This window comes from Nannobrachium achirus, assembly GCF_963921795.1.
Source record: "Nannobrachium achirus genome assembly, chromosome: 14".
NCBI lineage: Eukaryota > Metazoa > Chordata > Actinopteri > Myctophiformes > Myctophidae > Nannobrachium > Nannobrachium achirus.
In genome coordinates this window covers 19,745,499-19,817,587 of record NC_137821.1, presented here as the reverse complement: position 1 = coordinate 19,817,587, position 72,089 = coordinate 19,745,499, and the positions used below count along the sequence as shown (strand labels likewise).

General features: G+C 43.1%; 1 protein-coding gene across 6 annotated transcripts; it reads left to right on the top strand.

The window, feature by feature from the left end:
• Nucleotides 1-16,453: 16,453 nt before the first annotated feature.
• On the top strand, nt 16,454-67,732 carry ndrg2 (NDRG family member 2). Of its 6 annotated transcripts, none has more exons than XM_080742097.1 (16): nt 16,454-16,665; nt 51,711-51,805; nt 56,330-56,371; nt 56,947-57,052; nt 57,750-57,870; nt 58,249-58,311; nt 59,009-59,069; nt 59,456-59,542; nt 60,422-60,478; nt 61,534-61,637; nt 61,851-61,886; nt 62,118-62,169; nt 62,297-62,344; nt 62,650-62,685; nt 63,304-63,355; nt 64,086-67,732. In XM_080742097.1, the coding sequence occupies exons 2-16, from the start codon at nt 51,731-51,733 to the stop codon at nt 64,247-64,249; spliced, it is 1,104 nt and encodes a 367-aa protein (XP_080598223.1). In that variant the 5' UTR covers nt 16,454-16,665; nt 51,711-51,730; the 3' UTR covers nt 64,250-67,732. The 6 variants fall into 6 exon arrangements, with proteins under 6 accessions (XP_080598223.1, XP_080598224.1, XP_080598227.1 ...); XM_080742098.1 differs by lacking the exon at nt 16,454-16,665 and adding an exon at nt 30,930-31,141; XM_080742101.1 differs by lacking the exon at nt 16,454-16,665 and adding an exon at nt 31,617-31,709.
• Nucleotides 67,733-72,089: the final 4,357 nt, after the last annotated feature.

The window sequence follows — 72,089 nt, the reverse complement described above, 5'->3', positions numbered from 1 at the left end:
GTGTGGATGTATAGATATCTAAACAAAACAAGAGCAGACAAGAGTTGAAAAGGAGCAGCAGAGGAATTAACCACTTACCCCCATATACTTTGTTGTAGCCTACTGTACGTACCTATACTGTGCATACAGTATAGCGAAAATAGCTGAGTGTTCACCTATTGTGACATGCCCATATAATAGGACTCGCTTAGACAGAGGGACAGAGAGAGTGAGAGAGAGTTCACATGAGAGAAAGACCATGTGCGTGAAGAGATACAGAGAGAAAGACAGCAAGACTGATTACATGCATGAGAGACACAGAGAGAGAGAGAGAGAGGGAGAGAGAGGGAGGGAGGGAGAGAGAGAGGGAGAGGGAGAGGGAGAGAGAGGCAGCAAATTGTGAGAGTGAATGAGCATGTGAAAATGAAGCTAAGGGACCCACTGAACAGGGAACTAGATCACAGAGGTGTGACTGGCTGTGCACATGACCTGGGCAATAGTCTGGTGAACAGGAAGCAGCTCCTCCCTCATGCGTGGCAAGCTCAAATACCATCGGGCACGTGCACACATAGACATCAAAGGGGGCTTGAGCGTCTGCCCCTTTATCTGACTGTAAAAAGTGCCCTCTCCAGACCACGAATGCAGTTTTTACTATGGTTAAAGAAATGCAAATGTCACCATACCTGAAGGCAGCATTCAAGAGAATTTCCTTGTCCAAACTCTCCTGAACTTGAATGCAGCATTTTATGTTAAAAGACTTTCCCTCTCTGTGCAGAAATCCGTGCCATATCTCCAGTATTCACTTGGTTCGTGGTATCACATACCAAAAATAGCCGACCTCCAAGCTATTTTCGATATGTCCACCAAAAGGCCCTTTTAGAAATTTCAGCCCCTGCCTCTCTAACATTCTCTGCACGTCCCTGAATACCATCATTCTGATCACGTTCTAATCAATTCAATAATGGCACGATAAAATGTACATTTACATTGCCAAAGTAACATTTATTATTTATTTTATTTATCATTAGGATCCATATTGGAACCTGCATGGCAGGGGTCATCTATACATCCGTACACGGACAAATATGTCCGTGGCAAGAGGCAAGTGCCAAAAGACCGCTAGCCTACCGGTATGGTCATGCCAACGCTGAGCTATAAGAGATTATTCACAAAATCCACGGTTGTGTGGATATCTCATTATGGATGCCTGCTGTTTTGATATGATTAGTAACACAACATTTAAACCGATTGTGGTATGTGTTGTTGTTGTTGTTGTTTCTCTTAAAAAAAGGAACAGAACAATTATTGTGACTACAGTATGTGCATGGTTGGTGAAATGAGCACACTTTTACAGACTTTTGCAGAGTTGTCTTTCCCGTGAAACTGGTGCATGCAGTGCCAAGACATATTGCTCCACATATACCTGCTGGCTAGCCTCTACACAGCCAGTCTGCTGTTGGCTTATCAGAAAATAAACAGCACCTGTACCACGCTGTGAAAGGCGGCCATTGTTCTGTGGACTGCAGGGTAAAAAAAAAGAAAAGAAAAAAGTGGCTTTTGTTTTTGGTGACAAATAACCAATGATTTATTTGTCATTGATTAAAAGCCTGCTTGTTATGGTTATATTGTGGTTCATTGTGTCCTGCACACACACACACACACACACACACACACACACACACACACACACACACACACACACACACACACACACACACACGACTGCATGCCAATTATCACTGACACCAAACAGAATTTTGCCAATGCCTGGGCATTCCTGCAATATGCAGGCCTCTCACAACTGAGTTGTGAGTTATGAACATTACAGAGGCTTCCAAATATGAACACAAGAACTTTACATTTGTAACCAAGCTCTATAATAGCATCCTTAAGACGTTGGTAGGCCTACTTAAGCACCTTAAGTAAGTACCAACATGCACGCGCGCGCGCACACACACACACACACACACACACACACACACACACACACACACACACACACACACACACACACACACACACACACACACACACACACACACACACACACACACACACAACAAGACCAATCAGGGAATAGTAATGGTACAAATGAAATGACCACATATCACATTTTTCACGATCCGCTGTTGGCAGTTCCCTGCCAACAGAGTGCTACTTCATCATGTATTTGCAGCATCAGACAGATTGATGCACAGCAGCCTCGGCCCAGGATTGATTGAATGGCTAAGGTCACTTTGGGTCAGAAACAGCTCAGGTTGAATGTGGTGATGCCCATGCGCATGTGCGTGCCGTGTCCTCTGACTCCGCTCAGCTGAAGCTCAGCTGCTGCGAGATGATAAGATATGGTCCCTTTGTGGTTTGTGAAAAATGTGGGTGTGGATGACTGATGATTGAGCTACAGCTACACATGGCAGTGCAGGCAGGGCTGCAGCGGAGATACAGAAGGGAAACAAGAATATACCCTCTTCCCCACGCAAACAAACAACTCATTTATGCTTTGTTATGCACCGGTAATACACATGCAGAAAGTAGCAAATCTACAAGGTGACAACGTGATGCAATCCGATGAAGATACTGTAGTAAACATAATAGATCTGATTAGCAGAAAGAAGCAGATCTAGACATGTTGAGAGCTCGTAGATTGTTGGTGCGTGACACCGGGAAGCTAATAAGTAGGCTACAGACAATGTTACACAGATAGTGAGTGTTGTTTACTTTGCCTTGACAACATACATGTTATTGTAGGCCTACTGTCATGACATTTCATGGCAAAAAAGCACCTTTGCATTGTGGTGTGGAGCAACTATAACAAAAGAAAAACATTGCATTGATGCACCTGGGACGTATCCTCAGTGATGTAGCCCAAGCTCATCAGGGTTTCGGGTCTCGCAAAATCATACCCCTCACTTGGGTGACCCGGCCAGGGTTGATCAAGTCCCGACTTAACATCCCAGTGGCTACCCACGATGACGATCAGTCCCATTAGGGAAAGACAGGACCATTCACTCCACCACTCCGGAACTACTCTTCCGAGACTGGGAGAGGAAATCAATAAAGGATATTGGAAGTTAAACACTCCACTTGTTGCCATACATATACGATAGATAAACAAAAGCAAACAAAAACAACTGGTGCAGTAAGACAACATGGTGCAATACAATTCGATACAGGTGATGCTGGTTTTGCAGTGCCTACCCTCCGTGTTGCACTTCTCATAGTCCAGATTTCATCAGAACAACTAATGTTTATGAAAGCCATCTCATTAATTAGCCTCTTTGCAGCTGTATGAATAATGATGCTTTTTGAACCACTGGCACCAACCCCCCTACTGCGTTTCTTCTGAAAAGGCCCAGAGAGACCACCGGGTTCTGCTGTATAGCAGGTGAGTGTATGCCCAGTCGGGGAGAGCCAATGCCCTTTTTGTTTGATCCAGTCAAGCGGGTGAAGTACAAGCCTGGTTCAGCTGTAGGGTGATTGGGAATGAATGCCACAATTCACAGTGCCACATTCACTGCTTTCCAATACGCTTCAGAGTGCTGCTCGGGTGGAACAAATAGCTCACCACAGCACCACCATTGCACTGAGCTGGACGGTCCATTATGTAAGATAGATCAGTGGTTTTCAACCCTTTTCATATCAAGGTCCATTATTTATCTGCATTTGAGCCGCGGACCACCATTTGATGAGATTTAGCCTCTCAGAACCAAAACTTTTAATATTTTGTTGACGTAGATTTTGTCCACAATTCCATGCTGTATTGATGTGGTGCCATAGGAGAGATAACGGGCAAACATTGATCAATCATTCTACATTCTGTAGTGTAACTGACTGTGTGACTGACCATTGGTTGTCCCTGGACCACTGGTTCAGAACCACTGACCAGGATTGTGTTTCCAAAACAGCAAATTAACATGCATGTGGTTCATAATGTTGTCAGTCAACCGGCTGTCTGGGGAAATGAAAATGTGGTGTTTTGTGGTGTCTTCTCGAGGAGCAAGTGGAGTGTCACTATATGGGAAAATGTGACCCATGCCTTGTGTAACCCTTGTTACGTAATAGTAATGGGAGTACAGGTATGTAATGTTCAATGTGTGTATCTTTAGCTGGACTAGTATCAGAAGTACTCTAGATCGTTAAGAGCCAGTGTTGCATATCAATAATGACACAGACAACGTTGAACTGGAATAGTTGAAAGGCCACTTATTATTACAACCAATTGGGCACAAGAAAATTACAACAACTGCAGTATAAGAAAAATAATAAACCAAAAAAAGAAAAGCCGGCAAAATGTGAAACCTTTAGTTCCCAACAGTTTTATGTGAGATCTCGTTGGGGCCCTTTATCCGAATCGCAATAGTGTTTCTTTGTCCTACCACCACTGTCCGTGAGGGAGGGGAATCACCATCAATGTTCAGGCTCTGGGTAGCTCGCCACCCCAGCACGAACTGGGGAATCAACAGATCTGGGGATCAATGGTTCTGATGGGTCGTGGGGAATACACCTGGCACGGTGCAATGGAAGGGATGCGCCGCCCTCTTCTCCACACGCTCCAGGGATGATGGTGGTTTGATCTGAATCAACCAAAAACCTGACCTATAGTAGGTCAGAGAACACCCAATAGTATGTGTTACTCACACACCATGTAAACCATGTTCTTAAATCTCCATGAATTGGCATGAATTAATATATTTTGTAACTTATATGAATTAGTCCAATCATGTCTTCTCTTCATGTAATCATGTACTGTAAGCACACTGAAAACCATTCCAAAAATATCCAAGCGCTTATTTTCTATTCACAATTCTTTTAAATATTCACTATATTCAATGAATTGTTTTCTTTTTAACCAAAAAATAAAATACATGAAATGCTCCTTTAATGTCTACAATGAACTGAGGTAAATTGCAATAAAGTGCACCATAACTGTTCAAATGGTATTTTTGTGCAGTAACTCTGAGGTATTTATGGACAAAACGTGCCTAATATCTCTCCCTGGCTAGCAACAGGTGAGAGATGCACTAAAAATTAACCCTTCAGTCACTCAACCCAAAATACACATTTAGAAAATGTTCCCTTCAGTAACCAAAATAAATCAATTATCACAGTGTTTCAGCATAACAAAATACACCTTGCCAACTTTATGTGGCTAATACATCACAACCATAAACATCAGTTTTCTTTTACACAAGTCATGGTCTCACTCACCGCTGATCAAAGCAATCACTTGCACAGAGTGCAGAATCACCTGGCTGGACAGTGATTTGCACAACCCGGTCACAAGCTGCTCTACAAAGTCAAAATATAACAAAATATACACATCAGGAGTTGTATAACAACGTTGGGAATGTGGATGTTTCGAAATGGAAGATTATTTCTCATATTTACCAAGTGGATGTCAAAAGATAGTTTCTCTGTTGCTCTGTATACAACAGCACATGAGAAATGGCAGCATGTGTTTATGCAGGAAGTAGGAAGTTCTCTGCTTTTATATGACAGGAAGTCCCACACTAAAGGGCTGGACATTCAGGACTCAGAGCTCAGTGATTGGCCGCTCAGGGAGTCAATCACAGAGCCAGGTAATTTTAACCTTTGCTGACTCCTGCAAGACACCCTGTTTGTTCGTTTTTCAACCTTTCTTCCCTTCAATGTATACAGCTTGTTCTTCCCATTTTAACAACTTGTAGACAGTAGACCAAGGTATATCAATATGACTTAAATGTATTAAATCAAAAAGCACTCTTAAATCGTTTTTAGCACTTTGTAAATCAACTGAAAATGAACTTATTTATTCACTCCATGAAATACTACAAACTCAGGCATGGTCAATTCAAGCCTGGGTTACTTCCTCCCCTGCTGAACTCATGTACGTCCCCGGACATGGTAACGGTTACACGATCATTGTTTGGGGGAATGGGGCAAGGGACAGCCCATGGTAAAATGATTTGACCACTGTGACCAAGGGATTTCCAAGTTCAGCATAGTCAAGTCGCCTCGTAGGCTGACGGCTTCTCTCAGATCTCCTGACAGAGGCGGATACCCCTGTGTTTTCCTCTGGCTCGTTCTCAGTTACTGTCTCCGCTTCATCCAACGTGTCCATTCTTTCCTCTTCAGACTCTACATTTCTTGTTCCATCTGTCTCCTCTTCACTCTCTGACATGTCAGAGAGCACCGGAAGCTGTTCATTCTGGATGTCAACATCATCAGGTAAGTTTCCTCTTTCCACGGGGCATTCTGTTTCAGGTAGGTCACTGTTCTCGGTATCAGGTAAGTTCTCAGTGTCAGGACTGCAATCAACATTTCGGGCATTCACTGGACTCTCGGCGGGACATACGCCTGGAGGTACAGTATGCGGTGTATCTTGCTCAGTAAACATAGGTGGATCAGGCTGCACTGGACTTTCATGGACTGTGGGGACCTGAGTATTCGGGGATTGGTTGAACCAGTAGCCTGGAACTATATCATCATCCTCTTCCTCTGAGGGATGATCGGCATCTGCAGCCGGATTCGCACGAGTTGTCGGTCTGCGCCTTGCAGACTGCTGGACAGGCTCACTGCTTTCCTCTGCAGGCAGGTATCCACATGAGAGAAGTAAGTCCCTATGCAGTGTTCTCAGAGGACCATCCTTGTTTTCAGGTCTGACAGTATAGACAGGGAGGGTACCTGCTTTGCTCACCACTACATGGATAGTTGACTCCCACTTGTCTGAGATCTTATGCTTTCCCCGGATACGGACATTTCTGATCAGTACTCGGTCTCCAACATCCAAGTCTGAGGCAGTTACACGCCTGTCAAACCTTGTTTTGTTCTTGTGTGCTATCTTGGCAGCATTGTCCATGGCTATTTTATAGCTTTCTTCAAGCCTTGACTTGAGGTTTTTCACATAGTCAGAATGTGATGTAGGTCGACTCTCACGCACTGGCAGTCCAAACGCCAAATCAACCGGCAGGCGAGGCTGGCGCCCAAACATTAGCTCGTACGGAGTGAAACCTGTCACGTCATTTCTGGTGCAATTGTAGGCGTGGACCAGGGGTTTTACAAAGTCACGCCAATGGGACTTATCTTGGTTCTGAAGAGTGCCCAGCATGTCTAGTAAGGTGCGATTAAAGCGCTCAACAGGGTTTCCCCTGGGGTGGTACGGGGTAGTCCTTACTTTGTGTATGCCAGCCACCTGACAGAGTTCTTTTATCAAGCGGGACTCAAAGTCCGGGCCCTGGTCACTATGTAATTTTTCTGGCATCCCATAGTGCACCATAAAGTTCTCCCACAGACACTTCGCAACTGTGCGGGCCTTCTGATTAGCTGTAGGAATGGCAACCGCAAATTTGGTAAAGTGGTCCGTGATCACAAGAATGTCTTTGGTTCCACTTCTGTCAGGTTCGAGAGAGAGGTAGTCCATACAAAGGAGCTCAAGAGGTCTTGTGGTGTTAATGTTAACCAGGGGTGCAGCTCTCTCAGGCTGTGCCTTCCTCCGTACACACCTGCCACAAGTCTTCACCTTCCGCTCCACATCCACAGCCATCCTCGGCCAGTAGAACCTAGTCCTTACAAGATCCATTGTACGGTCCACCCCCATGTGACCCATATGGTCGTGTAGGCTGGTCAGGACTGTATCACGAAGCTCAGCTGGAAGTACAAGCTGGTAAGTTGTATTGGAACCTTCTTGGCGTCGCCTGTACAGGATATTATCCAAAAGCTCAAGCCGGTTTAGTTCTCTCAGGAGGAGTGGAAGGTCAGGGAGTTCACTCCGTAAGGTGGGAGGTGGTTTGTCACCATTTTCAATTTGGGCAATGACATGCCTTATGCACTGGTCAGCTCTCTGTTTGTCTATGAGCTCTGTTTCAGTTAGATGGGGGATAGCTGGCAATCCTCCAGACTGATCCTCTTGTCCATAGCTGTCAGGTACAGCATCAGCGGAGATTGCAAGACATTCAACTAAGGCAACATTATCAGCACTACTGGGGTCGTCAGGATTGACACTGTAGATAAGTTGTCTCTCGCAGATTGCTTGCACAACTTCCTGGTCAACTGCATCGGTGTTGTCTGGATCAGAAAGGTGTTCTTGGGTGAACTGGAGAATGCGTTCTCTCTCTTTTTGAGACTTAGAATCGTCTGCCAACTCCCCATGAGGCCTGCGGGACAAGCCGTCTGCATCACCGTTCTGCTTTCCTGGGCGGTAGACGAGTTTGAACGAGAATGTAGATAGTGCTGCCAACCACCTATAACTCGTCGCGTCCAGTTTTGCAGAGGTCAGTATATATGTCAGGGGGTTACTGTCTGTAATGGCAGTGAAGTGGTTGCCATATAAGTAATCGCTGAACTTTTCAGTGACTGACCACTTGAGCGCCAGAAATTCTAATTTATGCGCTGGGTAGCGACTCTCACTTCGTGACAACCCTCTGCTTGCATAGCTTATCACACGAAGCTGGCCTTCTTGCTCTTGATACAAGACAGCACCGAGCCCGGTGGTGCTGGCATCGGTGTGTAGTATGTAGGGCTTCTGAGGATCCGCAAAACCCAACACAGGGGCAGTGGTGAGATTGTGGATAACTAGCTCAAATGCTTGCTGGCAAGCAGGGGACCATCGCTCTCCAAAGAGCTCTTTCGGGTTTCGGTATTGGTCTGATTTCTGTTTCAATTTGGCTTTCTTTTGAGAAGGGGGGTAGCCTGAGGTGAGGTCATGAAGTGGCTTCACGATACTGGAGTAGCCCTTCACATATCTCCTATAGTACCCGGCAAACCCAAGGAATGATCTTAATTCTCGCAGTTTCTGGGGGACTGGCCAAGTCTTAAGAGCAGTGATCTTCTCTGGATCGGTTTGAACTCCCTCCCTGGACACCACGTGGCCAAGGTAACGGACTGATGTCTGAAAGAAGACACACTTCTCCGGGGACAGTTTAAGACCGAATTCTCTGAGGCGAGAGAGTACCTTCATCAACCTCTCTTCGTGCTCTTCTAGCGTTCTTGAGAACACAATCAAGTCGTCAATGAAGACTAAAACATCCTTCAGGTGCATATCTCCCATGCACTTTTCCATTAATCTTTGAAATGTACTAGGGGCATTCGTCACACCCTGAGGCATGCGATTGAACTCCCAGAAGCCGAGGGGGCAAACGAAAGCAGTCTTTGGTTTGTCCGCCTCCTCAACTTCTATCTGATAGAACCCTGATTTCAAATCGAGGACAGAGAACCATTGGGAGCCGTTGAGTGCACAGAATGTATCTTCTAGTTTTGGGAGAGAGTATGCATCCTTTATGGTCTGAAGATTCAGACGTCTGTAGTCAATGCACAACCGGACCTGGCCGTTCTTTTTTCGGACCACCACAATTGGTGACGAGAATGGGGACTCTGACTCTCTGATAACTCCAGTGTCAAGAAGCTCTTGGATGTGTTTTCGAACTGCTTTGATATCTTGTGGGTGTATCGGTCGAGCACGCTGCTTGAAAGAAGCTTCGTCTGAGAGCTTTATGTGGTGTCTTACTTTATCTGTCCGGCCAAAGTCCAGATCATGTTGCGCAAACACGTCAGGCATGTTGTTGAGCTGCCGAGTGATGCGTTCCTTCCATTCAGGGGGAATTGGGGATTCACCAAAGTTGAAAGCTAAGGTGGGGTTTTGGGAGGGTTCTGCTGACTTGACCACACTGTGCTCTTTTAACAAGATGCTCTGGTAAGTACAGATCTCTGCTATTGTACATTTTGCAGGAATGACAATATCGTGGTTGGACTCATTACAGATCACAACCGGTAGCTTGTAGGGCTGCCGTTGGGGAAGATCGACTAAGCCAGTTTTCACTAGCAAGCCACCCGGCAAGGAGGGTGAAGATGGATGCTCAATGACAACAGACTTCTCATTCTGTAATCCATTCACTGAGGCAATTCCTTCCAGCACAACAGTTTCGCCAGCTGGGATGACTTGAGTGCACTTTCCTTGTAGCCTCACTGCACCACGAGGCACCGTGTTGCTTGTCTGTTGGTGTCTCACCTCAAGTATTTTGAGGACTGCTCTATAGCCTTCCAGAGTCGGCTGGTGTGTCATTCCAGCTTGGGAGTAGACGTCATACAGCACATCAAGGGCATTTGTGCCTATCAATACAAGGGACTCTGTAGTGACTTTAATATCAGGGACGACTAGGGCAAGTGTAGTTACATCAACTGGTGTCCCTACAAACTCTTTTGGAAAAGTTAAGGCCAATTCAATGTAACCTAAGTAGGGAACAGACTGCCCAGCCGCTCCCTCCACCTCTAGGAGGTTGTACAGTGGCTTAATCTCTTGCTCTGAGAAATGTTGTTCGTAGAATGACTGGGGAACTGTTGTGACTTGCGAGCCCGTGTCAAGCAGACAGTTAACATCTTCATCTTTTATTTTAACTAGGGCTGTACTCTTAGTACCAATCAAACCCTTAGGGAGTTTAAATGGACGGGTGTTATCTGACTGTTCTAAGCTGGCACATACTTGAGCCTCGCTCTTGGCATTCAAGTCTGGGGGACGTTGACTGTTCCCAGCTCCTGTTTGTCCCACAACAGGAACTGCTAGTCGTTTAACTGAGAATTGGAGTTGTTTCGTGCCTCCCATGCCTGCCGTTTCTCTTCCAATTTCTTTTTCTTTTCAGCCACTAAGGCAGGATTTGCAGTTCCAGTGCAAGACGGGGAGATGTGCCCGTCTTCTCCGCAGTTAAAGCAGTACCAGGGTCTAGGTTTGCCTTTCTGCCTTCCCTTTGTCTGCTTCTGTGTGTCTGTATTTGCGTTGTCTTTGTCTGGTGCTTGGCTCTGGGACTTCTTTTCAGCTCCCTTGTTATTAGCACCTTTGTTCATTTTCTGAGTCATGAAGGTGGTTAATTGACTTTGCAGGCTTGCCACCTGCTTCGCGAGATCCTCAATAGCATTGGGAACAACTACTGGGTTCTCCTCTGGCTCTGCCCAGGCACATGCACCCTGAGACTGAAGTTGGGCTCGCTGCTTTGTGGCACCAAAGTGTTTCTTCATACGACTAGCTTTTTGCTGCTGTCTATCCTCTTCAGTGCGCACCATTAGCAGGAGTTCTGAAAATGCAGGTGGGTTGCGTCTCTTTTGTTCAAGCTGCAGAGTAGAGAGCAGAGTGAAATCGAAACACCCCCTACAGAACTGTTTGAGAAGATGGTTGTCTACATCATTTGGTGAGACTCCACCCCTTTTCACTGCAGTGTTAAGAGCTGTCTGTAGCCGATGGAGGTAAGTAGAGGACTTCTCTAGAGGATCTTGATAAGTGTTCAAGTACCGGGCGAAAAGCTCTTCGCCTTCTTCGACAGTGCCAAAGGCTGAATCGAGCAACTGGAGGTAGGTTAAAGGCATTGAATCAGGCCGAAGCCCTTTAACTACATCAGCCGCAGGTGAAAGCAAACTCTCCAGAATCCTCCTGGATATCTGAAGAGGAGAAATGCTAGGATCTTTCAGGAGCAGCTCAACATGCGAGCGCCAAGTGTCGTAATCGGTTTCATTGTTTGGTCTGGGAGTCCTGCCGGAGAAGGAACGGAGCCTTACTAAAGACTGCAAATGTGGGCTTACATCCTCCCTTCTCACGATATGCTCAACCACAACCTTCTGTACATCTGGGGGGTTCAGATCACTTACTGAAAGTGAAAGGGCTCTTACACCAGTAATCGGGACCGAGTCAGTGACATTTGGGCCAATGTTTCTCTGAGGGGCATCTAAGGAGGAAGTGGGGGGCTGTCCATTGGGGGAGAGCTGCGGGGTTACAACGGTGGTCTCAACATTCTGTTGTGAGGCCTCTTCGGTCACAGCGTCCGTAGCTCCAATATCTTGGCTAATCTGAGTCATCATTTCTTTCAACACCCCCTCAAACTCATTTCCGCTTAGCTTGGCTAAGGTTTTAAGCCCAGTTAAGAAAGTTTTGGTAATGTCACCGCCTATTTCAGTAGTGTACACGCTGCTTAAAGCTTTGACAGTATAAACACTGCCCTGTGCCGTGCGATTTCTGTGTGGCAAAATTGCCGCTAAAACCTCTACAGGTTCGCCGGTCGAGTATTCAACGATCAGGTTTTGGTAAAATTGGGACAAGGTATCATCAACATAAAGGAATTGTTCAATATTGCCGCACTTTTTAAGAAAATCAAAGACCTCGTCATCTTGTTGTGCATTTCCGGTTACCCCGCTAACAATGACTGCATTTGGGATTTTCACACCACAACTTTGCACAAAGTCCATATTGGAAGTAATTTCAAAACTGATATGCAAAATACTGGCTCCTGGCTAGCTCGCCAAGTCTGTAACCCTTGTTACGTAATAGTAATGGGAGTACAGGTATGTAATGTTCAATGTGTGTATCTTTAGCTGGACTAGTATCAGAAGTACTCTAGATCGTTAAGAGCCAGTGTTGCATATCAATAATGACACAGACAACGTTGAACTGGAATAGTTGAAAGGCCACTTATTATTACAACCAATTGGGCACAAGAAAATTACAACAACTGCAGTATAAGAAAAATAATAAACCAAAAAAAGAAAAGCCGGCAAAATGTGAAACCTTTAGTTCCCAACAGTTTTATGTGAGATCTCGTTGGGGCCCTTTATCCGAATCACAATAGTGTTTCTTTGTCCTACCACCACTGTCCGTGAGGGAGGGGAATCACCATCAATGTTCAGGCTCTGGGTAGCTCGCCACCCCAGCACGAACTGGGGAATCAACAGATCTGGGGATCAATGGTTCTGATGGGTCGTGGGGAATACACCTGGCACGGTGCAATGGAAGGGATGCGCCGCCCTCTTCTCCACACGCTCCAGGGATGATGGTGGTTTGATCTGAATCAACCAAAAACCTGACCTATAGTAGGTCAGAGAACACCCAATAGTATGTGTTACTCACACACCATGTAAACCATGTTCTTAAATCTCCATGAATTGGCATGAATTAATATATTTTGTAACTTATATGAATTAGTCCAATCATGTCTTCTCTTCATGTAATCATGTACTGTAAGCACACTGAAAACCATTCCAAAAATATCCAAGCGCTTATTTTCTATTCACAATTCTTTTAAATATTCACTATATTCAATGAATTGTTTTCTTTTTAACCAAAAAATAAAATACATGAAATGCTCCTTTAATGTCTACAATGAACTGAGGTAAATTGCAATAAAGTGCACCATAACTGTTCAAATGGTATTTTTGTGCAGTAACTCTGAGGTATTTATGGACAAAACGTGCCTAATATCTCTCCCTGGCTAGCAACAGGTGAGAGATGCACTAAAAATTAACCCTTCAGTCACTCAACCCAAAATACACATTTAGAAAATGTTCCCTTCAGTAACCAAAATAAATCAATTATCACAGTGTTTCAGCATAACAAAATACACCTTGCCAACTTTATGTGGCTAATACATCACAACCATAAACATCAGTTTTCTTTTACACAAGTCATGGTCTCACTCACCGCTGATCAAAGCAATCACTTGCACAGAGTGCAGAATCACCTGGCTGGACAGTGATTTGCACAACCCGGTCACAAGCTGCTCTACAAAGTCAAAATATAACAAAATATACACATCAGGAGTTGTATAACAACGTTGGGAATGTGGATGTTTCGAAATGGAAGATTATTTCTCATATTTACCAAGTGGATGTCAAAAGATAGTTTCTCTGTTGCTCTGTATACAACAGCACATGAGAAATGGCAGCATGTGTTTATGCAGGAAGTAGGAAGTTCTCTGCTTTTATATGACAGGAAGTCCCACACTAAAGGGCTGGACATTCAGGACTCAGAGCTCAGTGATTGGCCGCTCAGGGAGTCAATCACAGAGCCAGGTAATTTTAACCTTTGCTGACTCCTGCAAGACACCCTGTTTGTTCGTTTTTCAACCTTTTTTCCCTTCAATGTATACAGCTTGTTCTTCCCATTTTAACAACTTGTAGACAGTAGACCAAGGTATATCAATATGACTTAAATGTATTAAATCAAAAAGCACTCGTTTTTAGCACTTTGTAAATCAACTGAAAATGAACTTATTTATTCACTCCATGAAATACTACAAACTCAGGCATGGTCAATTCAAGCCTGGGTTACACTTGCATAACCGCAGAGCGCGATGAGTGACATTCTGCTGGCTCTGCTCTGCGTTGTGAGTGCACTAGTGTTCTCTATGGAAAGAAAAGGGAGTATCCTGGCCCCCCCGGGGAACCAAATTAGTTTAACTGCTCCACCCAACGGACGGCTGCTCAGGTGTCGAAGATGAGTGCACCGTCAGCTGTAAGGTGACAGTATTGTAAAGTCAGGGGCAGTGGAGTAAAGTAACTTAAGTTTACTCAAGTACCGTGATTAAGTACACTTCTGAGGCATTTTTACTTTACTGGAGTACTTTTACTTCTACCTCACTACATCTCAGAGGCAAATATTGTACTAATGTACCAGGACCATTATTTGAAAACTTAGTTACTAGTTACGATTTTGAGTTAAGATTTTGAAAGCTAAAGATCTGCTGTTTTCAAAGCATTTTTATACATTTGATTTGGAGAAATTCACAAATGGCAGATTTCTCAAAACATCTGCTCCATTCCTATTGAAATGCATTGGCAGAATCCGCTTATCAGCTGGCAACTATACTTTGGTGTGACTGTGCCCTAACAGAGTATTTCTACGTTGTGGTGTTGGTACTTTTACTCAAGTGTTTACTTTTTCCACCACTGCTCAGGGATACAAAGACTGGGTGAACCAGCAACCTTCCAATTCCCAGACCACCTCTTAACTATATACGGCCGGCCCATATGGGGATTTCTGATATTGCACCCACCTCTTTTTGAAACAACGCTATAAGTATAGACAGTGGCTGGTATAGATAGGGGAGGTAGTGGCACAGGGGTAGAGTTGCAGTCTTAGAACACGGAGGGCTCCCAGTTCGATCCCGGACTCCCCCAGAGTTAACGTCGAAGAGTCTTTGAGCAAGATAGAGTTGCAGTCTTAGAACACGGCGGGCTCCCAGTTCGATCCCGGACTCCCCCAGAGTTAACATCGAAGAGTCCTTGAGCAAGATTCTGAACCCTAGTTGCTCTCGGCGCGCACGCTTTTTGCGCGTTTTGCCGTGATTTTAGTTGGTTTTGGGCCGGTTTGTGTCCACTCCCTCCATTTCGGCGCCCCCTCTGCGCCCTCTCTGCGCCTATACCGCCTATAGCTAAAAACGGCCCTGGTGAGCAGGTTGGTGCCTTGCATGGTTTCCTCCGCCATCGGTGTGTGAATGGTGAAAGCAATGCACAATGCACAATCTCTGTAAAGAGCCTTGGATAAACCTATAATGCACCAAATATATTTACACATACATTTTAAATCCAAGGTTCACATGTTCATCTGTAACTGTAGTGTGCCACTACAGAAAAAAGAACAACCTAAAGCAGACTATTATATGCAAGCAAGCAGATTTGTCACACATGTGTCGTTGTGATTTTCCTTATGTTTAACTTTTTAGCAGAATGTAGCCTACCAGGTATCCCTTGTGAACCTTTCCATACGTTCTGTTTGTCTTCCAGAAACCAAGCTGTGTATAATGTGTGTGTGTGTGTGTGTGTGTGTGTGTGTGTGTGTGTGTGTGTGTTTGACTATGTGTGTGTGTGTGTGTGTGTGTGTGTGTGTGTGTGTGTGTGTGTGTGTGTGTGTGTGTGTGTGTGTGTGTGTTGGTCACACCAACAAGCACGTATCCACCTCATAGTGGTGTAAAGTAATTAAGTAGGCCCACATTGTAGCCTACTTTACTTGAGTAGGCCCCATTTCCAATAGCCTACTTTTACTTCTAGGCCTACTCCACTAGCCTACATGGAGGCAAATATCGTACTTTTACTCAACTACAATTATTTGAAAACTTTAGTTACTAGTTACGTTGCAGATATAAATTATAATATTATAAAATATACATAAACATGCACTTAGCCCTATTTTATACCTAGGCTGTTTCTAGATAGCAGATCTACAAGCTCAGAACACATCGGGATGCCATGTGTTGTGAGCTTGTAGTACATCTGCTATTTTCAAACATTTTAGCCTACTTTTACTTTTGGTGCTTTGATTACATTTTGACGCCAATATTTTGTACTTTTACTCAACATTTTTGAATTCCTGACTTTTACTCAAGTAAAGAATGTGAGTACTTTTTCCACCACTGGTAACCAGAACCTTGGAATGCGTGCGTGAAGCAGCTCACACAACACAACAGTGCAGGGACCGTACCAAAACTATAGAGAGGAGGGCCCGCTTAGCATAAAGACAGACGTTTCGACCACCAACCAACTGAACACACTTCGTCGACCGTTTCTAACCAAAGTAGTAATACGTAGGTTTCTGGGAATTTTAATTCTCAACAAAGGCTTGAGGCTTCCTAACAACTTTTTATCGCCCTCCTCCAGTCCTCCCTCCTGAAACTCAGTTGGTCCATCTCATCTCCCCGGGTTTGATTGAACGCTCCATATTCTTTTAAAGAAATTTCCTCCTGCTGGAGAAAGGAGAAAAAACAAGTGGAAATTGGAGACTGGAGAGGATCTGAACAAACGTGGGAAAGCGGGATATATAGGAGCTGCGGGGCAGGTTGTTGGAAAGGAAAATTATTAAGACGAGGAGGAGAAAAAAAAAAGCTCTCATCACGTAGAAGTTTTTCCCCCCGTTTTTCCTCTGAAAGAAAACGAGATTGTTCAGCTGTTGACTGAAGGAGGGTGAGTTGACATTTATTATTGTTCTTGTTGTTTGCACGTTTAGACGGTGCGCACGTTAAAGTCTGCACACAGCCTATTTTAGGAATAGCCTATAAAACATCGACTGTATAAAGCATGGTATAAAGTCGGGGAGTCGACAATTCGTTGTTTTTCATTGTTCATTCTGCAGGAGCCATGCATGCTGCAACGAAATAACGGAAAACGTTGTCATTTCACAACTGGGTGATTTTGAGTCCAAAATCAAATCATCAACGTTTTTGACAGTAGCCTATTTACGGGTGCAGGATGAACCTCTCATATGCAAAGATTTAGGTCCAGTCATTGTTTATAGCCTACCTTTGATTAAAAACAAAACAGCTGCATTTCGGGGAAAAAAATAGTTTGTAAAATAAAACAGCTAGACAAAGGCTTTGTCTTTGTGCGTGTCGGTTTGAGTTTTTACATATAGGATACGGTGTGTTTGTGTGTGGTAGGTTCTAGGTTGCCTATTTGTGTGTGAGAGACATTATTGACGCGCACATGTGGCATCAATGGCCTGTGGTCTTTGTTCCCAGTTGTCCGTCAGTCGCCTCCCAGACGTGACAGCTCCTCTCAGCGTGGAATCACAGCGCTTTTCTTTGACCAAGGGTGAATAGAATAGGCTACTGACACTTGGGACGACGTGAACTTGAGACCAGCTGCGTCAGTTCAGAAAAAGCTAAGGTATGGCAACATGACTGGTGTCTTGCACGCACGCCCTCTATCTTGCCATACCAAATTATTGACGCCTCTTTCTTGAGACCGTCATACATGAACCTGAAACCTCTGTCCGCCCCCTATGGGTCTACCTTCCCCCATCATCATCATTATGATGAATACCAGAACGCTCGCCCCAAATCACACTCGCCTCGCGCGTCTATCCGCCCCCTGCTATTCCTAAATGCAGTGGTTCACAAACGCTGAAATTTGAAGGTTTCTCCTTAACTTTGACAGTGTAGCCTACTTATGGAGGGTGCATTTGGTTCCATCTGTAGGCCTACACTGTCAAAGTTACAGACTCGTACGGGTCAATTTAGACCCCCATAAAAACAAAAAGTGACCTAGAGAGTCACTGCAATCCACTTTGAGAACCACTGCCTAAAAATAACCTCGCATTAAAGCGGTTAAACAGACTTAAACTTAAACCTAACCGTAGTCCTCCTCACTGTCTAAACGGTGGCAAAACCTAACCCTATGCCTAATCTTAACTTAGTTATGTCTAACCTTATCCTCAGTAAAACAAATACAAGAAAGAATACAAGAACCGCCCGGCCCCATGATCCCCATCCACCGAGCCCCATCCACCTAGCAGTTGGTGGAAAAGAAATGAGAGCGAGTGTGAACTGGGTCGAGCGACCTGGACTGGTTACCACTACGATTATATCCCGAGACGAGACCTTCACCGTACCGTCCGGCCCGCTATCTTTTATTGCGGTGTGTTCCAAAAACAAAGATATGTCGGCCTCATTTGTTGTAGGCTAGGCTGCTACTGTGACGACAATTCTGATGGTCAAAGAAGGCATCTTGCAATAAGACGAGACGTTGCTTTGTCTCTGTTTTTGCTGTCGGGGGGTTTTAGAGAGGGAAAAGGCTTTGGGTGGCCAAAGTGTCGGCGCGACTCGTTTAGCGGCGCGCGCACCACCGCCAGCGGTTAATGTGTGTCAATGTCAAACGGGGGTGTGTCTGTTGTGGTGCTGATGGCTCCCATGGTCTCCTGTTCTATTGGCTCTGGTTTGTTGTGGCGTCCAGTATGTGTTTCATCGCTCTGATGTTTGATTTGATTGCTTTAGTGCCCCCCTGCTCTCTCTCCCTCCCTCCCTCCCTCCCTCCCTCCCTCTCTCTCTCCTCTCTCTGTCTCTCTCTTCGCTCTCTCTGTCTCTCTGTCTCTGTCTCTCTCTCCCTCCCTCTCTCTCTTCTCCCCTCTCTCTCACTCTCTCTTCCCTCTCTCTCTGTGTCTTTCTGTCTGTCTCTCTGTGTGTGTGTCTCTCTCTCTCTCTGTCTGTCTGTCTGTCTCTCTCTCTCCCTCCTCTCTCTCCCTCTCTCTGCGTGAAGTGGAGAAACCCTAGGCTACCGATAACACACACACACAAACACACACACACACACACACACACACACACACACACACACACACACACACACACACACACACACACACACACACACACACACACACACCCCTACACATTTGCTCTTAAATGTAAGTTGAGATATGGACACACACACACACACACACACACACACACACACACACACACACACACACACACACACACACACACACACACACACACACACACACACACACACACACACACACATAGCAGTATCAAGTACTACTCATATAGTAGCCTTTATATATTGGAAATGCCAGTGGGTGTTCCCCTATAGTAGCTGTGTGTCGTGTCCATAATGTGAGGCTGACATTTGCCCAGGCAGTTGGTAGGTTACACAGTCCAACAAAATAAAATCCAGTGTAGAAATGGGCTTTATGGCTTTACTTTTTCACTCCCAAGGTACACCAGTGGTATATTGCCTATTATACTGTGACAGTCTACCGTTAATATTGTGAATGTATTTAATGGAGACTTAAAAATACCAATTGGTATTGTATTTTATATCATTTTTATAGTTGATTGGTCACCTTTACAACGAGGTACAGCTTGTGAGGATTGAGCATTTGTGGAAAGAGTCAAAATATATTTTACACGCATACTTATATTATTCTCTTACCAAGGCCGAGCTATTGCCAGGATCATTCCATATGAGTATGTGAGGCTCTCACAGAGGGTTCATGTCTTACTTGCCTCTTACTTTATTTTTAATTCAATCATGTTTAATTGTTGTATAGCAGTCATAACAACAACTTTTTCCCACGCAATAATGTTCTCTTAATTAGGTTTCACAGATGTTGTGTTGCGCAACCAGCAGTGATCAGCATTGGGTCGACTGCATAGTGCGGCTGTAATGATGGTCCCAGACCGGCAATGAAATATCCACCCCAAACATTCTAAAATAATGTAAATGTTCAGCTTCAAACAGAGTCAGACAGAGGGAGTGAGAGAGCATAGCGCTTTACATTAACATTCAACTGTTGTGATATCATCTTGAAAGCGAGTGGAATGATGTGCTTAAATTTTAAGTACTGTTATGTTCAGAGTTGTTCTCAAGTCAAGTGAGGCTGCATTGAGCACAAGTCAAAATCCTTACTCAAACGATAGATCTGTTAAATCAAACAACCACACAACAAGCTCACTCAAGACTCGTGACAAGATTAATTCGTCATGGCAATGGATATTATTTTTGTTGACCTAGACTGTGCGTGTATCTCCACCACCACCACCACCTGTCAGGACTATTTTTGTTCTGTGGGTGATCCAGTTTTTTCCTTCACCCCCCTTCTGTGTGTTGACAATGTAATTTGGATTAAGCCAGGATTCTGACGTGTAAGTGTAATATAGACCCATTGAATTGTGGAGGGTTTTTGGATTCACATCACATGCATCTGTCCCAGTCCATAAATAAAGAGCGGGATGATGAGGATGGCTTCCCTCTGGCCTGATGCTGCCAGCAGCTCACTGGGTGTTTGTGTTGGGTCACACTGGCCTGTAGTACTAGTAGCCTCCCTGGGGATCAAAATGTTGACATCATTAAACTGTGGTGGCTGGGAGCGTTTCAGTTGCAGCCTGCTTCTGTTTGAGCTTTTGAGCAAATGTCCACAGTCCAGTAGCAAAGCACTGACAAAGAGTATGTATAAAGCAAAGAGTATGACTAGACGGTCTAGACCAGTGGCTTTGAGACCCAAAAATGTCTCCCAGGATCCAAACTAGTGAAAATAGCCAATCTACAAGCCACAAGCTTGTAGATCTGCTATTTTCACTACTACTTAAATGTATTTTCTTTCCCCTAATTTGTAGAATTTCTTTGATTTAAAAAAAAATATTTGTTTTTTTTTTACGAATGGGTCCCAGTGTTTGGGAAACAGTGGACTAGACTATCAGGAGTATCAAACTAAATAGCAGGTGAAAGCGCAATGTATATCTTGTGATTTATGAGGATGCAACATAACACGACTAACACTATACAGGGACATTTTTATCTAAGGAGCAAGTCAAGTGCCTCGGGTGTACGTTGTCAGCAGAGCGCAGGGTGATATGGAAAATATTCTGTATCATGATAAACATGGAGAATTATTATAATCTATATCTGCTCATGAGATCAAAATAAATTATCTTGTTTATGATCAGCATATTGGACCTCATGCTAAAGGGAAGTGTATCAAGCAGGAAACTGTCATTGTGAACTTTTACATATACATTTTCTCAGTTTCAGTTGTTTCAAAGATCATTCTTTGAGTATATTTACTGCTTTTCCCCCCTAGTTTTATCATTCATTAAGTCAATTCAATTGTATATCACAATATCATGATCTAGAAAGGAAAAACACAATATAGTGACGCTAAATGGAAGATAAATGGAACAGAAATGCACCCATTCTTAACAGTGTTAGCCCTATGTTCTACTCAGGAGGTACACTTTGGCTTGGTACTTATGGCATGTTTTGGGACCCAAATGTGATTCCCATGAGGTCACATGTTTAATTGTCTTTGTGCTGCCCATCTTGTTGCTGTGGTGTTGCTATTGACTGGGCTGACCCCATTACTGTGTTGTTGCACAGTCACTGGATATTGTCTTTGTTCTTTTGCTATGCTGTTTTTCTGAATGTCATTGTTGTCTGAAAACAGTACACTGCATCTGAGCAACTGTGACTAGGCCGGGCTGTCACGACTCACGATTATGACATTTTACATGACGATTAATTGTCACTCAAATTATTGTAATTACATTTTTGTTGTTGATCGACAATTACATTTCTGTTTGGCTTTTAGGCTTTGAAGTTGCACATGGCAGATACGATACATAACCTAAATAAACAATGAAATTACTCTGACATGTTTTACTTAAAGGAGTAGTTCACCCCAAAAACCTAACCCTTTTCTATTGATTAGTCACGCCATGGAGAGTAGAGTTCAATAATATTTTTTGGTTTTTGTCACATTCCTAAGACAAAAAGTTGATTCGAGTAAATTTACCCCCATTGATTCCGGATGGTGACCCGTTTCGAAACGAACTCTACTCTCCATGGCGTGACTAATCAATAGAAAAAAAGTCATTTTGGGGGTGAACTACTCCTTTAATAAAGAACATCGCAACGTGTTGTGAGCTTGTACATCTACTAATTCCACTATTGTTTGAATGTATAAACATTTTTCAAATAATTGCGATTAAGTCAAATAATTGTGACAGGCCTAACCGTGACAGTTCTGCGTGGGGCTGGACTTCATTTACAGGCAGAGCCAACTCAAACATAGGTAGAGCTGTGGAACACGTTTGCTTATCAGATGCTGTGACTTTTCTAATGAACGTTCATTGACTTGGAGAACAGAAAGTCTAGTTTTTGGAGCGGTGCCTCAGCGCTCCAATGCTTGACAGAGAGTGTGTATGTCTCTATGTCTGTCTCTATCTAGCTATCTATCTATGTTTAGAGTATGGCCTCAACAGCTGCAATACCGCTGGGTGACCTATAGGGATGTGGTTATTGTGATAAAAAAAACACTCACAATAATCATATCGTGGAGATTTCAATTTATTGTGAAATTATCCTTAGTCATGCACTGGGATCAATTCACCCTTTATTTGCTGAGCTGCATATCTGGTACCACTTAAACCCTCTATAATGTGTAAAACAGACCTGGAAATAACATACTTGATACAGTCTCTTTTTTTCACTCTCTACCAAATCTCTTTTGCGACGCGTTGTGCGCTTGTAGATCTGCTATTTTTGGCAGATGTTCCGCCCCAGGATAATGGATGTTGGGGATGGGGATATTTTGATTAACGCGATAATATCGTAAATCACCATTTCTTTTTGGTCACAATAATTGTGAGATGAAATTTTCATATTGTCCCATCCTTAGTGACCTACCTCCAAGTGGCACTGTTGAGCAGCCTAAAGGCCATTCACACTGACTATAACAAGTGGCCACCAAAGGCACTTCTCACTTAACACCGGAACAGTCTGTGCATATTCAAGTGTTTTGGCGAGTATATTGTAGCAAATATGAGAGGGAAAATGTTACAAAAGTACTAAGTAGAACAACACTCGGTTCCACATTGACACAGACCATGAAAATGCAAATATACCTTTATCTAAGTATGGCTACTCCAGGTTTTCCATGACACGCCCGGTTTTTCAAACGTTATCTGCTATGAGAGTGATGTTTCATAACACCTTGACTAAAAGGCCTTACTGTACATCTCCTGCATATTACACGTTGTCCTACTCACTGAAGCGTAAACATGTGCTAAGCACTTCCACAGATGCTTAAACGCTCGGGGTCTGCCAGGAAAGCGTGCTGAAGCGCAGTCATGCTCTCACCTTCAGTATTGGCTCTGCCAATATTAGCATTTACTCCCGCTTTGTTTGCCAACCCATCTGAGTGTTGACTATATGTCGATATGCCTTTGCTAGGTGGGTGATTTCTATACAGTAGCATGGAATAGTGTTTGAAGTAACAGGTGCACTGATGGTTTTATTTCACCTAGGCGATAGAGGATGTTGTAACTTGTTCCTATGAGATGTTCCGAAACCATTTAGCAACCTGCACATATTATTATAGCCATGCACTTGATTAAACATTGTGCTATTACAGACTGTCAATTTGGAAGTTTTGCTTATTTTTGCCCCATCTGTACTTTAGCCACTCAAATGTCTGAATTCTTCCACTGATATAAACCTTTGTTTTATCTTATTGCAATAACTCAATAGCAGTATTCTATACTAGGTATTTGACCTCCCCAAGAGATGTGTAGTAAGTGCTACGCAGTACAATCTTGCTAAAGTTATTGAATCCTACAGCAGATGGAGGTGTATAATGCATACTATACCGGTACATACACCATCCTCTGCAGACCTGTTGTTTTGGATGACTCAGATGTTGATTAAACCGTGACCAGAGATGTAGAACGCATTCTCTACTACTCCACTATACTACGAAGAGTAGAGTTACAAGATATTTGTGGGGCCTTTTCTGCCTTTATTGATAGATGAACAGTATTCTGACACGCAACAGAGGTCGTCGGGATCTGGACTCGAACCCGCAACCCGCTGTCCGGCTGGATTAACAGCCTAGGTGCCCAGACGGATGAGCCAGCCATCCGGGCCATGGTTATTTGCACTGTTATTTTGGCGTTCTTCGTAGTGAACGCAGACGTTTTGACCAGCTAGTCTAGTGTTTGACATTTTCAAATGCCAAGTAATTTAATATGTCCCCCAGGACTGTGTGAGGGTGCTGATGGCGTTATGGTGTTGATGGTGTTAACCCAATGATGCTTTGGTCTGTGGGTGTAATTGCCTCTTTAGTGTTTGTTTACTGTGCGGAGTGAAGGTTTCCACTTCATTTAGCGGGAATTAGCACAGTGGCGGTGTCCAGTCTTTCGAGAGGCCAAAAGAGGAAAAACATGCCGTGTGTGAACCATTTTGGGACACAGCGACAAAATGTGCCTGGAAATACCTGTAAGAAAGTTATCATTAAACACACTGCAGAGAATGTCAAGCGATAGAAATAACTGACCTAGCTTATGCAACAGACGGATATAACAGTCTGACTAATAGAGCACAATCATAATAATAAACAGTTTGAGAATGGGAGGGGAACTGCTTTGATCATGTGATATTTGACCAACTTGCACATATGACAAAGTTGGCAAAGAAGGAAACAGAGTTTTTTTCCCGTTGTATCCCACGATTTTTGTAACCTATCTTTTCACGCAGTGTCAATTGTAATGTAATCCTGGGCACCGCACTACAACCTGCCAACCTGGGGAGAGCAACGGACTGACCTCATGCTTCCTTCTATGCATGAGGAGTCCAAGCCACGTCTTTTCACCTGACAGGGGGGAGGTTCCCCGGTTGGATGTAGCGCGTGGAAGGAACACGTTATTCCAACCAGTTCCTTTCCCCTCCATCAGGCGCCCCGGCTGTCCAGGGGTTGGCAGTATAGAGTCCAGGATTACTGAATTGTTTTTCGTGAGGGTACCTACACTAAGGGGACACGGGGTGAACATGCAAACTCCACACAGAAAGTTCGTATCATTTTAAATGTTTATTGCAAGTTGTCTCATGTCTCATTCCGGGGTGCCTATCCCGAAGTAGTCCGGGACATTTAATAAAATTAATTATTTAATCGGAGGCCTCAACGAAGCCCCGGTCTAAACGTCCATCCATGGTCCGGGCCAACACTCGGCCATACACGGGCCGTAGTCCGTGTATGGCCGTGTATGGTGCATCGCGCCGCCCACTCCAATAATAAATCACATCTTTAGAGAGGATTTTCTCCGGATTGTGTTCCCAGACCCAAAGAGAAAGTTTTTTGCTACTGAAATAGCTTTAGATCGGGCTTCTAAAGGGGTTAGCATTTTGGCTACGTGTCAGCTAGTTTCTCCTCTCGTCCCACATAGCATTGGCTGGAGTGAAATCCCAAGGCACTCGGGACAGTGTCGACGGAAGCTAGAGCGAAGGTCTATAGAGAGATTTCTGGCACTCTAGCGGCCACTTGTGGCCCGGGGCACTGTATGAGTTAACCATTGTATCTTTGTGTGTATATATTATCTACCACTCTCACATCCCACTTACTGTCGGTGGGCAGTTAGTAACACTTTAGTAACAACTTTAACAAGTCAAACAACAAGTGAAAATAATGCATCGCTGCAAAATCCCATTATTCAAGATTCAAGAGGTTTTAATATGTGCAATGACATTCTGGTGTGGCATATATTCTCAGCGAACAAATAAAGGTTCCAATAAAGGAGCTTTACTCAGTTTTAATTTTACGTAAAACAGACCCTTATAGGTACAGTTAAGGTTCAGATTTAAATTAATGCAAATGTTGCTGTGTGTGCCACTATGTACATGATATAGCACCATGGACAGCGGTCAGCTGCAAAAAGGTTAAGATTTGCTTGGTGATCCTTTTCCATGGTTTCATGTCGTTTTCTGAGTAATCATTATTTATCGGAGCTGTCAAGCTGCACACTCTGACATTAAGTTGTGAATATCCGGACTTTGGTGCATATCTGATCATAATTGTGTGAAAGCACAGATTGAAAACAAGACAGAGGTGTGCAGAGTTGCTTTAGCACCCTCTTGTGGACATAATTGCAGACAGAGCGATATAGATAAAGAGGCAAAGGCAAACGGACAGCCTCATTTGAACAGTTTTGCATCACTTTGCGGCCCAGCTGATACCTCCTTTGTATAGTGTGTTGTTTCTAAAGCAAAAAGTTGAGAGGCCTAACTCAGACTTCCCCAGGGCTGCCTCTTGGCTACTGTGTGAGGTTCCTCTACGTACCGTGTAGAGTCCTTATAGGTCTGTGTCTGTGCCTCAGTGTGTGTGTGTGTGTGTGTGTGTGTGTGTGTGTGTGTGCGGGGTTCGCTCACTCGTCTGCCCGATGGCCCGGGGCCCGCCGCAGATAGGGCTGGCTAACACAATGCCCCGTCTGTTCCCACACGTCCACACAGCACCCTATTTATAGACAATGCATTGCCCAAACTCCATTCATATTCCTAAGCGTGCGTGCATTTGGGCACTCGAAAGGGTTTGCTAACCTGGGAGCAAAAGAATCTCTGTTGCAGCTGGAGCTTTTCTGCATTAAGACAGTGGTTCTCAACCTTTTCAGGCCGCGACCCCCAACATACTCATATTTGAACCTCGGACCCCACATCCTGCGAGCACTAAGAGTTGAGGCATTACATTTTGTATAACATGGTTCTATTGTGAGAATAGCAGATCTACATGCTCACAACGCCTCGGCTATTTTCACAATTTCTGCCTCTAATATTTGACAATTTGGCAAGGTATTACATTTTAGAGGCTTAAATTGTCACTTAAAGGCCCTGTTCAGGGAATTAAGCTATTTCTTTATAGAAACATTTTTCAAGTAGAATGACTATTTCTGAACCACTGTTAAAAAAATTGGAACTTTATATTGCAGCATTGTGATATAAGACTGCTTTACGTTTTTTAATCATAACTGGGGTGTCATATTTTAATGCTTGTCACCGTGGTGCGCAAAACTGCGCATCACGGTGATAGCTATTAATTAATTACTTTTGATAGGCTACTGAAAGCCTATGAGATCAGTTACTAGGCAGATTCATCCCTTCTTCCTGCTAGCCTGGTCGCTAATGTCCACTGTTGTTGTTGCTGCTGCTCCTGCAGTGCTCTCTCCCCACCAACCCCCCCCCCCCGGCCGCCGCCCCCCCCCTCACCGCCCCCACCGCCCCCACCACCACACGCACACGCACGCGAGTGCAATAAGTGCGTGTTTAGCTGCTGCTAGCCTGCTAGCATTCCCTCTCAGTAGCTCCATTAGGTCCGTGTGTGTGTGTGTGTGTGTGTGTGCGCGCGCGCGTGTGTGTCTGCACGTCCTGTGATGACGGAAACACTGAGGAGTGATATTTTACTTGAGTAAAAGTATCACTACTACTGCAAAAGTTTTCAAATGCATCAAATATTTTGAAAATAGCAGATCTACAAGCTTGACACATTGTGAGCTTTTTTCTTTTATTTATTTTTTATTTGGAAATAAATATATAGCCTACTCAAGTCAAAGTACCTCAAAATGATACTTAATTAGAGTACTTGAGTAAATGTACTTAGTTACTTTTTTGAGTAAAAGTACTTTTTTAACACCCCTGAAAACGGAAGCAGATACTTCCATGAGTGGGTGTGGCTTCATGCTGTACATGGGCCACGCCCCTACAGCCCTTGGCAGAAAGGCCAGAAAAATATGTATTGGATTTCACACATTTTTTAAACATAATTTTTCAAAAATTTAGATTTTTTCATCATTCAAATTTTGTCTGTTGGTTAATAATACATTACTCTGTTGTGTGACAAACTGGGAATACCCTTGTTATCATCTTTATTTGACTGAACTCCCCCTTTAAGAAATGTGCAGATCTATACACTTAAACCTTATGTTGGTTTGTTTACTGTTGAGTGAGAAAACAATGTTTCAAATTAAGTTAATCATCTGGGGACCCCCCTGGGGGTCTCTCGACCCACAGGTTGAGAACTACTGCATTAAGGTGCTCGGAGACCACTCATGTGCGGGAAAGCCTCCTAATTTGGGCTTTGAATGTGTGGCCAAGTGTCACGAGAATGTGTGCAGCTCATCACAAAATGAGTGTCTTTTAAGAGTTGTGAGTTTAATGCGAGGGATGTTAAGTGTTTAAGGAGCTAGGGAGGAATGTTCTGGACAGTGTCTGTGTTACAACACACTGTTATGTAATCCAGAATGTTTGTCCATGAGAGAAGAAAATATGTTAGTTGGTGTGGGTCGAGTGTTTCATCTCAATGAGTTTTTGGCAACAGGTTTGCCTCATGCATAGATTATGTAAATAGTAACCACTTAAGCTCCAGATAAATCAGTGTATGCAAAATAATAAAAATAGCCGATCTACAAGCTCACAGCACATCGTGATTCGTTGTGATCTGCAATCCTGTTTCATTTAATCACTATAGAGATATAAAAAAGAGATAAAATCGGTAGGAGCAGTCCCCGAGCACCTGGTGGCGCTATAACAGGCCCATGTGGAAAATCTGGGCCAGAGGTTCTGCTCTGGCACCCAGGGAGTGTGCGTGCACAGTTTCGCTGCCATTGTGCCAACGGTGCCAGAGATGGACGGACAGACACGTGGACGGACACGCAGATGGACACGCGGTCGGACGGACAGACAGGGTGCAAAACATAGTTTCGCCCCATGCCTTTCGGCCAGGCGGAGACAGTGATGAACTGTGGTTCCTCTGGTTTGGTAATTGTGCCATAACAATCAGCACGCTGATAAGGGGAAACAGGCCAGTGGTTTGATGGCATGATATGGGCACGGAGGGATCTCACATGGTTCTTACCTTTCTTTAATTATTCTGCATTAACAAAAAGTTTTCTGTGTTTTCTGTGAGAGTTAATAAATGGTTCCCATTTATCACCCAACAGCAGTTCTTTGGTTTGAACATTCAGTTACCATATTTATTCATTGTCAAAAACCGAGTGGCTAAATGTTTGTTTGAAATAGTCACTACAGAGCTGACTGATTTGTTTGAGCCTGATACCCATTCTGACTTCTGAGTATTCAAACCGTCTACAATCTGTAATTATTTAGAGTATACAGTAATCTGAGGATGACGATGGCTCACTCACATAATCTCACCCCATTTCTTCAAAGTAACTAGTAACTGAAGTTTTCAAATATTTTTTGCAGAAAATTATAATATTTGGACTCGAGATGTAGTGGAGTAGAAGTAAATGTATGTGTATTTGAGTACAGTACTCAGTACTTTACACCACTGCCGTAGACAGTCCGAGTTCCCTCTGGGAGTCATGCTGCCTAATAAACACATTTTATCAGAGACCTGTCAGCTCAGAGATAGCTTTAGTATTCGCGCCATGAGCTAAAACATAATCTGTCACTTAGGTTAATTCGAATCACCATGACAAAAGTATGCAAATGAAAAACGATAAAAATAACTGTGTGGGTGGGGGTGGGGGGGGGGGGGGGGGGGGGGGGGCCGTGCCCCCTCAGTGGGAATGTGATGACACGCGTAATCAACGTAGATACTGATTTAATGGTATTACCTTTTAATGGTTCCACATTAATCCTGCCAACCTGCTCAGTGGTCAACAACAGTAGCAGACCGACTGTATTAACAATTCATACCAAAACATAACATGTCAATGTTTTAGCTCATTGTTCATTATTGAAGTATACATTTTATCATGCATTGTGCAGAAAAGCTAACGGTGAGGCTGGTGTGTGTGTGTGTGTGTGTGTGTGTGTGTGTGTGTGTGTGTGTGTGTGTGTGTGTGTGTGTGTGTGTGTGTGTGTGTGTGTTTATGTTGGTCCATGCTTGTGTTTATCTGTTCATGTTAGTGTACTGTGTGTTGTGTACACTTGCATGGCCTGTGTGCCTATATGCTACAACACAGTGAACTGAATCGAAGCGATGGAGTAATGTCCTTTGTACATCTCTACAGTATATACTGTGTTAAAGAAATTATCCATGCACTTTCATGCTGCACTCTCACGGCCGGACTACACCAGAAAACGCGTGCGAAAAGCCCCTGGCTACACCAAGGAGGGGGTATATGTGCGGGAGACCAAAACGCATATGCGTATGTAAAAAATAGAACCGATCCTATTTTTGCAGCATGCGTATCCGTGGTTCGCGCTATCCGTGAGCCTGGTGTAGCCGGCTTGATATACATTGGATCTATCCAAAACGCGCATACGCGCGCACGCCCGGCATGTGCAGTTGCGCACGCATACGCACTGACCGGCACAAAACGGCTAGGTGTAGCCCGGCCGTCATACATTCACACACTCGGACTAACATATGACACTCACGTGTTTGAAACACAGCACATAGTATTTGTATAGCTCTGGTCCAAACGTCAGGAGTTCTCCTTAACGCTATCCTATGTCACTGGCAATGACATCGCTATGAAAGGCAAAATGGAATTTTCTATTGTCAATGGAATTTTGGAGGGCGGTGTGGAGTAGCTAAAACCTCTGGTGAAATATTTTTCACTGGCAGACTACACATGTTACAACCGATTGTATACTTCGTCATAGGATGGGGCCACGCGTCGAAAATATCAGATCTACAAGCTTACAACACGCCAATGGCGCTACGCGTTGTAAGCTTGTAGATCTGCTATTTTCGCCACGCAGTACCTAAAGATGGGGAGCGGAGATGTGACGCAGTGGAGTTGTTCTCAACGCACATGTCACGTGACACGGTTTGGCTGACGAGACTGTCAAGATTTCATAAAACCGCATCAAACCGTAAAACCGGGAAATTTTGCAACCCTATTGAGATTACAGAATAATGTATTGACGCCACCCAAGGTCCTGGGCCTTTAATAGGAACAGCAGGGAACTTAAGTTAACCCCTTGGTTTCCACATGCCATTCCCCACACCACACCGCCTGCTTGCGCCGTCTGCCAAAGGGAGCTCAGTGAAGTGGGGCCTAAAAGGGGGGCAATCTTGGCCCCACTCCCTGGGTGGTGTGAGGGCAGGCCAACCAGGGCCAACTAGGGCCAACCCGGCGACGTGTAACTCTGCTTGCTACTGATTGGCACTGGTCATGATGTGTTTTTTCGGTAGACTAAAGTGAGGACTGTATTTTCTCTATCCCAGGACTTAAGGACACGTATATATTTTGCTGTGATTTTTGTTCATATTTATATATATATTTTGGACTGGTTTTGCTGTGATTTGTTAACATTTGCTGTTAATAAACAGTTATTAACAACATCCATTGGGTTCCACTTTTACACTCTGGGTTTTACAGATCTGTGAGGGTCCATTTGCACAGGACACGCACACGCACAGGTGATTTGCATTAGTGTCTGTACAGGATAATTGGCCACTTGTCGGCATTACATTGTTAGGCAGTCTCTGCCTGCTACGCATTGCTTTGGATGTGACAGGGGCTACTATTGAGCTATGGAAACAGGAGGTATTTTGGGTGCTGGCCTGGGCCGCGCGAGGCTGTGTGAGGCCATACGGTGCGGTGCGGTGGGGGTGCTGGACTGCTGTAGTCCTGTATATGGAAACTCAACATTAGTGTGCACTGCAGCCAATATACAGTTTATGTCTGGACTTGGCCTGTGTGTTTGCACATACACATATCCCCATATGTTGTACTCAAGCAGGCAGTATATAAAATGGTTATTGAAACGGTCTAGGGTCGGATCTGTTTTTTTTTTCACAAGAGAGCCTGGCGTCTGAGCGGCGGCGAGAGGAACTCAGTCGGTACTTGAAAATAGAGGCACGTTTGAGAACAAAAAAATCCTCTGCAGAGAGAAAAAGAAGCTGTCCGAGAGGAGCTGACATCACGATAGGAGGGAGATAATAGGGAATTTTATGAGAACGGAGAGAAAATTGTTCCGGGGAGGAGGTGAGGTGAGTGAGACTGAGGAGGTCTAACTGAGCACTGGAGGGCTAGAAGAGTGGAGGGGGTCCTCAATGTGACCAGGAGAGAGAATACAGGCTTCTTTGATTTATTTATTTTTCAAACTGGGTTGTTTTTTCAGTGAGTCATGGTGATCTACGCCTCAGAGAGAGCGATAAATGGGGGGAGAGAGAGAGAGAGAGAGAGAGAGAGAGAGAGAGAGAGAGCGCGAGAGAGAGATGCAGTGAGAAAACAAGCAAGAACCTTGGCACCTCTCTACATCTCCATGGCTGCTGGTGTTATGTGTTGTTTTCTTCCAGACGTCGGTTCCTTGTCCTTCTCTTCTCCCTCCTTCATTCTGTCTGTGTTCCTCTTTTATAAAGGCCCAGGCAGTAGCAAACAAACTTTGCAACAAACCCATCAGGCTCCAATCTGGCTGCGGCAGGGAACAGGTGCCAAGGAGATTCTACTGCAAAGTTCTCAGCGTTCATTTAACTCTGATGGTCCCCGGGGGGGTCTCAGAGGTGAATGAACACACTAAGTATTTTACTGTGCACAATAATAGCCTAATAACGGCTGTCGTGGCCCATGTGTTTAGCATGTTTTACATGCCACAGGCTGCTCAAGATAGAAACAGTAAAGCCTGATTTATATTAAGTCGCGCACTAGAGATGGACCGATTGCAAAATTCTTGGCTGATACCGATCCACCGGTTTTATGAAGGTCTGACCTGCCAAAACCGATACCGATTTCTTTACCTAAGAACTAGAAAATAGGGTTGCTCCAATACCCTTTTTTTTCAGGCCAAGTAGGCCTACAAGGCATACTTCAATTTGAGTACCAATAAGCTAGAAGAACACTAATGCCAAATCAATCACAATAGTACAATATCCCAAATCGCAGACAATATCCAGTCTAATATGACCGTCTGGACTAGGCAGGAGGAAAGCAGGTGACGCATGCTTTTTTTTACCTTTTTTTTTGGTGACGACATTGACACAGGATTATGGAATATATCCTTACATTGCAAAGGTAATCAGCACCATCTGTATTATGTAGGCTGCCACTAAGTAGACTGAGTGGCTGCTACTTGCTAATGTTTACTTTAGTCACAGGACCAGAGCATCATGCTGTGCAGTGCCATAGACACAATTGGCATAAAACTGGTATTTATGTTCGTCCGGTTTGATATCATACCTGCCGATTTTTAATATTGGCCGATTCCGATTTCCATCCCTATCGCGCACCGTGTGTCTTGCACCGAAAAAAGTTGATCTACAAACTCACTTGACTTTGTAAACTAATTTAGAAATGCCATGCAACAGTATAGTGTAGCAGTCCAGGCACCTAGCAGCCTGACACCGCGTCGCGGGTTTGACTCCCAATCCCCACGACCTTCGCTGCGTGTCACTCCCCATCTCTTCCTGCCCATTTCCTGTCAGACTACTAAGCCATGCAACTGCACTGCAAAAGACTAAACAAATCCTATGCTTTATTAGATTTTTCTTCTATCTTTAGGCCTTCCAATAGCAGTCTTCATATACTGGAGCAGTGCTATGATAAATGTTTTCACAAAATGTAATTCCAGGAAAATCAAAGTGAACGCTGCTCCTCTGGGTCCAGTAAACAGCTGTGATGCAGGCCCTGGGGCGGATCCGTGCGTTGTTCTGTCTGTGTTGTTACGCAGAGAAATGACCATGTGGTGCCCAGTAGGGATGGAACAATATAAGCGATATTATTGTGATAAAAAACACTCACGATAATCTTATCGTGGAGATTTAATTTATCGTGATATCGTCCTCCGTCAGGCACAGGGATCAATTCACTTTTTATTTGCCGAGCTGCATATCCGGTGCCACTTAAACCCTCTATAATTGGTAAAAGGTACTTATAATATATGTACTTGATACAGTCTTTTTGTTGATTATGGCGATAATATCGTAAATCGTCACAATAACCGTGATATGAAATTTTCATATCGTCACATCCCTAGTGCCCAGCTGCACAGCTCAAAGCTGCTTCACTCAGAGATATAGTGTGTGTGTGTGTGTGTGTGTGTGTGTGTGTGTGTGTACGTACGTAGGTACGTACACAGCAAAAAACTCTATTTACCTCTAGGCGTGTACAAATGTTTCATTTGTATTCTCAGAGTTACAAATGGATAATCTAAGAGGATTTGTGCTGTGTTTATAAAAGGGCTGTGTGTGTTTGTATTGGGGGATGTGTATTTGCTTTCCTCTGCACGTGGTGTCGGGAAATTTGTGTGTGCACTGTGTGCACACGCGCATGTGCGTGCATGCATGCTCGTAGTAATCAGCCTAGGCTGGATTCAGCTGACTGTCAAGAGAACAATAATCTACCCTATTGGCATCCTTAGCCATAGATCTTGATACGGTTTAAAAATGCAATATATTGGTTAATCTGATGTCGGAAGACCTCTACTTGCCTGCCTTGCTTCCACTGTGTCCTGCTCACTACTGCCTGTGACCCAAAAGAGAAAAGAGAAAATAGACGTTTGCCCAGGACCCAAACTAGTGAAAATAGCAGATCTACAAGCTCACAACGTGCGCTTTGCGCCACGTTGTGAGCTTGTAGATCGGCAATTCTTTTATCTTCTTAAACATTTCTTTTCTAATTTATGGAATTTCGTAGATTTTTATTGTATTTATTAGTTATTAAGAAAATCTTTTGGGTAATGTTTTTTGAAATTATTTTGAAATGATAATATTTAAAAACTAAAACTAAGACAAACATTAAGAGAGCCATAAAAGAGTGTCTGCGACCCACAAATGGGTCGCGACCCACTGTTTGGGAAACAGTGTTTTACAGAATCTTAGCTTTTTGAGGAATGTTTTTTTCATTGCTGGCTCTTAGCATTTCAACCTTCAGCTTACTTTCTAGATATAGGTGACCTCGGCTGCTCCCTGTTCTACTTTTGCTGTTTGTGGCTGATCATTATTCTGCCTCTCTGTGTGTGTGTGTGTGTGTGTGTGTGTGTGTGTGTGTGTGTGTGTGTGTGTGTGTGTGTGTGTGTGTGTGTGTGTGTGTGTGTGTGTGTGTGTGTGTGTGTGTGTGTGTGCCTGCCTGCTTGCATGACTTTGCACATCTGTTTTCGTGCACATGTCTGTTGCCAGCAGTGGTGTAAAGTAACTTGAGTAAAGTACATGTACTAAAGTACTGTGCTTCAGGACAATTTTGAAGATTCTTTTACTTTGCTGGAGTATTTCCCATTTTCTATACTTTTACTTTTACTACACTACATCTCAGAGGCTAATATTATACTTTTACTCCACTTTAATTATTTGAAAACCTTAGTTACTAGTTACCTTGTAGATTTGGATTATTATAAAACATACATTAACCACTTATTTATTAGTTATTAAGAAAATCTTTTGGGTAATGTTTTTTGAAATTATTTTGAAATGATAATAATTAAAAACTAAATCTAGGAGACAAAAATTATGAGACCCATAAAAGAGTGTCTGCGACCCACAAATGGGTCGCGACCCACTGTTTGGGAAACAGATTTTTTACAGTTTTACAGAATCTTAGCTTTTTGAGGAATGTTTTTTTGAAAATGTTTTGAGCCCTATATACATTTCGGCCATTTGAAAATAGATGATCTACAAGCTCACAAGGGCACTGTGAGCTTGTAGATTTGCTATCTTCAAAATATTATTATACATTTAAATACATTTGAAAAGTTGTGAAATTAGGACATTCTGCATAATGACTACTTTTACTTTTGGTACTTTAAGTATATTTCGATACCAATACTTTTGTACTTTAAAGATAAACAGATTAAAAAAATATATATAAATATCTGTCACAAATATTTTTTTATCTGTATCTTACCATCCACTTGGATGAAGAAAGATATTTTTTATCTGTTTATCTGGCCCAGTGGGAATGGGCCTTTACTCAAGAAGTTCATTTTGAATTAACTGTAACAGAGTATTTCTTTATTGCAGTGTTGATACCTTTTTCTTAAGTAAAACATTTTGAGTACTTTTTCCACCACTGGATGGAGAGCATGTTTCTTCTTGGAAGCAGCAGGGAAGGTGAAATTGTGTTTTGCACTTGCAGAGTGCATCTTGCCCTATATGATTAGGGCAATAGGCTATCTCTGGTGTGCTGTCTTGCTGTTATTGGTTCTCCTGCCTCTGATCCTCATTAGGGATGGGACGATATGAAAATGTCATATCACGATTATTGTGACAAAAGAAATCGCGATTTACGATATTATCGCAATAATCAAAATCCTTTATCCTGGGGCAGAACATTTGCAAAAAAATAGCAGATCTACAAGCTCACAACGCGTCGCAATGCGACGCGTTGTGAGCTTGTAGACCTGCTATTTTTTGGCAAAGACATTGGATAGAGAGTAGAAAAAAGACTATCAAGTACGTATATTTGCGACCGTTAGGGAGCAGTTTACTACCAAAACCTCCACCGGCCGTCCGTCCGTCACACGTCACACGTCACACCTTTGTTTGTGTACGGTGTGATGTCATATATCTTCAGTATGACATCACACCACATGTGTACACAAACCTTTGTGTACGTTGCTGTGGCAACAGTCTGTTGTTGCTGGTCTGTTAGTGTACGTTAGCAACCACCTTAGCAACCATGGTTTTACCCTAGCAACCAACTGTTTACCCTAGCAACCAACTGTTTACCATAGCAACCATGTTTTTTTACCCTAGCAACCAACTGGGCATAAAAGGGATTCTGTTAGGGATCTCCATATATGGGCATAAAAGGGATTCTGTTAGGGATCTCCATATATGGGCATAAAAGGGATTCTGTTAGGGATCTCCATATATGGGCATAAAAGGGATTCTGTTAGGGATCTCCATATATGGGCATAAAAGGGATTCTGTTAGCTGTTAGTGATCTCCATATATGGGCATAAAAGGGATGCTGTTAGGGATCTCCATATATGGGCATAAAAGGGATTCTGTTAGGGATCTCCATATATGGGCATGAAAGGGATTCTGTTAGGGATCTCCATATATGGGCATAAAAGGGATTGTATCCCAGATGATGCCCTGTTAGGAGATCCACACTAACAGAATCCATATATGGTCCTACCGACAGCTGCTATAAGCCAACCCTGGCGATAAGGTCTGAGTCGAAGAAATGCTTCTTTCCTGGCAAGAATTGCCCCTTTATACTGTAGGGCTCGTTTGTATGACATCACGCCACATCATCGGCTGAGGACTGTGTGATGTCATCATATCTCCATATATGGAGACATAAGTTGCTCATGCCCAAATATGGGCTGGTGAGGTCAGACTTAGTGTGATGCGTAGGTTATCTCCATATATGGAGATTCAACTTCAATGAGTAACCATGGCAAACTGTCAACTGCCCGTATGTCTTGATAATTGGTAAAACAAACTTTTGGCCATTTGTGGAGATAAGCGACCAACGGTCGCTTATCTCCCGATTAGGGAGTCTTACTGGTATTATATGTACCTTTTACCAATTGGGTTTAAATGGTACCGGATATGCAAATCAGCAAATAAAAGGTGAATTGAACCCAGTGCATGACGGAGGACGATATCACGATAAATGAAATCTCCACGATACGATTATCGTGAGTGTATTTTTATCACGATAAACGATAACATCGCTTATCGTCCCATCCCTGCTCCTCATGGTACAACAACAGTCAGACGCTGAGGCAGCTGCTCTTTACTTCACTCCTCTGTACTGCTTCTACTTCACTTCCTCTGCTCTGGCATGCACTCACACAAATTGGCACACATTACTGCAAGGGGAGGGGGGGGGGGGGGGGCTCAAGGTGAGCTGAGGTAATACAGAAAAAGACATGAGAAATGTGTGGCCAGGACCATTTGCTAACATTCTTCAGATACAAAAGTAGGGGTCATTGTTGAAATTAAATATGCTACTACATTCATGGGAGACAAGTTACCTTTTATATTGGCACAGACAGGAGATTAGGTAAGGGCACCTTGCATGGAACAGTTACTTCATGCAAAAACATGTTTTTCTCAGTTGAAAATCAGGGACGTTCTTTGAGCGACATGCTCATGCATCTAAGTACCAGTAAGACTCGGGAGATAAGCGACCGTCAGGTCGCATGCAACCTCATGGTGGCGCTAGAAGAGGGGCATGTGAGAAATCAGGGGCAGAGGTTGTGGTTGCCAGCCAAGGAGTGTGTGTGTGCAAAGTTTGGCATGGATAGGGGGGGCAACGGTGCCGGAGATAAGAGTAGGGCCAAAAGTGTGATGTGACGTGACAGACAGCCGGTGGAGCTGAAGCCAGTTACGTTACGTGACACTGACCCTAGTTATGCCAACGTTTTTATAAACCCAAGTTGGCATAACTAGGGTCGGTGGTCTGGCTGTAGCAGTCCGGTGCAAATTGGGCTCAAAGGACTGAGTCACAATGACGAGACGAAGGAAGAGCGAGAAGTACAGAGAGAAGAGAGAGAGGGACAGAAAGTGACCATAAGAAAAGCAGAGTGTGTGGTGACAGAGTGAGAGACAGTGATTGGTGTGTCTGTGTGTGACAGAGGATTGACAGCAACTGAACATGACGTGTTGGATGAGATGCTCCGCTCGTGGTGCGTCACTGAAATGCCAGCGCTCTGCGCGGCCGTGGACGTGCAGCGCTGAAGGCCACGCGGTTTAGTTACACAACGCCACCTGACTTCATGGGCCGCGGATGGCGTCGTCGACGTCACCCGATTGGTAGAACTGGGCCACTAAAACAGCAGCTGTTAATGCTTGACGTGACCCCGACTGACCCTGTTTATCCCTTTTCCATTGTCCATTATCCTTACTGTACTAGTCTCATCATCATACAGTTTTTGATTTGCTTTCACGATTATGACATTTTACATGAGGATTAATTGACATTCAGATAATTGCGATTAGCGATTTAATTGTGTTTTTGTTGTTGACAATTACATTTCTTTTTGGCTTTAGTCTTTGAAGTTGCACATGGCAGATATGACACATAACCTAAATATACAAAGAAATGACTGACATACTTGACAACTTTATACTTAAAAAAGAACACTGATAGTGGAAATATCCGATCTACAAGCTCGCAACACGCTGTGAGTTGTAGATCTGCTGTTTCCACTATTTTTGAAAATGTTTGAAAATATATGAACATTTTTCAACATTATGACAAAAGAATTGCGATTATGTCAAATAATTGCGATTAGACGATTATGTAATAATTATGACAGGCCTAACGGTGGTGTCACGCGAGCCGTTTAATTGTGAGGCTTTTGTTTTATCTGCTGGTGTCACGGTCTATAAGATAACAGCCTGAACAGCGTTTTCAGAACCTGTTATAAGATTACAAAAGAGACGAAAATTACAAAAGGAGTGCTTTCTGTAACCCACAAATCCTTGGGAAGGTTGCAACAAGCATTTTGGCTTCTCTTGGACAGGTTGTAGCAGGTGAAGTTTTTCTGTTACCATCAGGGTGTAGTTATGTTTAATTTGCTTGTAAAATCAACCGTCATTCTAATCTAATTGTTCATCCCCTTGGCAAAAACCACTATTAAATGCTCCATAGTTTCTTTTTGATTTAATTTGTACTTTTACCTTGTTACTGTCAGGAATGTGGAAGATCATTATTCCACATTCCGCTTCTTGGAAACATTTGTATTTATGTAATGTTACTGTGTTTTTGGAGCGGTGAAAGCGCTCCCAATAGACAGGTATGTCCGTGGGTATGTCCGTGGGTGGGTGGCTGGGTGGCTGGGTGGCTGGCTGGCTGGCTGGCTGGCCGGCCGTGTCCGTAGCCTGGCAATACCTTGAGTGGCCACACACAACACACTAGTTAAAGGAGGGGCGCTGTTTTGTGCAGGCCAGGCACACTCACCACTCACTCACAGGCACAGTTTACAGTTTACAGTTTAGGCATTTAGCAACACACACAGGGTATAGCTGCTCAGATTCACCGCTCCACTTCGAACCGAGGTTTGATTTTTCTCTTAACTGCTAGAAAATGATTGCCCTTATGGCGATTAATACTACGTTTAAAGATCCTTTATATCTTATTTTCTTTCTCTCTCAATCTCTCTCTCTGTACCGCTCTCTCTCCCTCTCTCTCTCTGTGTTTACTGACGTTGCCTCCCTTACAAGTTGGCATGCTCAATAACAGGGGTTCTCAATCTGGAGTCCGGGGACATCCTTGGGGTGCGCCAGAGAGATCACTGGGGGGATGTGAGGACATGTCTGGTTTGGACTGGTTTTCCAACAACAAGCACATACCGGTATATTGTGCTAGATGTAAAAAGGGGGTGCTCAAGGTTGCGAACCACTGCTCTGGAACACACTTAAAGGAGTAGTTAGGGGTTTGAATCAATGGGGGTAAATTTACTACAATATTTTTTTTTTCTTAGGAATGCGACAAATACAAAAAATATATATACAGTATATATTAGTACTGTGCCCGGCGTGTGCAATGAGGGATTGAATGTAGGAGTCTCAGAAGTAATGTTGGAGAACCCAGACCGGTGCCCGTTGGGCAGAATAGTCACCACTCACCATCGATGTCCAGTTGTGCAATACCCGTTGTATCCGTCTGTCTGTCTGGCACTCTTTTATGCCCATATATGGTTTTCCGTGTCCAAGTCAGTCTGTCATCCATTTGGGCACTGTAGTGATGTCAGTCAGTGATGTCAGTTGGGCTTTGTTGATGTCAGTTGGGCATTGTTACCATGGTGTAGGCCTGTCCTCTAAAAATCGACGAATCGACGCGTCGTTTTAAGCCCCCGGAATCGACGCCAATTGTTTGAGTCGAGCCGTCAAAAATATATAATTTTTTTTATCACACCAGTATACTGTGGTGCGGTATGAGAGCGCTGGACTGTGACTGTCATGTAATTCTTATTGAGTCCATACTTCCTACTACTTGTAAACTAGACTTAAAAATAAAATCAGTTCACGTGACTTGAAAGTTGCCTTGATCATATAACAGGGAGCTCTTATTTTGAAGTAACCGCTTGGAGAGGAAATGCGTCGACGAGTTGTTATTCTACTTGAGAGCTGGCCAAAGAAGCAGCAGAGCCAGCGCGATGCGCTTTCACTTTCACTGCCGTGGGTGTGTGGTGGTTGGACTCAGGCTGAGGAATAGCGACGGGCGAACTGTTTTCTTTTTATTATCTCGCACCAGATCGGCAACATAGCTCTTTTGATACAGCGCTGTGCTCTGAGAAAATACAACTTGTGGAAATAATACACGACATGCTGTCAAAGAGATGCATTATTCTCTCCTCCGTTGTTCTACTCTGCTCCACAATTCACAATTACGCACGGCAAATTACGCACGGCTGGACGCAATCTTATCGTCATTAATGTCCAGTGTCCACCGCTATCATGTCTCAATATGCACGGTAGTTCATGGATCTAATTCACTTTAAAGGCTTAAAACATATTGCTGTTTTATTGTATTACGTTGACGTGGTTTAAAAGCTTAAAGCACCACTTTTTTTTCTTTTTTTTTTCTTTTTTTTTTTTACATAAACGATTCGTCGACGCGTCGGATTAACCCCCGCGACTCGAATCGACTTGATAAATCCTGCGTCGAGGACAGCCCTACCATGGTGGCGACACTGTTTAGTATCAGTGATGTCAGCATGCAGACAGACGGTCAGACGGAGGATGGACAGACATTCGGTAAATGAATAGTTAGATATTATTGAACTCAAATTCTCCATGGCGTGACTAATCAATAGGAAAAAAATGGGGGTCATTTTCGGGTTGAACTACTCCTTTAAGAGTATGACACAAATAAAGAGAGATTACTCTTTATATTCTTTAGAGAGAGGAATGGAAAAGGGGAGCGAGAAAGGTGGATGATGGAGAAAGATTACGAGCGCTCTAGCAGGAAGCGCGCATAAGGGACAGATTGAGAGTGGAAGTGTGAGAGGGGAAGCTGGGGAAATTAAGTATTATGCATGGGCGAGCTACGTGAGATCCATATCGATGCCGCCTAATGCAACTGATAACCATATCTTTTTTGCAGTCACCCTTTTACTTGCGTACTGTACATGATACGGTAGATAACCATGCATCACTGTAGTGGCATACGTTACTGCATTTGATACACATTACTGCTTGTAAGGTATAGTATCATAGCCAATTCAGGCGGCTGTTTGTAAGATGTACGCTAGCCAACTATATTGATTGATTGATTGAAGACTTTATTAGAAGTTTGCATAGGAAAAGGTACAGTTTCATGACGGTACAGTTCACTGGTACAAGGTCTACTAAAAGGAGATCCTAGAAAAGACTAAGCTTATTTCCACAGGAAACCATTAAAGTATCTTATATAACATTGAATGACAGACGAATAGAACACAGTACTATGCAGTAGATATAGTAAGTAAAAAAAAAAGAAACTAGAAGCAGTGCTCTTCCGAGCACAGGTCTCCACCAGGCCGTGCGTCCTGGTGGTGCTACTGTATAATAGGCCAATGTAAAAAGGGTGGCATATGTTCTTCACCTTAGATCTTTCATGGCAATCGGACGCTGCATGCATGATTTCAAGCATTGTGTTCCAAAAATGTGTTTGGCTAAAGTCTACCTGCTGGTGGCGCTATAACAGGACAATGTTAAAAAGGTAGCATTTGTTCCTTGACCTAGTGGGAATATGTGTGGCAAATGTCACGGTAATCGCAAGCTGCGTTGATGATTTGAGGCATTTTGTTCAAAAACGGAGCAATCCTGCAAACTTTGGAAGCTAATATTAGCCAATCAGGATGGAATGTGAAATATCAGACGGATCGGACTTGATCACATGACTATAGAGATACTGTGTACCGATTTGCATGATTTTTGGATAAAATCTCAAGGAGTAATATCCAAAAATGTGTTTTACATAAGTCGGCCCAAAGGTGGCGCTATAAAAGGCTGATGTGAAAAATGCAGGGCAAAGGTTTATCCTTAGCCTCTAGGGAGTGCGCTTACAAAGTTTGAAACTGATCGGTGGAGTTATAGGTAAAACCACAAATCGGGCTGTTATAGCGCCACCATGAGGCTGATTAAAAAAAAATTAAGTGGCATTTCTTCCTCGGCCTAGTGGGAACGTGTGTGCGCGATTTCATGATAATTGCACTTTGCGTTTGTGATTTGAGGCATTTTGTTCAAAACGGCTCAATCCCACAAACTTTGGAAGCCAATCTTAGCCAATCAGGATGGAATATGCAAAATCGGACAGATCCGTGTCGATCACATGACTGTCGAGATATTGCCTACCGATTTGTAGGATTTTTGGACAAAATCTGTAAGAGTAGTGCACAGAAATGTGTTTAGCAAACATCGGCCACTAGTTGGCGCTAGAAAAGGCCCATTTGAAAAATGTAGGGCAGAGGTTCTAGATTGGCATCCAGGGAATGTGTGTGCTCACTTTGGCAGCGACCGGGCCAACGGCGACTGAGATTTGGCGCTCACAAACTGCGAGGACGCACGGACGGACGCACGCACGGACGGACGCACGCACGTACGGACGGACACACGGACGGAGGGGAAAACATACTCTCCCTCAGCCTTCGGCTGGTGGAGACAATTAATCCATTGTAGTATTCAGTCAGTGCTTCTATAGACTAGAACTGATTGGCAGCAGAATTACATTACTGAACAACCAATACTGTCAACCAATGCAAGACAAAACAAGATTCCCATGTTTTGCATGAAACACCTACAGTCACACACACTGTTAGATTATCTTGCCATTTTAAACCGTTTTGGATCTATTAACCCATCAAGACAATGGTTTTCTGAAAAACGTATGTTTCTTTATCTGTGTCAAGGACCCCTAGAATTATATGTATTTGACCGTGGACACAAATTATAATTTCAGATGGAGGTCCGTGGACTAATACACATTAATTTAATTTACAGAAAAGTACTATAAGTATTAACAAGAGCTTGTAATTAGGGATTCTTTTTTTTTCCAGTTCCTGAAAATGTATGGTTTTGGACATGTGCCATTAGGGTGTAATGTGTAATGTTATATTAGCTGAAGTGTTATTTTTGACTGTGTGTGTGTAATATGTACAGTATGTGTGTGGGTGAGGCCGGTATAGATTTCTGTTCTGACTCCGAGGACCATTGATTTGCAGGCTGTGTGTGTGCGTGTGCGTGTGTGCGTGTGTGCGTGTGCGTGCGTGTGCGTGTGCTTGACCGGGGATTGAAGCCATATTAATTGCAGTGTGGGCACCAAAGTCATTGGCAAAGACACGGTCCAGAAATAAGCTGCTGGTCACCAGGGGGGAGAGAGGAGAGATTTAGAGAAAGGCATTTAGAGAAATTATTAGATTAACATACTTCATATTTAGCCTCGCTCCCAGCCTTTACTCCTCTCTGAGGAGAGAAAAGCCTTATGCAGAGAGTGTCTACTGTATATAGGTATGTATTTCCCCTCCGGAAACTATCTTTTTCGACCAATCACAGCACTCGTTTCATTCCCAGAGAACGTAAACAGATCTGTGAGAAGCGCCAACGTCATTTCCTTGGGCAGTACTTCCGCCCCAAATTGCGGTATTTCCGTTTACACACTCAAGGAGAGAGAAAGAGAGAACTGGGGTCTGTGTCATTTTAGATTTTAGCATTCAAAATAGCAGATATACAAGCTCAGACTGTACATCTGCTATTTTACAGTGTTTTTGTCCCTGGCACAAACACATTTTCAGATGGGGGTCCGCGCAGTGGCGTAACGTCCCCCCCCCCCACCGGGCCCCTGTGCGAGATTTTCACCAAGGCCAAGAGATTTTGGAGGTCCTTGGCACGAAAAAGTGTAAGAACTATTGGTTTAGTACACACACTCTCACATTGACAATCAGGACTTTACAGTGCAGAGAGGAAAGTAGCGACGTGCACATCATACTGTACAGTAAAGCACAAAATAATTTGTGGTTATTAATCGCTAGCTTGTCTTATCTGTGGTGTGTGTGTGTGTGTTTTTTTTTCTTTTTAGTCTTATTATTATTATTATCATTATTATTATTTTAAATTTTGCCTCAGGTCAGCTGAGGTGTTGAATAAAGGGTAAGAAATCTTTGACCATAAGCGCAACACAGGCTGTGTCCAGCCGTGTTGTTATTATTAGGTTGTTTCCAGCCGCCCCACAGGCAGTCCCAGCCATGTTATTATCATCATCATCATCATCATCATCATTATTAGTTATGTATCAATTACAATAGTGTCACTAACGAACAAACAATCTTTCAACTCTGGGGACGCCCAGATTAACCTAAAATGTACTTTAGTCTGTTTAAAAATATAACCAAGATATTTTGAAAATAATGCGGTTACAGCTCTGAGCTCAGAAAATACCCTATTTAGTCTATTTTTGACAGTATGACTTCTGAATGACGACTTCTGATGCAGGGGTGACTGACTATAGTCACTTGTGCTTCATACCCAGTGAGACCCAGGGCCCCTGGTGCTGCTGTCCATCCCCCAATGCATGCACACACACAGACACACGCACGCATGCGCACGCCACACACACACGCTAAAGGTCCTAAACACATTATTTGGTTTAAATGTCAGGCTGTGAATAATACTGCCTGCCCGTTTAGATGGCTACAATAATAGGCGGAAGGTCGGTCGGTCAGTCAGTCACACTGTCAGTCTTTCAATTGAAAGGAGCTTTATTGACATGAGAACCACTTAAAACGTTACAATTTAAGAAAAAAATCACACCCAGTGTGAAGTGAGCGGTGCCTTTGGTGGCCACTTGTTATAGTTATAGTGCTCGGTGCTGTGAATGTCCCTTTAGGCTGCTCTGGTACCACATCAATACAGCATGGAATTGTGGACAAAATCTTATCCAATGGTAACAAAATATACAACGTTTTGAGATTTTAGAGAGGCTAATCTCATCAAATGGTGGTCTGTGGCGCAAATGGCCAATAAATAATAAACCTTGATATGAAATGCACCATACTGTAAATGCAGTCCATTTACCACTCACTCACCTCTCTGCCTCCTTCCCTCATTCACCTCATCTTTTCTCATAATGTCAGCTTCACCTTAATTGTGGGACAAGACCAGACAAGGCTTGTTGCCCCGCCCTGCATTTCTGCATTAACTCTGATTTACATTTACATGAATTACATTTCATTTCTGGTTAAGACTTGTAGCTCGAGGGCTGGAGTACTTTGCCACATTCAAAGTCTTAAACCACCAGATGATTATTATTACTACTATTTAACAAGAGGTGGCGTTTCACTCCGCACATTCAATAGAAGCAACGCCATCCTTGTAACAGGGTTGTTCTACATTGCAGTATTGATACTTTCACTTAAGTAAAAAGAAAATTGAGTACTTTTTCCACCACTGCAGAGTTTTAAAGCATGGACTTGTGAATTGAAGGTCAACGAAAGTTTTAAAAGTCATGGAAAGGGTCATGAATGAAGGACTCACCTTCAAAGTGCGGTCCCATTACTATTTATACCATTATGAGCGCTTTTCAGCCACTCACACCCAAGCACTCGCCAGGTGACATCAGATGAGCTTGTGAGGGTTCGGGGCTTAACCCATTTAGACCTGGAACACCTATACGTTGTTAATACCAAGCCAGGGAATAATATTAAAGCCAGGAACACCTCTGTGTAGGGATGGGTATCGTCTGCAATACTTTTAATGGTATCGATCGCATGATCGCACGTAAAAACGAACGATACCTCATTTCGATACTCTTGAACGCACCCCTGGCCGGTCGCATCTGTAACAGTTGGGCTACTGAGAGTTTAATGACTGCTTTAGTAGGCTACACTCGTTACTCTGGAAAATAGCCGACAATAGCCTATATTGTTTATTATTATGATGATTATCCAATGTCTATACTCTACGCTCTGCCACACTGTGTGATCATCATCATCACCTCGGCTCTATTGCAGCAGCGAGTCCCCACTCTTTCCATGTTGAAGTAAAGAAGCCTTTCTGTATCGTATGAAAACGGCTGAATAACTGGCTTAATAACCTATTTTGGTGTGTAAAATAGCCCATAGAAAAAGGCAAATAATAATTATAATAATAATAAATATTGGTATCGAAAATGGTATCGAAAAGGGTATCGTATCGATTCCCAGGTATCGAAAAAGGTATCATATCGATTCAAAGGTGAACGATACCCACCCCTACCTCTGTGTCACATTAGCTGTTGCTACTTATAGCATTTTTTTCCCATAGTTTATTAGAAAACTTAGGTCCAGAGGCGTTTTTAGAATTGGCCTCGGGGCGCCCGCTGGCCTACCGGTCCAGGTGCATACCACATGTCACTGCATGTCACTGTTTCGGGTCCCGATCCCAACTACCTTTAATTGCTGCGTGTCACTCCCTATCTCTCTCCCCATTTCCTGTCAGTCTACTGTCCTATCAATAAAGGCATAAAAGCGCCCCCAAGAAAACATACAGTATCTTAAGAATCGGCCTCAGATATAATCACACATCTGCATCAGAAGGGGGAGTAGCCACCACATGCCGAGGCATCAAATGCTCCACTTACTGTACCCATTCTTGCGGATTGAGGGTAGCTACAGATTGGCTGGTGTGGTGTGCAGAATTGTTTGTGTTACATTGGGGTGGTTTGCTCACTACATGCTTTTTCTTTGCTGTTGGTTGACAACAGCCGGTCATGTGACGTGTGAATGGTGTCAACGTGATGCAGCAGGAAGCTCCACCCCTTACCCTCCATAGAATCTGAGCATCTGTTTCTGAAGTCTGTGTGTCACTTGGCCTTAGGGTGACTGGGTGACTGGGCCACTCACCCACTGACCCATTCATTCACTCACTCACTCACTCACTCACTCACTCACTCACTCACTCACTCACTCACTCACTCACTCACTCACCCACTCACTCCATGGTTCTATTTTTGTCCATTCACACTGTGTTTCAGTGGAGGGCTGTGGACAGTTCAGAAGTCATCGGCAGGGAGGTTTTGGGATGTTACGGTCCATGTGGTTTATTTCCTCGCCTATGGCAAACTGTGAAGTTGCATATCCGCATGAGATAGCCTAATACCTTTTAATGTGGAGGAAGGCGGCGGTGGGGGGATGACGACGACTGAAAGAGCAATCGGCGGGGGCTTACATATTCAGTGTGAAATTGGAAGGTTGTGTTCCGCACAGAGCCATTTAGCTGAGATCTAATAGGAAGGATACTAAGGTGCCCTCTATATATAAATCATGAAATTATTGCATGCCAAGATAGAAGAAATTCCATCTGCTTGAGAGGAATGGAAAGCTTGATTTTTGGAGCTGTGTGAAGCACAGGCTCCCTATACGTGGCCGTGTGGGTCTGTCTGTCTGTGTGTCTGTCTGTGTGTCTGTATGTAGCCTGAACTTTCGGCACGCTACTAGTCCCACAGTTATGCCACCACACACTCGCGCCATATGTCAAATCGACCGGCTTACTCGGGAATCGTGGGCTAGTAACTTGCTAAGAGAAAGGTTCAATAGTTTAATTGATATTAATTTATTAGTGAATTAATTTTCCCCATTGACTTATAATGGGAATCGCAAAAACTCACATTCAATTATTTGTCTCTCGCAAACCATAGGGGCTAGAGTTTCAAGACTTGGAGAGGAGGTTCATAATGATTTCAAGGATTAAATAAAAAATAATTGTGTCATTTGGCCGCATGGTGGCGCCATAACACCCCACTTTACGTTTTGGCCTGTAACTCTTGAACCGTAGGTCGGAAAATTAAAAATATTTTTTCCCTGGATTCCTTGGGTCATGACGCATCTCCCCATATAGGCCACGCCCATTTGCGCCATGATAGATTTTCCGCCATCTTGAATTTTCTCCAAAACACACTTTTTGCTCCTTTTCCTACATATTTTCTTCAAATGTCACAAAAATCGGTACACATGATCCACACACACACACACACACACACACACACACACACACACACACACACACACACACACACACACACACACACAGCTCCACTTCACACGGGTGTGATTTTTTTTAATTATAGGAGCCTGTAGTGAAAAGGTTTGCAGACTAAAATACATGCGTACATGGATGATTATGATTAGTGAACGGTAGACGGCATGCATTGCATGGATAATTGGAGACTGGGGGCGTGACGTTTTCAGCCCCCCCGGATAATGAGGGTTTGCTTTGTGTGCCAGGTGTAAACTGGTTTCACTGTGCAGGGAAAGGGAATGCATGATTCACACGATTGAATGAGATTCTCAGGAGTACGTTTCCGCCTGAATCCTCTCCATTGCACTCTCAACGTGTAGCAGCACCGCAGCAAACGTGAGATAAGACATGTAATGGCGTATCTGTGGTGGAAAAATTCACAAAGGACAAGACGACACTTTATTCAAAGAATAGAGAAACTCAAAGCAAGTTAAAAGTATCAAATAAAGGTTTTATTTACAACTGTCCATGAACAGGGTCAGAGCATAAAAATGGCAAAGACAATCTAAAGCAGGGTGCAACAGCTTATTATACTCTTCCGCAGGTATGGCAAACATTCATGAGAGGAAGGGAGTATAGCCAATGGTGTTAGCTTGTCAGTTGCCACCATTGGTGTGTGAATGTGGGAAGTGAGGACGCTGGCGTTGACTGTTCGCCGCTTCACCTCCCAATGTATGAATGAATGGAACATTGTAAGCGCTTTGAGTTCGAAACTTGCTTAGAAAAGCGCTATAAAAATGCAATCCATTATTATTATAGCGATCAGCATTGACAGATTTTTGCGGGGTCGAGAAGGTTCACATGGATACCAGGATCCTGGATGTGAAGTTATTATGTTTTTACGCCATGTGACCTTGAGATAGAGCTGCTCTGTGGGAGTCAGGGAGGATGGGTAAAGAAGTAATACATGCCTACAGCGGCACTTTGTCTTAAGGTTGTGAGAAAGAGATAATATTTTAATGAGCTCTGCAGGAAAGAAGATGTTTTTCTCTTTTGGAGAACTCAGATTGACCTGTGAGAGGAAGGACAAATAAGGCCATTTCTGTTGTCTTTCTAAAGCAACGTGTCTAATGTGTTAGTCATAGGACTGTAGCTGAACCTTTTATATCATTTTATATTGATAGGTATGGTCTGTGTGCATGCATAACACTCAAGATTATATTTTTCCTCTACAGTATCTAATTTGTTTGGATGCGTCGGTGGCCTTGTAACAGTTGGGTCTCTCTCGGGTTCAAATAATCATCATTCAATATGTCCGTACGTTCACAGACAAATGTGTCTGTGGCAAAGACTTAATATAATAATATCCTTGTCCGTGGCAAATTCTAGATTTGCTTTTTTACACACCATTATAATGTTCTTATTTTGATCACAAGACCCAATTACCAAATGTCAAGTCTCCAGGTTTTATTCAGGATGTGTATGACATTCATTTACTACGACAATATGGCACATTAATATTAGCCCAACTAGTACTAGTGGTTGTGGTTCTCAAATGTTTTATTTGCAAGGACCCCCTTGCAACTCTGAGAGTGTACAAATGGAACCAAATGGAACCGTAAGGTTCCATTTGAACACTCTCAGAGTTACAGACCTGTTATGGCCATTCAGAGCTAGCCTGGGGCCAGCCTATATACTAATGCAGCTAACTACTGTAACTGCATTATATCCCCTCCTTGTTTTAACATGGGGATGTCTAGCTGCAGCTAGGCTAATTCAGAGCTTGCTCTTTATGTGTTTCTGGTATTATTGTCCACTAATTTTGTATGTCCGTAGCTTAAAATGGAATTTTGACAAAAATGTCCTCCATAAGCCAGCATGGCGATGATCCCTGATCATTGCGCTACAAACACAAGTGTTTTTGGAATATATAATGCCTATTACGTCCTAATGACCGAACCATGCTGCCAGCGTCATTAATGATTTCAAACTGATTCAAATGTTCAAACTCATCCAATTAGAATAATGCAACTGACTGCCACTTTCTTCTCTGCTTTTCATAAATGCTGCATAATGGCCACCGGGTTCACTCTCTTTTAGCGTACCATAATGTCTTTGTACTTCTGTGGCTTTTTAAGTATTCTACTGGCACTAATTACTAATTAACTTTCAAAAGGTCCCGCAACACATAGAAGGTTCCCAAAGGACCGCCGCTATAAATGTACTCACTCTGTGTGTGGGTGTGCTGTGTGCGTGCACATCTCCGCACCAGTATGAGTGTGAGTGTGTGCCTGTATAATAAGTGCTGTGGGGGTTCAACTGTTTATGAGTGGCGGACAGAGAGAAAGCCTGGAAAATACAGGAAAGGCTCGATATTTCTACGTCTCATTAGTTCAGCTAAGGCAGGGGTCTTCAACGTTTTCAGGCCAAGGACCCCTTAGTTGAGAGACAGATGAAGCAGGGACCACCACAACCTTTTCATAGATTCCATATAGTGTCATCGTTTGACAGCACAATCATCAGTGTATTCTGGATTCATGTCAATTTGTGTTTTCAGATATTTAACCACTTGAGCCGTCATTACCTAATAAACTTGACCTTTCACTCTGTACTTAGTCTGCTCTTTTTCCCCTCTACACCAAACCTCTTTGCCGAAAATAGCCGATCTACAAGCCGATCTACAAGCCACAACTCCTCGCGCTGCGAGGCGTTGTGGCTACAGTTCTCAGAATATGGACACTAGGGTTCAAGTTGTTAATATAAAAAGGATTGGAAGATTTGGAGGACCCCCTGTAGTAACACTGAGGAACCCCTAGGGGTCCTGGACCCCCTGTTGAAGACCCCTTTACTAAGGGTTAGGTTTAGGCATAGTTTTACTGAGGTTAGGGTTAGGGTTTGGGTTAGGTTTAGGCATAGTGGTTAACATTCACCAGTGTCGGCAGGTTAGCATTTCACCAGTTTAGCATTCACCAGCGTCGAACTAATGGGACATAGAACTAATGGGACGTCGAACAAATGCTACATCGCAATATCGACACGCTCCCGGAAAATACATATCTTTCGGGGGACACGACAGTAGACTTACCTTTAACTGTGACATGTTCTGTTTCTACCTGTGCAGGACACCACACGTGACACACCATGACGACCGAAATGCAGGAGATCGCCATCACAGAGGAGAAGCCATTACTGACGGGTCAGAGCGATTCTACCAAGGTCAGAGACAATTTATTATTCACGCCGTCACTCCCCGAATCACTCAACCGCACACTCACTGAATCACTCTCACTAAATCACATCATTCACTCACCCATCCACTGAATCACTCAGTCATTCATTCACTCTCACGCATAAACACACACGCACACGCACACACACAAGCATATACTCAGCAATGGGGAGAGTCTTTCAGTCCGAGTGTATCAAAAAGGCAACTGTGTTAAGGCAGCGGAAGCTTGTAATTGGCTGCGCGGAGGTGCTGAAAGTCGGGGGGACGGAGATACACCTAAACCTAACCTTAACCCTAACCCTAACCTTAGTAAAACTAACACGGTTGAATGCTAACCTGTTGAAATGCTAACCTGCCGACGCTGGTGAATGCTAACCTGTTGAATGTTAACCTGGTCGGACCAGTGGGAGGTCGTCTCTCCATCTTAACCCAGTTGCCTTTTTGATATACTCGGACTGAAAGACCTGCAAAAAACACTCTCCCCTCAGCAATGACTGAAGGTCATTGCTGACCGAGGTCTTTCCTTGTGTGCCAGAATGCACAGCACGTTGCCATAGCTTAGAGAGGTAGTCTGGTAAACAGAAGGTCACAGGTTCACTCCCCCCTCCGTCCAGTTCAGTAGTTGAAGTGCCCCTGAGCAAGACAATTAACATTTCCCCACTAAGCACTCCATAGAGCAGGGTTCCCCAATAGGCGGCCCGCAGGCCATTTGCGGCCCGCGGGGGGCTACTGTCTGGCCCCCACCAACCCCAGTAATAATGGTGGTATAAGAGCAGCAACAACACTAGTATATCGTCGTTGTTGGGTGGAAATCCCGTATCTCCAAATTTGTACGTTCTTTCGCAAATCATACAAGGCCGTCGCACAAAAGTAGTGAAAACAGCAGATCTATAAGCACACAACGCCTTGTGTGCTTGTAGATCGGCTGTTTTCACTAGTTTAAACTTCTTTTTAAATGATAAATGCAAAACGAATGGTTTTGGACATACAAGATTTTCACCCGACAACAACGATATCTGAACTGTCGCAGTCGCTGGAGTAGCGGGAACGCCGCCGTCGCCCCTTGCAATGTTGTGGCCCTCGGCTTGGTACCCTAGACATAATTCGGCCCTTGGGAAAACCTAATTCAGGAACCCTGCCATAGAGGGACACAGGTAGCTGGAAGAGACATTTTAATATACCAATACATGCATAAACCATTTTATACCATCTGAACATCTGAGCAGCCATCAGCTGGCTGAAGACGAAAGCTGAGTTTCCCCCAGGGATTTGGCCTGATTTACACTGCAGCCAAATCCATCCTGAATGAGATCTGTGTCACATCCAGATTGGAATCTGATTGGTTTAAATGGTCACATGGTCATATAAAACCAATCAGATTCCAATCTGGATGTGACACAGATCTGATTCAGACTGGATTTGGCTGCAGTGTAAATCAGGCCTAAACGTCTATACCCAGCATGGTTGCTGGTGAGATCCGACTCCTATTTAAGACCTGCAACGCATCTGTCTCACATTAGATTTGAACCACTTTAACCATTATTTTATACATTAGCTATTAAATATATACAAGCTCGGTGCTATGAGCTTGTAGATCTGCTATTTCTGAAAAATCATGAAAATCTTTGAATATAATATTTTTAAAGCAACCTTTTGTAACTCAAGTCTTTACTTCGGGCGGGTCCCTGGAACAACCTATTTAGAGAGGGAGGTCTGCGGCCAAATACAAACAATTCTGGGGGTCTTTGACATGAACATTGAACAAGTTTGAGAAGCACTGACAGAAACATATACTTTCTTTTCAGAAAACCATTTTTAGATTCGGGTCCTCAGGTCTTAAACCCACGGTTGTCAATGAGCGAACCAGCCAATCAATCAGCTGTCATCCTCACACCCACGGTTGCGCTTCTTGTGCGCCGCCACCATTATTGAGCTCTCCCGCCTGTCAGTGGTAATCGTCACCTGTAATTAACCCACCCACAAACGCACACACTTTTAGATGCTCTTTCATGTTGTGCAATACGCTATTCATAGTCACGCAGATGCTAATGTAAAGCTTAGCCGTGCGTACAACATGCTTTCTGCTGACGTCATCTGTAAGATAGACGAACGACATCTATACATGCTATCATAAATATTTGTACTGTATACAAACAAGTCTACTCGAGATTTTAAGTGTGTGTGTGCGTGTGCGTGTGCGTGCACGCGCACTTGCGCGCGTGTGTTTGTGTGCACTATTGCTTGGATGTGATGTGACCAAGACATATACTGTAAATTTGCACTTCCAAGCTTGCCCTTGACAATGTACATTGATTATTCAAGTAACACATCCAAGCACGCACACACACGCACGCACGCACGCACGCACGCACGCACACACACACACACACGTGCACACACGTGCACACACACACACACACACACACACACACACACACACACACACACACACACACACACACACACACACACACACCACAGTAATAGCTCAGTATGCCAGGTTGACGTCAAAGCCCTAAGGGGGAGAGAGAGAGAGAGGATCTGCTCTTCTAAAAGGCTGATGTTGCCGTGCAGATGTTGAGCCCAGACTGGGTCTCTCACTGTTGCCACCTCCTGACGGAAAAAGGAACTACAGTTAAAAAGCAAACAGCTGCAACAGTGAAATCCTTAGTGTTCTTCTTTCTGTTTTTTCAAAGTTAAATGAAGAAACCTTACGGTGTAGGGATGGATGAGAGTGAGTGAGCGAGGCTGATCACATACATTAATGGTTAATGGGTTTCTGAAAAACATATGTTTCTTTGTGGTGCTCAAAGTTTTTAATGTCAAGGACGCCCATCTCACAATATTTTGTTCCAGGGATCCCCCAGAAGCAAACAGTTTAGTTAAACATGTTCGCTTTGAAATATTATTTATTCAAAGATTTTCAAAATTATTCATGGTTTTTCAAAAATAGCAGATATACAAGCTCATAACGCGGCACTCGGTGGCATTCGGTGCCTGCTATTTTTGTAGCCAAAGTATAAAAAATAATGGTTAAAGTGGTTACATAACACAGATACGTTCCCAGTCTTGGGTTAACAAATGAGAGCATATTAATAAGAACATCAATGATTAGTTTAATTATTGCCAAGAATTGTTTTAGGGGCCCAGCAGGCATACAGTATGTCCTAGAAAGTGTCCAAAAGCAAGCGGTTGAACTCAACCTGCACTCCTTCACTCTGTCTCTGAGCAAAGTTGTCTGCAGGTACAAATGAAGATATGGATCTGTTGTTGCAAAAGGAGAACTTGTTTGCCTCATTTAATTGCTGGTGCTTACCTGCACCTCTTCTAAGTCGGATCAATTGTATTTTTATTTCATTTCATTTCATTCAAACAAATTGCATTTGTGTAAACTCAAGGCATTTCACATTAAAATGTGACAATGGCGCCCCCAAAAAATCATTAATTCTCACTTGGTGCAGCATCAATGATCAATCATCCCACACACGGTCACACGGTCACACGCATACAAACTAGGAACAACTAACACTTACTATGCCCACATACGGTAGTATTGTGTACACAGTATTGTGCAGGTTGGTGCCTTGCATGGTTTCCTCCGCCATCGGTGTGTGAATGTGCGTGTGAATGGGTGTAATCAGTAATGTGAAATACATTGTAAAACGATTTGGGGAAAAGCGCTATATAAATACATTTATATCGGTACACATAAGCAAACACACTTAAAGTAAACACACACACATAAGCACACACAGGAAGGCATCCGTGTCACTCTAGATTATAACCACTTTAACCATCAATTTATGCTTGAAAAAAAGCACATATACAAGTTTACAGTGCAGCACCGAGTGCTGTGCTGCGAGCTTGTAGATCTGCTATTTTTGAAACATCATGAAAATGTGTGCAAATCTTTGAATATATATATATTTTTAAAGCAAACATTTGTAACTCTGCGGTCTGCGGTCAAATACATATAATTCTAGGGGTCTTTGACATAGGTTTTTCAGATCTTGAAAACATTTTTTTGGTATTTTTCATGTCTTAATGGGTTTTAAAGATCTTAAGTCTGATTTGAACAGAGGACACGGTTCCTCAGGTCATAAGGTAATTTGTTCCAAAGAGACAGGCTCCTCGGGTCATAAGGTAATTTGTTCCAAAGAGACAGGCTCCTCGGGTCATAAGGTAATTCGCTCCAAAGAGACAGGCTCCAAAGCTCTGAAGTGCAGCCTGTCCTTCCCCGTGGGTGTTAATGAGGGTGACAAAGACATGAGTCATAGTCATACCCCCGCTTTTTAAGACGTGTTTTGTGTTGTCTCACATGATTGCAGCACGTCCACCGCAAAGAGGCGCTGTTCAAATCAGCGTCACCATGACCCACATTAACCACCTAAGTGACCTTAAAAATAGTGTTTTTGACACATCCTTTCCTTCCGCAGTGCTTAGATAGATGATAACCAGGTCAGAACACCTGCTGCTTGCTAAATTAGTTTGTTCTCTCCCTCTCTGCGTAGGAGGCAGAACTGGCAGCCAGAATACTCCTGGACCAAGGGCAGGTAAGACAGATGTCCAAAATGTGTGCTGAACGCACATGAGGTGCGTGTGTGTGTGTGTGTGTGTGTGTGTGTGTGTGTGTTAGTGCTGCACAATATATCTTTATCGTATTGTTATCGAGGTATGGCCATGCGCAACATCAGTATCGCAAAAGGCAAGATATGGACAATATATCGCCCTGGACCGTGTGTTGGTCATATCGTTGCATTTTGCTACAATTAGAATATCAAATAACAAGTGTGGGAACGCTATAGCACTTAACATCAAGAGTGATAATGACTTGTTATTATGCTGTTTTTTGAATAATGCTTAGTTTTCACTGTTGCACTACACTTAAAATATTGAATATGAAATGTGTTCGGTAATATCATTATATTGCAGAGATATGAAATGTCGTCCTTCTCGTCCAGCCCTAGTGTGTGTGTGTGTGTGTGTGTGTGTGTGTGTGTGTGTGTGTGTGTGTGTGTGTGTGTGTGTGTGTGTGTGTGTGTGTGTGTGTGTGTGTGTGTGTGTGTGTGTGTGTGTGTGTGTGTGTGTGTGTGACAGAGTACTGATCTCTATGTTGGGTGCTTTCCAGGAGCATGATATTGAGACCCCCCACGGTGTGCTCCATGTGACGCTCCACGGCGCGGCCAACACTCGCAGACCTGCCATCCTGACCGTCCACGATGTGGGCTTGAACAGTCAGTAATCATAGAAACACTTAACATTTTAAATGTACATGTTGTGCCGCAACTGGCCAAACCGCTAAATGTTGACAGAGTGTGCAGCGTGGGGCTGCTCTGGCCAGCTGTTCTGGCGGCTCGAGGTGATCTAAATCAGTGGCTCTCAAACTTAGAAATTTGATGGTCTCCCCTTAACTTTGGCAGTGTACAAATGGAACCAAATGGACCCGGAACCAGAAAGGTACCATTTGTACGCTGTGTGTCAAAGTTACAGACTCGCAAGGATCAATTTAGACCGCCATAATGGAACCTAGAGAGTCCCTGAAATCCACTTTGAGAACCATTGATCTAAATTATTTATCTTATCTCTCTCTTATTTTACTTTGTCATAAGCGCCATTCACACTGAGTACTCTAACTATAACGATAACAATAACTGTAACATTGTATTTCTTTTATAGTCGGCGTGAACTCTGCCATCCACTTGCCTTTTAAAACTATATTTTCATAGTTATATTTATTGTTATATTCTATGGCCCTTTTACTGTATCTATCTCTCCTCCCCACCCCCGCCGCCCCATTACTCTCTGGAAAAGAGCATCTGCTATAATTGTCCATCTCTCTCTCTCTCTCTCTCTCTCTCTCTCTCTCTCTCTCTCTCTCTCTCTCTCTCTCTCTCTCTCTCTCTCTCTCACACTCTCTCTCTCGTGTTCCAGGTAAGAGCTGCTTCTTATCTCTGTTTAAGTTTGAAGAGATGCAGGAGATCGTGAAGAACTTCACTCTGGTTCACATCGACTGTCCTGGCCAGGAGGACGGGGCTGCTGCCTATCCTGCAGGGTATGCTGTGTGTTGCTTGTGTTGTGTGTGTGTGTGTGTGTGTGTGTGTGTGTGTGTGTGTGTGTGTGTGTGTGTGTGTGTGTGTGTGTGTGTGTGTGTGTGCAGCGTGCGTGCGTGCATTTTCATTCATTCATTTTCTAGATGAGGATACATTGGGTGTCATCTCAGAAAAAAAATCTATATGTAAATAAATATATGTTTGTATATATGTAATATGTACTGTATGTAAGTATTCATATATATGTTACAGTGTTTTTGAGGCACCAGTGAGATTGGGACCGGAGCACCTTATGGGCAGTCCTCGGAATGTATAAAAGATATTTATTTATTTTTCATTAAAGAAATATCAAATGGTTTATATTGAAATGTCTCTTCCAGCTACGTGTATCCCTCTATGGAAACCATTGCAGAAATGATCCCTACTGTCCTGCAGCATTTCAAGTGAGTCAACTGCATTTCTTTTCATTGCACACATACCGTACGTACATACAGTATTTGTGTTGCCTGTGTATATACAGCATTGATTTGGGTTGATTTCAGCCGTTGCCTAACGCGGGCGGTTTGTGCTGTTTGAAGTCAGCCTATACTATAACTATAGTTCAGGAAGCGTACATATATACTGTATGTGTGTGAATGCTCTATTTCATAATTTGTGTTATGACAGTGTCATGTAAAAGTACGAAAGATGTGGCGATCTACAAGCTCACAACGCAATTATAAGCTTGCAGATCAGCTATTTTCCCTGCTTTCTAAATCGTTTGTGAAAAGTTTGAACTATAATGACATGCCCCAAAAACAGGGACGGAAGGTTGAAAGCCTTTCTGTGTTATGTGCAATAAATATTTTACCAATTAAAAGTATTTAGAAGAGCTTTTGACAAAATAATAACTATGTTGGAAAAAGGTGTTCTTTCTCCCCACACGACAGTGACGATATACAATAGCACTGTATGCCACTGATCCCAAATGCCATGGTGACATTTTTGACAGAAATAGATGGGGATTATACTTTGGCCTTGAACGTGTGTGTGTGTGTGTGTGTGTGTGTGTGTGTGTGTGTGTGTGTGTGTGTGTGTGTGTGTGTGTGTGTGTGTGTGTGTTGTGATGGTGTTACTAATTTAGTGTCCACCTCCTGTCAGTTTCCGTACAGTAATTGGAGTGGGCGTTGGCGCTGGGGCGTACATCCTGTCCAGGTTCACAGTGAGTGCCACGTTTTTAATTTCCCTCCCAAAACTACAGGCCACTATTATCAGGGGTCATCGCCATGCTGGCTTGTGGTGCACATAAAAAAAGAATATATATTTTTGTAAAAATTACATTTTTGTAAAGAATAATTTTTTGTACATGATATGATGATGTCATTATATCTGTGTATTTCAGTTGGGCCTTTTGACTCAGAGGCTTTCAGTTTTCAGGAAGTAATTCCAAAAATACTCAGGGATGATATATTTGCACATTATGACCCCACCCGGTGGTCTATTAGAGTAAAGTTAACTCCATAGACACATACAAAACAGAAAAAGTGCAAAACCACCTCTTTAAATGCTCTCTCTCTCTCTCTCTCTCTCTCTCTCTCCTCCCCTCAGTTGGCTAATCAGGACTCAGTGGAGGGTCTGGTTATGGTCAACATTGACACCAACGCCCGGGGATGGATGGACTGGGCTGCTCAGAAGGTTTTTTTCTCTTTCTTTCTTTAGTTTGACCTTTTGTCTTTCTTTCAAGTACAGTACGAAATGATGGTCCCTGGCACAAAGTATTTCCAGATGACCCTACGGGTCCAATGGTTCCATTGTGTACTACCAGTGTGTAATGTTTTAAATGTTAATGTGAACAAACCTTTATTTTTTTATTTTTCGTTTGTTTGTTATGTTCGTAGGTTCTCTACATTCTTCTTTCTTGTTAAAATGTAAAATACTGTTTGTAATAAGGATAGGCATCAATAAGCTTCAAGCTCCAGCCTATACATTTTCGATACGTTTTCCAACAGGCTAAAATAAATAAATCACTTGTAATGTCTCCCTGAACAAGGAGTATCGAAATAAACTATTCATTCATTCATTCATTCATTCATTCAGATTACACGCTGGTATCGGATCGGTAATTGGTATTGAGACTATCGACCCATACGCAGTTGTGAGTATCGGAATCGGTATTGGGGGATGAAAACATGGCATCGGTACATCTCTATCAACAAACCATACTGTAAACATCTAAACATACCATAACTCTTCATTGCCTCACAGCAGTCGATGCTACATTAGCCTACGCAGATATTTGTATTCAGTTAGTCCTAATGAGAGCACTCCATCAGCTGTTGTTTAAAAGTGGATATTTAATTGTGGAATCATGTTGGCGGTGAGTCTTACAGAGTAATATTGATTACTGTATGTCATTACTTGATTTAGTGAATTCACATTGATTGTCTCTCCTCTCTCTTTACTCGCTCTCTATTGCTTTTTTGCTCTCTTCCTGCCTCTCTCTGTCTCTGTCTTTCTCTCTCTCTCTCTCTCTCTCTCTCTCTCTCTCTCTCTCTCTCTCTCTCCTGTCCTCAGCTTAGCTCGGTTACGTCCGGTGTGACAGAACAGCTCCTGTGCCATCTTTTCAGCCAGGTATGACAATGTCAGTACAGTACGTCACTATGGAAAGCAACCTGTGTGACATGGGCGTTCTAGCGTTCCGAAAACACTGGATCATGACCCGTATGTGGGTCACAGACAAACCTTTTAGGGTTTCTCACATTTTGTTTTTAATTATTGTTGCTTCAAAACATTTTCAAAAAACATTTCCCAAAAGCTAAACTTTTCATGAATTAAAAAAAGTTTTAATTCAAAAAAAATTCTAAGTCATTTCCTGAATAAATAAAATAAAACTCTAAGAAATTCCATAAGTTAGAAAACAAATGTTTAAGAAGTAGTGATAACCGATCTACAAGTTCACAACGCGGTGCAAAGCACGCACGCACGCACGCACACGCACACACACACTCATTCATTCTCATTCGGTTAGAGCTCTCAGGTATACGCCCCGCTACCCACAGTGCATCTCAGGCGGTACATTTAAGCAGTCTCTATTCTCGGCTCAGTCTTCGTGTAGCCACCACGCTGAACGGTCAGCTGTCAGCGTTAAAAAATCCCTCCACCTCCCCGGCCTCCTTCCCCTGGCTGTTCAATTCATGTGCATGTATTAAGGTTGATGGATCATCTGTGTTTATGATCAATTTCTGTGTTTTCAACTGGTTCATGTCATGTGGCATGTCTGTACTTGTATTTTGCTCTGGGGGGTTATGATATATCAGATTATGGCTCATGTTCGAGCAGATAATTTGATTATCAAAGCAGAGCTACATCGCCAAGCTAAAGATGCAATATCATTGCATGTATGGTTATATCATTGCAATAAATGGTATGGTTAAACTTAATTGGTGTCGTTCATCCTGAGCTGAAACATATAAAAGAAGTAAAGAAATAGGTGTTAAATTGAGCGGTAATTAAATCGTACCTATCATTTTATAGTGGACGATTTACTTTTCGGGCAAGTGGGCATGACCTTCAGGCAAGTAGAACATGACCTGTACTTGCCCGATGGGCAAGTGCCTCTGAGACCTTAGTGTCAACCCCTGGTAATACTGTATATAATAATAATAATATGTGTTTCTATCTCGTAGGAAGAGCTGTCTGCAAACACAGAGCTAGTGCAGTCTCACAGAGAGCGTATCAACAAATCCCCCAACCTGTCTAACATAGACCTCCTATGGAAGACTTACAACAGGTACACACACACACACACACACACACACACACACACACACACACACACACACACACACACACACACACACACACACACACACACACACACAATGGTTTTTCAGCGTCTGTCACTAGTGTCTCAACAGACACACACTCTCTCCTGTCATCTACACACTACAGTATCAATCATCCGTACTCCTTACTCACAGGCACATTGTTTGTCTTTCTCCAGTCGCAGAGACATGAACTTTGACCGCAATTCCTTCAAGTAAGTACCCATAATTGAGTTTCATAATCGAATATTGATGGCCATGCAGTCTGAATTGTTTTATGTCCTAATTGTCCTAAACGTCCCCTCTTACCACGTCTGTCTGACTGTCTGTCTATTTGTCGTTCCGTCTCTCTCTCTCTCTCTCTCTCTCTCTCTATCACTCTCTCTCTCTATCACTCTCTCTCTCTCCTTTTGCAATCCCTCTCTCTCACCGGTTGTCCTCCTCAGGTGTCCAGTGATGTTGGTGGTGGGCGATCAAGCACCACATGAAGAAGCTGCCGTATGTTTTCAACACAAACACTGCATCACTACAATAGTTAATACAAAGAGGTCTATGAGGAACAGAAGGGGTGTTATTGTTTTGATACACTAAATGTGACGGCGGTCTTTCCTTATGTGTCCACCAGGTGGAATGCAACAGCAAACTAGACCCAACAACAACCTCGTTCCTGAAAGTAAGTCTGGATGAAATGGACTTTGCCAATATCAGATTTGCCTGCTGTCTGAACAAAGTGTTATGTTATGTTCTGACCTACATGATCACCTACCTACCTACCTACATACCTACCTACCTACCTACCTACCTACCTACCTACCTACCTACCTACCTACCCACCCGCCCATGTGGCTACCTGTCTGTCTGTCAGTCACTTTCTCTCTCTCTCTGTATGCCAACCAACATAGCTGTCTTCACCCGTTCCCGTCCCCCAATTTCTTTTGTGATAGATTTTCAAACACCTCTTCTCTTCCCCCTCCACAGATGGCAGATGCTGGTGGCCTTCCTCAGCTGTCCCAGGTAATGACATTGAATACTGTAGATCACAAAGTCTAGCTTACGTAAAGGGGGGGGGGGGCGATCATCACATTGGAATGCATCGCTAGAAACGTGTCACCTGCAAAACCATTGTTTCCATATGGTAGACCTGGCATGTGCTCCTCCTAAATTCTTCGAGTTCTTTTGAGGCGGGTAAAAGTAAAAATATATTCTCAACTTTTCAGCACAAGGCACAGAGTAAATGGTGCATTTATATAGTGCCTTTATCCACGGCGCTTTACAATGATTGTGCATTATTACATTCACCCATTCACACACCTGATGGCAGAGGGAACCATGCAAGGCACCAACCTGCTCATCGGGACAATTGGGGGTTCAGGGTCTTGCTCAAGGACACTTCAACAACAACTCTGGGGGAGCCAAGACTTTAATCATTCTTTTAGCCATTTATTCATTGATCCCACGGTTCTGCACGCAGGCACCCCACGCTGTATTACCAAATGCACTGTCTTGCAGGTGTTTTTTAAGTGGCTGTGTGTGCAGCGACCGGTATGATCACCCTCTTAGGCATTAAGCCTCATAACACTATAAACGCTATAGTACAATTTCATTAATGTCCTCTCATTTCTCTGTCTGCAGCCTGCTAAACTGACCGAGGCTTTCAAGTATTTCATCCAGGGCATGGGATACAGTAAGTTCACTTCAGATTGATGCAGATTACATACAAGTTGGATAAGACAGGATACATGCATGACGTAAACTCTTAGTGGGAGCAGTGGAGAGGCAGAAGATGCTTGTCAGAACCGTAAATCTCCCCATTATTCACTTAGCAATTTGTTGAGCAGCTTGCTGTAATGCCAACATAAATGATGTTCCCTCCGTTAACGTCTTCCTTTGCGCTAATGAGCACACATGGGAAATTAGATTGTAATGATCTGAGTAATGAGGTATCGTATAGTAGTACAGTATCTACAACATGGAAATGTATGTAGACAACATCGACCTTCAGTGCAAATTACACATAACTTTCAGCAGAAACACGATGACCTTCATGATCTTTTCTCTCTAGGCCATCTCATAGTAAACCTAATCATAATCATCTTTAGGAGAATGCAGCTCTGGAGTCTATTCAAATTGTTTGTGTGTGTTTAAGATTTTAACTTTCTGAGTCGCTCTGGAAACAAAATGTTGAGACTCATAACACCTACACATTCAGTATGACCCAATCAGAGAGACTGCCGGCAAAATGGGAGTGCCAGCAAATATCTGCTTATTAAGCAAGCCGATGTGGCCTATGCAAGTGCATGCATGTATGCAACAAGGCACACTTTAACATGATGTGAAGTGCAAACATTCCTGACACTTGGTTTGTGTGTGCGCAAAAAAGAATGACACGAGGCTTGTCTTTGTCTCCTTCACAGTGGCTTCGTCCTGCATGACCCGGCTGTCGCGTTCGCGCACCACCTCCCTGTCCTCCTCGGTGTCCATGGACGGCTCCCGCTCTCGCTCCCGCACGCTGTCCCAGGGCTCGCAGGGCGGACAGATGCCGCCCAGCCCCTCCCAAACCATGGAGGTGTCCTGCTGAAGAGATACCTGCAAAGAGAGAGGGAGAGAGGGAGGGAGAGCGAGAGAGAGAGAGAGAGAGAGGGGCGAGAAGAGAGAATTAAGTAAAGGGAAAGATGGAGGATGACAGTAATGCCAGAAAACGAGACGGAGGGGATTACTCACTAGTCACTCAACGTCATTAAAAGCGTCATTCCCTTCAAAAGAGCAGCGTAGACTGGAGACGGAGACCAAGAGAGAGTGAGAGAGTTGGTCATGGTGAGGGAGAGAGAGAGAAAGAGAGAGAGAGAGAGAGAGATAGAAAGAAATGGGGTGAAGATATGTAGAGGATGTGAGACCAGTAAATCTGAGAGATTAAGTCCAATATCTTTACACAATTCACACTAAACACGTCCGTCCGGCCGTCCCAATCACCTCCTTAGCAAAGGAAGAGTGAATAGACAGAGCTGTGCTACGCTAAGTGAAAGAAATACAATTCTTAAAACAAAAAGAGAGTGAATCCAGGTGAAAGAGTCGGGGGGGATGAGGATGAGGGTGGTGAGTGAGCAGTCCTCTCTCCCTCCCCCCTTCTACTGGAGTGTACTGTCAGCCAATAGAGCCCTTTAACCTAGAGAAGAGGCAGGGCCTGTATAGACCACGCCCCTTGTGTTAACCAATAGTAATAATTCCGATAACCATGTTAACGATGATGATGATGATGATGATGATGACATTGAAGCTAATGATAATGACGATAATGTAATAGGAAAACAACGTATATAACAATTTTCTCTTTGTGAAATGAGTGAGTTTGAAATGACCTAGATTTAAAAAAAAATACTATAGCAGAGGTACTTATAACAAATGTGTTTGTCAAACTACTTTCAATCTAGCTCCTGTGTTCTTTTTTTAAAATTTGTATTTCTTTGCCGAATTTTGTTTTTTTCATAATTGTAACCTGCCTCAGCAAGGGGCCGAAGCTGGTAAAATGACAGCCATGGTGCTGACTACTTCCACCTTGCTGTTGCCGGAATGTTCATGTCTTCCATTGGCCCTGTCTAAGTGACCGTTACTTTAGTTGTTTGTCTCCCGTTGGGGTTGGGGGTGGCATTTTGTTTTGATTTAGAGTGTGTGAAAAAAAACTGCTCGCCTGGTATCAGCCCTTGTGAAATATCGACTGGGACTTTTTTCTTTTCTTTTATATTCTACCGAGGAGTTGTGCATGTGTGTGTGTGTGTGTGTGTGTGTGTGTGTGTGTGTGTGTGTGTGTGTGTGTGTGTGTGTGTGTGTGTGTGTGAGTGTGTGTACGCTTGTTGAGCATGCATTGTAAATCTGAAGGTCCATGGGGCAACGAGCGTTGCTGAGACTGAGGATGTTCAAGACTGGTTGGCAAGTGCATCTTTACTAACACCCTAAATGTAACATTGGTTAAACCAGCCATTAGTGCTTCCATGTGTAGCGCACTGTGCGTGTACTGTACCAATCCGTACCATTGTACTTATAAGCAGAATGCCAGTGTGCATATTGGAGCGCTGTTCCAGGCTCAGACAGATGGGATCACTGTTCATCAAGCCTTGCACTTGCATGATCAGTCCTAGCTAGCATACTCGAGCACAAGGTTCCATTCCGTCCCAACAAGTGATATTCAAGTGAGCAGGATCAAGAGAATTCTGTGGCGTGCAAGCACTGCATGTTGGTTTGCGTGTGTGTTTGGGTGTGGTTTAATAATTTGGAAGCTTTTTCTTCCCCCCTGTAAGCACAAATAACCCAAGAAGCAAGGGTATATTTAGGGCTCCATCGCAGTGATGAGAACAAGCCAGTGATGTTCAATAATGATTTATAACAAAATCCCTTGACCCCTTGCCTTTGATATGACCTGACAATGAACCAGCCCCTTCACTGCCATCACTCTCATAAATAGAGGCATGCCGCATTATGGTAAGCAGCCATATGGTAGCGGCCCTGTTTATTTTTTCGCTGGACCCTCCAGGGTACTGTATCTAATACAGGGAACGTTTTAATTAAAAGTCTCCATGTGGTTGTGCCGTCATCCAGTTGGCCATAGACTCTTTACCAGTTGTGCAACTTAAGAGCAGTGCTGTTGACTAGAGGTAAACCACTCTGCGCCCCTTTATTTCTGAGAGTGAATAGGGAACAACCAAGGTCTATATCTTGAATTTCCAATTCAAATCTGGATCTTCTTGTAGGCACGATATTGAGCATTTTTACTGCCAAAAAAAGCTTTTTTCCTAAAACTGGGGTTATTTTTAAGATACAGCGGTCCAACCGCTATCTACTAAATTTCCAAATGATATAACCATATCAGTCTTTCAATGAAGCGTCCTGCAGAAATCATTGTTGTGACAAAACTTGCAATAGCAAAGCTTAACACTGCCGTGTAACATGTAACTAGCGTACTGATCATACTGTTCATGTGAAAGGACCCAATCTACAGTACCTTCATGCGTGTTTCACCTGTCTGCTCACAGTCTCTTGTTTTGGTGCACCCAATACACCCAGTCATTAACTACTTCTCCATTTTTCTTTTTTATGTGGTTGCACATTTCTTTCCCCGTTCCTCTCTAGTGCTCCGTTCCCTAAACCCCCCTTCCTTGTAGTAGTGAGTGATGCTGCGATGCTGTTGATGGTAAAATGTGGGAAGTATAAGCTGCCAAGAACCTTGGATGTTGGCTCTGAATTAGATTGGAACTTGGATGAATATAGACTTGTTCACTGTTTAAGATGTGTTGCAAATGGATTGATCAGGTGCAAATGGTGCAAATGGATGGATCAGGTGCACGTAGATGGTGGCTGACCGCTCTGTACCGCAGTGGGTCGGGTCGATTTTTGGCGGGTCCAAGATGACAGTGAAGTGACAATATAAGGACTTTACTGCATTAAAAGTAATCAACAAACTATACTATAAAAACTGGTCAAACGTTATCCAAATATTCAAATAATATAAGCACCTGGTTCATTGATGTTGAGTCTGGAGGTGAGCAGAGTGTGATGGTTATAGGCTCCTCCCAGCTTTGCGTTGCTAATCAACCAATACACCAAGGCATGGGAAGTAAGTTCTACCAAATAAGGGATTACGGGTGGGGCCTAGACAATTTGCCAAATAAAGGAAATGGAGCGTTAGTTCTTTTTTGGTTTGTTTTTTCCCTGAAGAGTGGGCCAGGGCTGTGTGAATGTAAATGCTTGTCTAATTTTATTTTATTTTTTTTTTCTATTCAATGAATACATAATTTCCCCTATTTCGTTTTATTTTTTGTAAAACATTTATTTTTTATCTCTGTGAAATGTTAGTTTACCTTCCCGGTGTGCTCACATGTTAGTCAACTGTGTAATAGTTCTTGTTTAGCTTTAGCTCTGAAAAGGGAGAATAATAATAATAACAAAAAAAGAGAATACAATCAAATTTACTTGTGTGGCTAATTTCTCTGTGTAATGCAATGAACATCATTAAAAAGAAAAGAGAAAAAAACTAAATTAACTATTAATAAAAGCTTATGAGAAATGTCAATGATTCTCTGACTGGTTCTTCACGTGATTTTCTTTTATTTACCCTAAATCTTATTGATGTTACAGACAGGTATTTCCAAGAGCTTTATAAACAAAAACAGTTTTATTATCTGCCTTTGATTGATTGACTGATTGATTGATTGATTGATTGATTGATTGAATACTTTATTAGAGGTTCACATAGAAAAAACATAGGACAGTACAGTTCAGAATGATACAAGTTCTACCAATAGGATTTAACCCAAGAAAGCACTATTGCTTGTTTACATTGGGGACCTTTTGTACTGAATTCATAGAGTAATATGATAAGCCTCAATGGACTTCCTTGAGTTTGAAGTTAATACCTGGTGGGGTTACTTGTGGTAGGCTACTAGTAGATAATAATAAGTAATTATGTAAATATTCACACTAAGGAAAAAAAATAAGATTATAGTAAATGTAACCTCATTGATTCTGGATGGGGACCCAAATGCATGGCCCTGAATGGGGACCCAAATGAGGCCCTGGATGGGAACCCAAATGCATTTGGGTCAGAATCAGTGAGAGTAAATTTAGGGTCAAGGGTCAAGTAAATTTACCCCCATTGATTCTCGCCCAAATGCATTTGGGTCCCCATCAAGGGCCTTGTATTTGGGTCCCCATTCAGAATGGGGTCATGGGGTAAATTTACTAAATCAATTTGTTGTCTTAGGAATGCGACAAATACAAAAAAATATTATTGAACTCAAGTCTCCATGGCATGATTAATCAATAGAAAATGTTTCATTTTGGGGGTGAACTGCTCTTAAAGTATTGATGACCTGCCATATGACTATGATGACCTGCCATCTATGGGTTCACCAATTAGATTTTGTACAAACCTTTAAGTTGCTAAAATATATAGGCCAGGGTAATATGTTATGTTTATTCTGGTGCATTTTATTCTGGTAGGCCTACAACTGAACTAACAGCATGCATGCATGCATGTAGGACTTTACTTATCAATGTGTTCCAATATGCAATATGGCTTGAAGCACTTTTTGACAGACAGACAGTAACATGTAAATAAAGTTGAATTGATCATAGGTCTTCAGTGGCCTAAATACAGATCAAGCCCAGCAGTAGTATCCTAGTTAGCCTACAAGAGTTAAACCACTGGAGTTAATCCAGTGGTTCTCAACCCTTTTCATATCAAGGGCCCATTATTTATTCAGCATTTTAGTAAGGACCACCATTTTGATGAGATCTATCTTCTCAGCCCCAGAACATAGAGTATCGTTGGATAAGATTTTACCCTAATCTTTGTTGAAGAGCATCATAAACATGTGTGAATAAATGCCACAAGAGGGCAGTGTTCTCTGCCTCAATGGACTTCCTCCAGTGTGAATTTAATACTGAGTTAATACCATGGGTTAATACCTGGTGGGTTTACTAACAGCAGGACTTAACTTTTAATAAATGTGTTCCAATATGCAATATGGTTCCATTCCAATTCCTTTTCTGCTTGCGGCACTTTAATGATCGACACTCGACAGTAGCCTAACATGGAAATAAAGTTGAATTGATCTCAAGCCTTTAGTAAATACAGATCAAGCCCAGTAGTAGCCTGGCAATGGATGCACTATAAGTGCATTTGATTTAAGAGTTAATCCATCTAATACGAGTAGCCTACAAAAGGACCCCAATGTAACAAACCATAGGCCTAGTGATTTCTTGGTTTTAAACTGTCTATATTAGTAGACCTTGTATCTGAACTGTAGGTCTTGTGCTAATCAATCAATCAATCAATCAATCAATCAATCAATCAATCAATCAATCAATCAATCCTATCCGATTAGGTCAGGTCTAGAGCGGTTACGGAAACAGCACAGGCTACGGAAGGCGGGGTCTAGACCGGATCACACTGATTAATTCTGAATGAAAATCAGTGATGTGAATGAATGTATTTTTTCCCACCGATACCATCACAGTGCACGCTAGGCCAGCACACCTGCAGAAAGCAGCGCACCGCCCGGGCCGGTTCAGCAGGTCCAGGAGGACCGTGCCTTGCAGAATGTGATCTCTGATCTGCACAACCGGTTAGTTGAGGTTAGGAGCATAATTTACGATGGTGTGTCTTGAACTGGGGAAAAAAAGCAGGCCTACAAGCTCACAAGGCGTCGCATCCGCCACGCCTTGTGAGCTTGTAGGTCTGCTATTTTTCAGCTCCGGGTACAGTCGTACGACGAAGTATACTTCTAGATTTACGGGAAGGACCAAGCCCTGAAACATGACGGTCGTATCTCACGAGCGTCATGGGTCCATTCTAACTTGGTGTTGAGCAATGTAGCCAATATGCCACTTACGCCTAAAGAAACGTTCAAATTTCAAAAATAAATTGCTTACTGAAGGTTCACGGATGTCCCAATATGTTACGCTTAAGCAGAATTACTGTATCTTGCGTATTATTTAATAAGAAGCCTTTTAATCCGATCGGCGGCCACTTTATAGGATTTTTCTCAACGCAACTCCATCGGTTGGGAGCTGTACTGCACTCTGATACAATATATTTTTTTTTAGAATATGGCCGCTGATCGGATTAAAATGCTTCGTATTAAACAATACGGAAGACACCGGTAATTCTGCTTAAGCGTCCCATATTGTGACACTTGTACGTCTTCATTAAGCACGTTATTATTAAAATGTGATCGTTTATTTTAGACGTACGTGGCAAATTGTCTAAACTGCTTTTAGCCAGGTTGAACTTATTCCACCATGACGGTCATGAGATAGGAGTAGTCATGTTCCAGGCAGGGCTAGGGAGGTACCTGACGTCAGCACCAATCATTAGCCCTGTCATTCTCAATCACTGGAGCATCTTGGCTCGCCCACACAGGAAAACAAGTGACACAAACACACTCATTAACTTACATAAACTCTATGGCGTGTATTGTGCAATGTTGCGCTGTGTAGTAGCCGAATAATCACCTAAAACACGCTTGTTTTTTTTGCTTCTTTGATTTGGTCATGAACGGAGATGCAGATGAGGTAAGTTGATGCTTGGTAAATAATTTAAGTGGTGGACACACGTGCGTATATAGATAAGAATTGATTTATTGAATACTTTATTAGAAGTTTGTATAGGAAAAGGTACATGACAGACAGTACACTAAAAGGATAAAGACCACAAGAAAGCCGTTGGGCTTGTTTACATTGGGGTCCCTGTCAAGATTAAATGACAGACAAATAAAACACAGTAGGCCTACTATCAAATAAATAAAACAAATACAAATCATGATATGTTGTTGATTTGTGTGAATGTCAATGTCAGGAGAATGGAGAGGTGGACGCACAGAGTGGACATCAGTCCTACTTCAGAGAAAGGCGTCCGGTGAGTAGATTTAATCAAATTATAAATAAAAGATTTAAAAACAATATTTAATATAATAAACTAATATCTAGGCCATTGGTTTTCAATCTTTGTCATATCAAGCGCATGTTTATTCGGCCTTTGAGCCAAGAATGAGATTTAGCCTCTCAGGCCAAAGAATATTTTGTTATGGTTGGATAATATTTTGTCCACAATTCCATGGCATGCTGTAGGCCTAATGATGTTGATACCATAGGAGAGATAACAGGCAAACGTGTAATTGTGTAGACTTCTTGTTGTAAATTAATAGTAATCTGCATTACTATTAATTTACAACAATAATTTAACTCTTGAGAGTTAAAGATCTATTCTACAAGGGTCCATTTGGTTACCAACTCTGCATCATTTAGCTGGGGCACCCTGGCCTGGAACCCCCTCCAGGACCACTGATGGTCCCTGAACCACTGGTTGAAAACAACTGATAGTCTATTTATCTGTCTCTCGCTCTTGCACCTTCGTGCACTGCACTCCCCTAACTTTTAAACTGGATTCAGAACAACCCATATTTATAGGGCTCACATGGGGAAAATGTCCACACATTAGAGACAGACAATATAACATTTCCACCTCCCAGTACATGAGGTCTTTGACAGGTGACCAGAGGATCCAGAAGATCTCCTTCTGATGTCACACCACTGCAGTGGTTTTCAACCCTTTCCATTTCAAGGTCCATCTATACTATAATTTTGCGAATGTCTGTCTGAGTGAGTGAGTGAGTGAGTGAGTGAGTGAGTGAGTGAGTGTCTGTCTGTCTGTCTGTCTGTCTGTCTGTCTGTCTGTCTGAAACAGCGTTTCTCCTCAGCGGCTGGAGCAATTGATCTGAAATCGCATCACCATTAGCAGATGAACACACCTAACATAACTGTGAAGCCCGTTTGTCACTTTCACAAATCATATGCTGTATATTAGCATTTTTATGGTGTATCTATATCTATTTAGCCTACAGTACCTTTTGTGACCACACATGTTA

What these genes read in the sequence shown, in the direction of transcription:
- ndrg2 (XM_080742097.1), top strand. Translation starts at nt 51,731, where the DNA reads ATGACGACCGAAATGCAGGAGATCGCCATCACAGAGGAGAAGCCATTA. An exon ending in ACTGTCCTGCAGCATTTCAA is followed by an intron (nt 58,312 to 59,008) that starts GTGAGTCAACTG and finishes ACCTCCTGTCAG; the next exon opens with TTTCCGTACAGTAATTGGAG. An exon ending in CTATGGAAGACTTACAACAG is followed by an intron (nt 61,638 to 61,850) that starts GTACACACACAC and finishes GTCTTTCTCCAG; the next exon opens with TCGCAGAGACATGAACTTTG.